Source organism: Electrona antarctica (genome assembly GCF_951216825.1).
Source record: "Electrona antarctica genome assembly, chromosome: 14".
Taxonomy (NCBI): Eukaryota; Metazoa; Chordata; class Actinopteri; order Myctophiformes; family Myctophidae; genus Electrona; species Electrona antarctica.
Window position 1 is genome coordinate 14,727,618 of NC_136795.1, and position 72,089 is coordinate 14,799,706.

Genomic DNA, 72,089 nt, shown 5'->3' on the forward strand with positions numbered 1-72,089 from the left:
ATGGACTCCGTCCCTCAGCTGCCTTCCTTGGAACAATAGAGAGAGTAAATGGCAAAGTTGCATTAACCACTTCAAAGCAGAATCATCTGAGCTGAATTCCCAAGGCAAACATTGTCTGTAATATCATCCATAGCTAATTAAAAAATCACACCCGTGATTCCGGCCAATGAGTATTTGCGTCCTCACCTTCATCTTCAATATTTTTGTTACGCAATGTTTGTGTTTACACAAACACTCAAACCCGTCGATTCATTGAAAATGTCATTTCATGTTTGTGTTAGGACAAAGTTTGTGTTTGCACACATAAGCTGGATATAGGAGGGGCTATCACCCCTCAAAAATAATATACTGCAGAGATTAAACAATGTTGTATTATGACCTAGTCTAACACACCACTTTTAGACAGTTTCTGCTAGGTAAAAAAAAAGCGAATTACTTTTCTCTTCTTACGTTTCTCTTCTTTCTCTTCTTAGGGACGGTGTCCCTCATCGAAAATAACTGACTTGATGATGTCAGCTTTAGCCTCTCAATCTTTTCCATAATCTTCAAATGATACGAGAGTCTGTAGTTCTGCAGGTTAAAGAGAGTCTGTAGTTCTGCAGGTTAAAGAGAGTCTGTAGTTCTGCAGGTTAAAGTTGAGAACAGGAAGCTGTCATCTCTTCAGACAGGGAGGGTATTCGACCAATCATCATCATCATGTACAAAAATGTACATTGTAAACTATCTTTAAAATATACTATATTTTTGAGGGGTGCTAGCCCCTCCTATGCCCAGCTTTGTGTGTTTGTGTGTACCACGGAATGCGATCATTTGATTGGCTGAGCACGGAATGTGATGATGTATGATGATGTATGATGATAAGAGCGCCCCTCACTTCACACAAGTGTGACTTTTTAATTTTCGTTTCTACAAAGAAGCTGGCTTTGACTAATTTGGTTTCCAGTAGGAGTTATTTAAGAGATTGCACAGGCGTAAGTGGGTGGAGGCGAGACAACCCATTTATTTTAGCTAATTTCCAGAGCTTCCAAAGAAGTTGAGAATCAGTTAAATCAGTGAAACTGGGTTCTGCAGCAGATTACTACACTGTAAATATTCAGGCTAGTCTGCATTCTATCACATTTTTAGGATTGGGAATATGTGTTACCTGTATTGCATTAGTGCTGGGCCTCTATACCACCCTACTGTTGTTATTTGTGCTTGTATTATTTATAATCTTGGAGGCTTGTTTTAAGTCATTCCCGGTAACACCATCAGCTAAAAGTCTAATGCGTGCAATATAAAATGTATGTAATCTATCACAAACTCTTAGCATTACAATGGACAAAGAGAAATAAATTAGCAATACAGTGACAGGTTATTTGACTACATGAGCACCAGTGAGATTAATTCCCCAAGGGTTGCTCTCAGGCCCCTTTTCCACTGGTTGGTTCCGGTTCAGTTCTTTTTGGTTCTTAGTCCATTGTCCATTGTCCAAAATTGGAACGTTAATTATGAATTGAGTGGGCAAAACTATACCTATATTAGATTGTTATCACCATGAAACTTCCCCATTAATTACTTACACGAATTATTTATTGTATTACAAATTTTACATTTTTAAATATGCAAATGAGGCATTGTGTAGGAAAATATGCAAAATAATAGAAAATATGAAAAAGCTACTACTGTACAAGGGTTATCATGTATTAATTGACTTGTACTGATCCTATAAACAATTTAATATAGGTCTAGTTTTTCCTATACCAATTTTGGAGCTCTGGCTCATGGACTAATTAAGAAACAAAAAGAACTGAACCGGTGGAAAGGGGGTCCCAGAGTAATTGTCATGCCAGTGCGACAAAATATAAATTGAGCCTTCAGCACTGCAGCTGCAGGGGAAGAAAACATTCAATTAGGCTCAGACATTCAGTAGGTTACATGTAGCTAATCAAAGTCACAGGACACTAATGCCTGATTACACCAAAAATAGCTGATCTACAAGCTCACAACAGTAGTAGGTTTCAGTTTCAGTGTGCGACACTGGTATGCAAATAAGTATAGCCTAAATGAGGCTTTGTGTGTGTACAAAACATTGGCCTAGATTTACAGTAAGCTCGACTACATTTTTGTGTAATTTATTTGTCATGCCCTTGGTGTGCAAAGATCTTTAGGAATCAATTAGGGACCGTACTTATGTTGGGGAACATATAGGGATGAATGGATGACCCCCTTTCAATGGTTGCACGTGGTAGGGCGTACTGTAACTTAGAAAAAACAACCTGAAAAATACAGTGATTATTTTATGTTTCAAAATACAGTATGTTGCTCTCTCGATATGCAGCCTGTTTGGAAAATACCACAATGGTGTGAACCCTTAACTCTGGCGTTTTCACAGCCGTGGTCTGCCTGTGGCTATTATTCTTGTTGGCAGGCAACAGCAGAGCTGGGAAAACTGAAATAAATCCAGCAAAATAAGCATTTTGCTGGGACAGTGTTTTGGTCTCCATGCAGCAGCACATTTCCAAGGATGTTTGAATAAAGGTTGGTCTGTTTAGTCTAGGTTTTGGTGATTCCACAATAAATATTTGAATTTTAACAGTTCAGTAAACAATCTATTTCGTTTTTCATTTATGCACTTTTTAATATGCTATTGGTGTCTTGCCTCAGCATTTGGATTTTGGAATGAGACTATATGATGAAGAATGAGATGAGATGAGATGAGATGTGTGTGTGTGTGTGTGTGTGTGTGTGTGTGTGTGTGTGTGTGTGTGTGTGTGTGTGTGTGTGTGTGTGTGTGTGTGTGTGTGTGTGTGTGTGTGTGTGTGTGTGTGTGTGTGTGTGTGTGTGTGTGTGTAATAGACCTTTTCATTTAACATGAAATAGTATGGTAAACACAGGTGTTATCAATTATATTAATTAAGGGTCCCTTCCATTCAGGTCCAACAGTGTTAGGGTGCTGCTATTGTGTGTGATGAGTCACTAGAAAGGCTCTGCCACACTACATGGAACAGAACCTTAATTACTATCATTTGTAAGACCCATGTTTACCCTACTATTTCATGTCAGTATGGCTGCCATGAAAAGGTTGTGAAATTAGACTGCGTAGATGAGAGACTGTAAAACAGCTCCTCGCTGGTTGTGATAGTTTGTTATGTGTGTTTTTGTTGGACTGGCAGATGGTCTCTTTCTCTCATCTCTCTCTCGTTCGTCAATGAATCAGTAAAGCAGAGAGAGATATGTAGAGGGGAGATAAAAAGACCACTGCGGAAGTGCGGAAGGATTGTACGGTACATACGCGTCCATTTATTTTGAGACACTCTGAGATAACTTAACACTCAGGTACGTGTTTCTATAGCAGCTTTGTGTGTGTGTGTGTGTGTGTGTGTGTGTGTGTGTCTGTCTGTGTGCGTGTGTGTGTGCGTGTGCAAGTGCGCGCGTGTGTGTGTGTGTGTGTGTGTGTGTGTGTGTGTGTGTGTGTCTTGTTCCCTGAGGCCAACATCTTTACCACTACAGCCTTAACAGCTGTGCCATTAGTGGGTTGTTCAGTAAATGTGAAGCAGATAGGGAGGCTTCTCGGGCTGGCAGCCTCTACAGGGCTCTTAATGTGTTGGCAGTCTATCAAATCCATCTTGTGTTCTACCAGCTTCAGGTGCACTGCCTGAAGTTGCCAGGCAGGCCTCTATAAGCCAGGCTAAGGGCACGGTTACACATAACTTCTTTATGTGCAAAGGGCTGCAGCACGTTGACGGCTTATAAATGTGTGAAGACCAGACCAAAATGTGTGAGGATTGGAGTTCATTATTGGTGAACTATATCAATCCATAGGAAAGAAGCATTGTGGTTCATCCCACTTGGCACGGCAGCCATTTTGCTTGTAGTATTCTTTCTGTGAGCCAACCCCTCCAATGTAAGTCAATCATCTGCCACATCCCGCAAGACAACATGGGAAATTGGCGCTTTGTCTCGGGGTGTGTTAGCTACAACACATAATAATGAATGGCATTTTATAGTGCTTTTCCAAGTGCTCAAAGCAAACAATGGTTCATTAGTGTGGTTGCCCAAAGGGCAACCAGACTATTGCAATTGTAACACTTTCTTTATTCCACTAGAGTAACTTTTTTTTTGATACGCTACTCCTCCCACAGTTTTGGCAGCACGCACTTGAGCTATATCCCAAATTGACCGGCTTCATCGGGAAGGATGTGCTTGAATTTTTTTAAGAGAAATGTTGTATAGTTTAATTGATATTAATTTATTAGTGAATTAAATTTCCCCATTGACATGAATGGGAAAATGCGATTTTTCGCATTTTCTCACATTCAAGTATTTTTTCCTCAGAGACTGTAATCACTATAGTTACAAAACTTGGAGGGTAGGTTCATAATAATTACTAAAATGAATCAACTTATAATGTTATCGGTCGGCCTCATGGTGGCGCTATAACAGCCCACTTTACGTTTTGGCTTATAACTCTTGAACCGTAGGTCGTAAAATCAAAATTATTTGCGTCATGATAGATTTTCCGCCATTTTGAATTTTCTCCAAAACACACTTTTTGCTTCTCATCCTACAGATTTTGCCCAAATCTCACAAGAATTGGTACACATGATCTCTGGACTGTTCCGATGAAAACACCACAGGCGGAATTTTGATAGTGCGTATCGTTCGGCCGTAATCGGCTTCCGAAGTTAGTGGGAGGGGCCTATTTTACAAAGAATGCTACAAATCACGAACCAAACGTCCAATCAACTCCAAAGCAATTCCATTTTCATCCATAGGGGGCGCCACAAATGCGAAAATTGTAACCGTTTGTCGCAAAAAACATTTTGGGGGCATAAATCCCCTCGAATTACTTACACATGATCACAGGGGTGACGCGACATTGTAATTGGCAGGCAATATTAGTGGGAGGGGCCTATGTAAGCGACTGCGGCAACCACACTTTGCACTTTTTCAAAATTGCAACCTTTCCAGTTTATATTCATATTTGAATAGAAAAGAGAGGTCGCACACAATGCATCGCATCGCGATGCATTGTGAGCTTGTAGATCAGCTATTTTCAAATGGTCGAAATGTATATAGGGTTGAAGTGGTTACAGTAATGTATGTTTTTCTAATCAAAATGTAAATCTCCAAATTAACTAGTAACTAAAGTTTTCAAATAATTGTAGTGGAGTAAAAGTACAAATGTTGGCTCTGAGATGTAGTGGAGTAGATGTAAATGTATTGGAAATTGGAATACAGTCAAGTAAAGTACAAATACCTCAAAATTGTACTTAAGTACAGTATTTGAGTAAATGTACTTAGTTACTTTCCACCACTGGGTTAACGGCAGGAGGATGAGTTAACAAAACGTCAACAAAGAGAGAAGTATATGACCAAGCTGTCCGTCTGATGACAAAAAAGATTACGAAAGAAAGGAGAGAGAAGTATGACGAAGACACAGAAGTGGTCAATGTTATCCTCAAGTTCATATTGACATCTGTTGTCCAGATCATATCTCACACCAGGGCTGCAGGGCTGAATCATTCAGGCCGCGGTAGTCAAGTCATACACCCAGCCAGGCCACCCTATCCCTATACCCACACGCATGTACGTTTGGATTACAACAGAGCCATAGAGTATAGACAGAGTTGCGACATTGAGGGGGCAGAAAACAGCCCGGTCACGTGGTTCATGTACTCGCGCGAGCCCTATCGACTACAATAGATTCTGTAAACTTCCGGTGTCCCTATTCGCCAATAGAAGTCTATGTAGAAGAGGACTGGCCCCATGAAGTGAACGGAGTTGTCGTAACTCTGTCTATACTCTATGGGCTCTGGATTACAAGTAGGGCTGCACGATATGGACAAAATTTCATATCTCTGTATTTATGCCAAATATTGCGATATCGATACGATATACGATATTACCGTTAAAATTTCATATTCTGCATTTTAAGTGTTGCAACACTTATACATACACGTGTGGGGATTGAAAAACCATAAAACCTGGGTGATCTACTGTATGCTATCAAATTGTATGTTTATTTCCGCAGCATAGTACTGTACAGTATATGAATGATACATTCTCTGGCTGATTTTAGTTTCTACCCTTCTAAGGACTAGCTGAGACCCCAACTTTGAGAACCAATGGTGTAGTGACGGGCGGGAACCCCTTTTGGTGTTTTAAGAAATATGTTATACTTTAGCTATTGAAAAATAGCAGATCTACAAGCTCATAGCTCGGCACCGAGTGCCGCGCTACGAGCTTGTAGGTCTGCTATTTTTCAAAAATCGAGAAAATGTGGTGCAAATCTTTGAATATATATTCTGTCAGAGCGATCGTTTTTAACTCAATCTTTGCTTCATGGGGGATCCCTGGAATAACATATTTTCAGATGGTGGTCGGCGGCCAATTACATATATTTTTGGGGTCCTTGACATGAAAAACTTTAAGAACGACTGACATAGAAACATAGGCTTTTCAGAAAACTGTCAGGATTTAGAAGACATTTGCAGAAACGTCTTCAGGTCTAAATGGGTTAAGAGCGTACCGGACCGCATCTCCATGATATGATCTACTGCACCACGGATATGTCAACATGAAGTCGAAATGAGTCATAGTTCTCTCTTTTTGTATCTTTTTGTCATCAGTTTCCTCCTTTAAGTGAAAGAAAAGTAGGTTCAAAATATCTTTTGTATATTCGGTTTCAAAACAGGCCGTATGCGGGTACACTATAGTAGCTTTTCGTGCTGGGGCCCTTTACTTTAGAATCATATGATAGACTGACTGATCAGCTGGTTATGTTCTTTCACCACTTTATTATTTGTATATGTAACAATACATAACATTATATGAGAGCCGCTATAATTAAGATTTCCAGGGTGAATGCCTCTGACTTAATTGGCCTAATTTTCTACAGTACCACCCTGCTCTTTGGGCCCTGCAGGGCTTGTGCCCAGAATTTCCCATTCAGGAATCCAGCTCTGACGCATCCCCAAAGCTAGTTAGTGCAACTAGACTATTGTAATTGTAACACTTTATTATTATTATTATTATTATTATTATTATTAGTGCAACCAGACTATTGTAATTGTAACACTTTATTAGTGTGGTTGCCTATGGGCAACCATACTATTGTTCCCCTTACCTTTTATTTTCATTCATTAGTGTGGGCAACCAGACTATTGTAATTGTAACACTTTATTTATTATTAGTGTGGTTGCCAGACTATTGTAATTGTAACACTTTATTTTTACTGGAGTAAGACTTTTTTTGAAACGCTACTCCTCCCACAGTTTTGACTGTACGCACTTGAGCCATATGTCAAATCGACGACTTCATCGGGAATGGTGTGCTTGCTCATTGCTAAGAGAAATGTTGTATAGTTTAATTGATATTAATTAATTAGTGAATTCATTTTCCCCATTCACTTAACATGGGAAAATCTAAAAGTCCAACTCAAGTATTTTTGAGTTGGACTATGTAAGCGACTGCGGCAACCACACTTTGCAATTTTTCAAAATTGCGACCTTTCTAGTTCATTCATACATTGGGAGGAGAAGTTGCGAACAGTCTATGCCAGCGTCCTCACTTCCCACACCAATGGTGGCAAGCTCACACCGACCAACTCATTGGAGGCAATGTAGGGTTCAGTGTCTTGTCCAAGGACACTTCGACATGTAGACAGGAGGAGCCATAATGTGCAATAATCTATCACCAGTAAATATGAATGGATACAGTACAGATTTGATGCTGATATGGGTACAGTGTCAGCCAGCCTACAGCAGTGGGTACAATGGATAATATATGTACAGTAGTCTATAAGTAATGAGTATACAATCTACAGTACACATTGCAATATCTACAACAGTTATCAGGCATCTGGTATGGTGTACTTTCCAGTAGTCCATGTTTGAATGTGCCAGAGACAAGCATGATTTAATCCAAGAATTTAACAGAACATATGGGGGCTTTGTTGTGGAGCTTGATGCCTATAGTGGCACATTGTAACTGAACAAGTCGCTTTGTACCAGCTGGGGGGACGATGAGTCTGTGACTGAATGTACTCCTCATCCCCACACGCTCATCGTGGAAAGGATGGGAGTGGTTCATCAGGATGGTATCCATTTTCCTTTAGTTTTCATCCTCCACAACCACCTCCAGATTGTCCATTGATAGCAGAGCAACAGTTGACAACCTGCAGACTGAGCTGAAAGGCTCAGCAGACCATTTGGGACAAGCTGAAAGAGTCACCATTCACTGTAAAAAATTACAGCCCGTTGTGTACTAGCTGTAGAATGTAGCTTGGATGAATATGCAACCAGGACAGTGAATGATGCCTGATGAAAGGACATGGAATTTGTCAACAAAAGCAGTGCCTCCTATACAATGAGTGTGGGCATCCCTGTGGTGCTATATTCTCCAGAGATACAACGTGCTGCACTGCTGACAGATGCATATCACATGCTTGGTCTTGGGAACATATGTTCTTGCTGGAACTTTCAACAAACCAGGTGGCATGCAAATAATCTTTTTCAACCCTAACAAAATAACTTAAAAATAAGACTGAGGAGCAGCCTGTCTGCTTTTAATTTAACATATTTCTGATGCAGAGCATGAAACTGATGTGCATCATGTGCTGCTTATTTTCACAACAATAAAACATTGAAACAAAATGACACACAATAAAATACAATAAAGACCACAGAACTACATTTGCACATAACTGACTGATGTGAAGAGGTCTATAATGATTCAACAGAAAAACGAACAGCTGTTACTGCTCTTGTCTAAGCACTTTGGCTTCAACCCTGCCTGGTGCTCATCATTACTGGTGGCAATGGTTGGAGTACAGTAGAACTCCCAAAAGGAGCTACAGTGTGTGGATCTCCTTTGTTCCATCTCTGATTGTCCCCCATTGATCCAGCATTCGCCTCATTGGTTCGTGGATGTGCGCAATTATATTTTTCTCAGTGACATGGTTGGAATTAAAAAACAATTGTTGCACTCTGTAAATCACAATAGAATCGGGTCATCGGGACATCCAGCAAACTCCTAACCCTTATTATACCCAACAAGAATACAAGATTAATGTTTAGGGTCATGATACTGTCTAACATATATATTATTAATTAATTTGTATTTAGCATTAGAATTATTCTGATATCAGTTGGCAATGTGTTCCAAAGTTTACAGACTTTCATAGAGAAAGGTGTTTGTCCAAAGAGGAAAGTTGCCCATCATGATGCTGCCTGTTTATTCTGGTTGTCTTCTCTTCAGATGATATATCTGAAGTTGACATATATCTGGAAAGATATATGTCCACAACAAAATCGTGTTTTTTTGATTGATTGATTGATTGAAATATGTATTAACAGTTTGCAGAATTACAGTACATTTCAAGCACAAACTCAATACAAAGGCTGTTAACTGTGAGTGGACGACCCAATTAAGCATTACACTTGTTTACAAGAGGGTCCACCATGTTCAATTCATCAAAACATTTAGAGACGTACAAATAGACATTTCTATAGCCTATAGACAAGGAACAGAACAGAAATTCATCATAATGGAGGTAAAAAGGGAAAAGAAACATATACAGTGAGGGAAAAGGGGGTGGGCGGTGGGGGGGGATTCAGATTTTACGGGGGCCAGTTTCGAATTGCAGCCATCCATTTTATCACCGGAAAGATTAGCCTCCAGGATGGAACCTAGGTAGGTAATTTCATCTTTACGTGTGATAACATTGTCACCCACTCTAACCAAGAAGCCATTTGCCTTGCTGAGATTACTATTAGAGCCAAAGAGAATGGATTCAGTTAAAGATAGCTTGTTATCAGCGATAATTCAGATTCTACCGAGTTCAGAGCTGAGGGCCTTTTCAACCTGCAGTTTGTTCCTGTCCGAGACTAGTAGTGCAGAGTCATCTGCGAACTTTAATTATTATGTTACCATTTAATCCCCATGTTTTGTCAGAGAACTACTTGACCAGTACCTACACCAGCACTGACCTATCTGGAGAAGCCTTGCAAATCAATTTACATTGACATGCCCGAAACAGGATATGTCACACTTCACACCTCTGTGCATGGTGACTGCAGTCACACACACACCAGCATGGATGTTACACACCTCTGTGCATGGTGACTGCAGTCACACACACACCAGCATGGATCTGTGCATGGTGACTGCAGTCACACACACACCAGCATGGAGGTTATATCTGTTACTATTGTATTGCTGCACCTCATGCACAGATCTGCTTCTATATCCGCTGCTATTTTAGCCGCCGCATTCCATTGCCATTTCTTCTAACCACTTGTTAGAAGTGGTTAGAAGAAATGTACCCATGTACCTGGGTAGATACTTCCTTAATGTTAACGAAGTCCACACCCACAACACCAGAGGGAGTGCAACGAACCATGTTCAACCCAGATTCGGCACAAACAAGGGACTAAATTCTTTTCGCTCCTATGCCACCAAAATGTGGAACGCCCTACCAACAGTCATTAAGACATGCAAATCCCTTGACTCCTTCAAAACCGCTCTCAAAGGGCACCTACGGATGGCTGCAATTCGAAACTGGCCCCCGTAAAATCTGAATCCCCCCCACCGCCCCCCAACCCCCCCCCACCCCCCTTTTCCCCTCACTGTATATGTTTCTTTTCCCTTTTTACCTCCATTATGATGAATTCCTGTACTGTTCTTTGTCTATATAGAAGTGTCTATTTGTACGTCTCTTAATGTTTTGATGAATTGAACATGGTGGACCCTGTTGTAAACAAGTGTAATGCTTAATTGGGTCGTCCACTCACAGTTAACAGCCTTTGTATTGAGTTTGTGCTTGAAATGTACTGTAATTCTGCAAACTAAAAATGTTCAATCAATCAATCAATCAGTGTGTGTGTGTGTGTGTGTGTGTGTGTGTGTGTGTGTGTGTGTGTGTGTGTGTGTGTGTGTGTGTGTGTGCGTGCGTGCGTGCGTGGGTGCGTGCGTGTGTGTGCACGTGTGTGTGCGTGCGTGCATGCACATTATAATAATAATAATAATAATAAACTTTATTTATATAGCACCTTTCATGACAGAAATGCATCGCAAAGTGCTTCACAAGGCAGAGAACAGACATATAAAATACAATCATATAAAATATACACACATACATCAGCAAAAAAATAGAGACAAAATAAGGTTGAGGCAATTAAAAAAGAAAAAGAAAAAAGGGCATAGTAGCCTATATTCTTCTGGGATATCTGACCTGCTTGTATATATATTTCACTCTTCTCATATCAGGGATATTTGAATATCTGACCTGTTTTCCTTGTTCTTTCCTGAACATTCACTACAAATGGTATATTGTATGAAAAATTATATTTCTCTCCACTTGAACCTTGAACCTTTGATGTGACAACTGACAATAAAGTTGTATTAAATGTAGGCCTATCTGTTTGTTCTGACAAGTCTCATGATGATCGTCTTGTTGCTAGGTTTCCTGTTCTCTAAAGTTTTGTCCAATAGCGCCCCTTGAGGCGCACTCACAAGATGATCTATTCTTAATAATCATTCAATAATCTTAATGGTCTGCAAACTCGTTTACATCAGTGGCGCGTAAACCACTATATAAACACAAGTTATGTTACAATGCATACTATTGCTAACTAAACTATGTAAATAATGCATAACAGCAGGGGCAGGCTATAATATTATTTGTGCAGAAGACGTTACAATCGGTTACAACCCACAGTAGGGTTGTGGGCGGAGTTAACCCAGTCTCTCCACTGTGTGTATCTGTCTGTCTGATTGTGTGTGGCAGTGGGACAGTGGGAAGGAAGCGACTATACGCTCTGCTTCTTATTGTTAAAAGGGGAATCGCAACATATCTCATTTAATCTTCTGTCAAAGGTTAATGGCGGAAAGAGTTAAGGCCAGATAGGAAACACAGACAAAGTGACGCTTGCTTTACTTTTACCGTGAATCTTGTTGTGGTAAGTAAATGTTTTTATCTTCTTGTCGATGCATGCCAGGCTAAGGCCTAACGACAATCGCATCGAAATACCCGGTTTTAAAATGTCAACATTACAATTCAGACCTCGTCGGCACGTCCTTAAAGCAAAAAGAATGAACGTGGTTCTGTGTTTGTGCTTACGATGCATTGACTTTGATACAATTTCCGCATCTCAAACTTGGAAGTCTGTTTCAAGTAGCATAGTTTTGCATTTTGCTACTCTGTTGCCTAAAGCCGTTCGGGGTCATGGCTATGTGACATCATAATTGTGTCATAATGTCCCGGACGTATAACGCAAATTATATTGGTGAACTGGCTGTTCTACAATACTTGGTAAAGGTCAGTTTTCCCGGGGTTTCCTGCCCGCTTTAGTCCATTATCCTGTTATTAGTCATATTGTAGTGACTGTAAATTATTAATGCTTATTATTCATTTAGAATGCATCCCCAAACATAATTCAATTTGTCATTTGTTCGCATCTGATGATGCAGCAAGTCTTTTTGTCTGTTGGCCTACATCTGACCTTTGTTCAATTGATGTCATGTGAACTTGTTTTGGCAGACTCACAGTGGGTACAGTATTGTGTATACTATGCTGCTTGTTGTCATATGCTCTCTCAGCTGTATCATTTCTGCGTGACATTGTCTCTCTCAGGTGGCTGCTGGATTAACTAACCATGGTGCAAGAATTCCAGTCACCCGTGCGGGTCTACAAATATCCCTTTGAATTAATTATGGCGGTGAGTTATGGCATGGGCTTGTACTGTATGTGTATATCTGCCTGTTGATTTTGTTGCTGTCGTTGCAAAAGATGACTCTTTATTGTGCTGCAGAGACAAAAGATGGTGTGTGGCACTGGCGAGGGAGGCATATAGGTTATGGTGATATCATACTGTAGCTGTGGGTTATGCAACTGTCCCAATGTGGTGAGGTCACTGTTATGCACAGTATATGTGCCATACATTGTGTCATTAACAGAAGAAAAATAGAACATAACCTGGAAGACTTATGGTACAGATGGTGCACAAACATGGCTTGTTGACAGCTAGGCCTACAGTGCCTGAACCACAGAAAAACATTGGACATAAGTAGCTGATGATGAGTCTCCTTCCTCTGAAGAGATTTAGATAACAATTCAAGTTATGAACAGCTGTTAACTTCTGTTGTCCGAGAATTCCATCAGCTCTGGTACTCATGGTTGTAATGAACGAGTAACAAAGAAGCAGATCTGCACACTGTAGCTCTCTTGCATGCAAATATATTAGCACGTTGTTTGTGCTCTTCTTCAGATTTAACAAGAGCATTGTCTCAAAACGTAATTTTTTTGTTTGGATGTGCCAATACATCTTCATTAAAGGTGCTACAGTGTGAATAATCACATCTCCCATTTCCTTCTATGACTGCCTTCCATTAATCCACCATCTGCCTCATTTGATTTGTGGATGTGCTGCATGTGCACAACTACTTTTCTGTGTGGTGGTTGGAATTAAAATTAATTAATTAAAACACATGATTTTTGCACTCTGTTAATCACTCTGAAAGAGAATCAGGTGTCGATCACATGATTTGATTATGTCACTGGACTAAGTCACTTCCAGCAAGGTTCTAACCTGAGGTCTTACCCAACAAGTAGAATGTTTATTGTTTAACATTAAATATTTACCTGGCTCCTGTCTGCCTGTTGTGTAAGTAAAGGGCGGCTGTGGCTCAGGAGGTAGAGCAGGTCGTCCAATGATCCCTGGGTCGGCGGTTCGAATCCCGGCTCCTCCTGTCCACATGTCGAAGTGTCCTTGGTCAAGACACTGAACCCTAAAAATTGCCTCCAATGAGTCGGTCGGTGTAAGCTTGCCACCATTGGTGTGTGAATGTGGGAAGTGAGGACGCTGGCGTCGACTGTTCGCCGCTTCACCTCCCAATGTATGAATGAATGAACCATTGTAAAGCGCTTTGAGCACTTGGAAAAGCGCTATAAAAATGCAATTCATTATTAAGTTATGGAGCAGACTCACTGATGCCAAAATGAAAAATACATACATTGAAATATAAGACAATAATGCAAATTTTCTGAGTATTGGCATTTACAACATTTGGTAAAATAACATTTGACTCCAAATCAGGCAGCACTGGTTTGACCCACTTTTTCCTGACATTTTTTAGATGTGCTATATAAGGCAGCTGCACGATTATGGCTAAAATGATAATCCAGATTATTTTTTAAACCTGCAGGATTTTGCCAGCGTAAAGGAATTTGTTTAAGCCCCCCAAAGAGGTTTTAGGCTAGCCACCCCAACGGAAAACCACCAGCACCAAAATGATAAGAATTTAATAACATGTATTCTTGGTGCCCAGTTAATAGAATCTGTCATTTGCAACAAATCATGGTGTACAGTATGTGAAATTCCATCTACTCACTCCCTTCCCTCGTTCCATTGTATAAATTATTATTAATGTTGTCAATTGGGCTTTTATTTACATTTTTGCATAGATTTCTCTAAAATAGGGTAGCACAAGGCTTATTGCCTTTTACGGTTGCACCGACAGACCGCTTGTCCTGCATAGTCGCCTGCTCGCCTCCAAAGGCAGGATAAAAACGGATATTACAATCCCCATTATTAATCCAAATAAGTATTAATGATAATTGTTTTTAGTGGCTTTTTTTGTTTAATGGGTTTGTCTTTGGTACATTCACACCAGAATGATACAAATAATCATATTGCTTGAATCGCAGGGAATCTGTTCTTTCCTAGTCATGTTAGGAATGTGGAATGTGTTTTAACTTGTTCTGTGTTCGCGTACGCAGTCTTTGCACTCAATTTAGAGACACACAGAGAGCGGTGTATCAAAGACCATCAGCACACACTGCATACTACCACTAATTGGATATACCCAATATATTTTATAGTATCATCCATTGTGCGTTTTCCCCCAAAGTTGATGTTCACTCAAGGTTTGAGGATTTATTCGACAGTGTGAATTAAATAACTTCCTGTTAAGCAACGCATACCGACCCTCCCTCCAGTAATGGCCCATTATGCTTCTGCAGCAAGGGAGGCTGTGCAGACAGCCCAAGCTTTCTTTCACCTCCATGTAGTCTAGTGCCTGAGACATTGTAAAAATATACAGAAGCTGCCTGGCAGTGCCTCAAGAGGTGTGACGCTAAAACGGAATAGGATATGCACATCCCCACAGATTATTTGCTGGATCCGATAGGTTGCTCTCCCAACATTTTGTTTGCTTAAAAGAATGAAGAAACTAGAAAAGTGGCATTCCTCAGCCTAGTGGGAATATGCGTGCACAGTGTCACCGTGCGTTCATGTTTTGAGGCATTTTGTACAAAACGGGCCACTCCTGAAAACATTGGAAGCCAATCTTAGCCAATCAGGATGGAATATGAGAAAACAAACGGACCCGCCTTGATCACATGACTATAGAGATCATGTGTACCGATTTAGCATGATATTTCGGACGGACGGAGTGCAAAACATTAACAACATTTACCATTTTAATTACCACCTGAAAGGTGGTAATTAAAAATCACCTGTGCTGCGCGTTACAAATCACCCCTGGCGTTAGGTTAGTGTTTGGGTAGGGTGTGGGACTATTATGACTGTCGGACTCTTTTTATGTCGGAAATGTGTATCTGATTTGTAGGCTAGGCACGGCTGGCTACCACTCAAAAAGTGACAGAAGACCGCCTGTGGTGGTTCACTGGTTGGTATGGTATCTCCCAGTTGTCACTGAGGTGAACAACCTTTTCTGGGGGAAACGACACTGCACTTTTACTATAGGTGATTTTGTTTATCCAGGACCAACAGTCTTGAGATAAATATATATATACACACACACCCTCCCCCCTCCTAGTCTGCTGAAATTGTTATTTGTCCTCCTATGGTTATCTATTAAGCCAATCAGTTATGCAATGTCCTCTGAGCAAGGCATGGAGTGTAGTGTTGCTGTTTAAGTAGATTGTATCGCAGACTGCAGCTGCCACGCAGGCCACATAGCTTCCCACACAACAGGACACTTCTGTGATTATATTCCATTTACATGTATCAGAAAAGTAAAATCTTTATGCGTTGACTCAGTTGAAGTCATTGAAATTTCCATTGCAGTCAATTGTGAATAACACATTTTAGCAACGGTAATATAGCGTGTTAATTGCAGAGGCCAGGCCTCATCTGTCCCCAGGTATTCTCTTGAGTTCCCTCGACTTTGCAGGTGGTATTCTAGCCAACACACCTGACCCTAGATCAGTCTTAACTGCTTGGGAGTGTTGGTGAATGCTGCACTATCTCCTGGAAGGCATATCCAAATGACTTCCCTTTTGAATTTATGAAAGTTAGCATGTGCAGTAGATTTTAAAACTACACAACTAACTGCAGCAAAGTAACACTTCAAGTTATATAAGGAGTTTGATGGCAAAGCCATAACAAATGATAAAATGTAGCATGGTGCAAACTGCAATTACATTAATTATTCTGGAAGTTGGACTTGCAGTATGAATTTGAATTTGGGGGCTGGAATGTGAACCGTTTTCATTTTGTCTTGTGAAGGAAGCCATTGACATTTTAAACAAAGGACAGTACGTCCAGCCACCCATCTAACTATAGTCTACTTGTTTTATACACTCTGTACTTCCTTTGTGTATAGTTTAGATAGAGGGATTGAGTGGGAAGTGGCTTCAGTATGCCTAAGAGGCACAGCTATTTGTGTACTGTATGCTTTCAGTTACACAATGTTTGAATGTTACTTAATTCTGTTTATCCAACCTGAGTGCCCATTTAATTTATTTAGGTCAATTCTCACAAGGGCCCATGTAACAGTTAATGGAATAAATTACAATGATGTGTCAACAAGGGCAGGAAGTGTATTGACACTTAAGTGTGTGTGTGTGTGTGTGTGTGTGTGTGTGTGTGTGTGTGTGTGTGTGTGTGTGTGTGTGTGTGTGTGTGTGTGTGTGTGTGTGTGTGTGTGTGTGTGTGTGTGTGTGTGTGTGTGTGTGTGTGTGTGTGTGTGTGTGTGTGTGTGTGTGTGTGTGTGTGTGTGTGTGTGTGTGTGTGTGTGTGTGTGTGTGTGTGTGTGTGTGTGTGTGTGTGTGTGTGTGTGTGTGTGTGAGTGTGTGTGACAGACAGACAGACAGACAGACAGACAGACAGACAGACAGACAGACAGACAGACAGACAGACAGACAGACAGACAGACAGACAGACAGACAGACAGACAGACAGACAGACAGACAGACAGACAGACAGACAGACAGACAGACAGACAGACAGACAGACAGACAGACAGACAGACAGACAGACAGACAGACAGACAGACAGACAGACAGACAGACAGACAGACAGACAGACAGACAGACAGACTGACTGACTGACTGACTGACTGACTGACTGACTGACTGACTGACTGACTGACTGACTGACTGACTGACTGACTGACTGACTGACTGACTGACTGACTGACTGACTGACTGACTGACTGACTGACTGACTGACTGACTGACTGACTGACTGACTGACTGACTGACTGACTGACTGACTGACTGACTGACTGACTGACTGACTGACTGACTGACTGACTGACTGACTGACTGACTGACTGACTGACTGACTGACTGACTGACTGACTGACTGACTGACTGACTGACTGACTGACTGACTGACTGACTGACTGACTGACTGACTGACTGACTGACTGACTGACTGACTGACTGACTGACTGACTGACTGACTGACTGACTGACTGACTGACTGACTGACTGACTGACTGACTGACTGACTGACTGACTGACTGACTGACTGACTGACTGACTGACTGACTGACTGACTGACTGACTGACTGACTGACTGACTGACTGACTGACTGACTGACTGACTGACTGACTGACTGACTTGGGTGCTTGAACCAGTTTGAACTGCCAATAATCTCATTTAGACCTGAATGCTCATTCTCAAGTTAAAGACCTGGTCAGACAGGTCAGGTAAGCCTCCACACTCAGGAGGAAGTCTTGAATTTGTGTTGCTGTGGCCATTTGTAGGTCATCTGACATCTGATAACTGTGCTTGCCAGGCTTGTATTTGTTAGTTCAGTACCAACCTCCAACAGTTGAGAATTATAGCAGTTGTGTTCTAGCCATGGAGGCTAATGAGGCTTTGTGAAGAAGCAGATGATGGTCACACATCCCAGTTTCTAGTGACTTACTGTAATGCCTTGCATGGTTGTCTTTGCTGTCAGTCAGATCTTAGGCTATGATCTATATCAGAAAGCTGGGAAATGGTGAAACAAGTGCAGGCTGTTAAAGCACGGTACAACAAAAGTGTCCGTGTACTTTTAACCACTGGTTCAAATTTACCCACAACCTATTTTGGGCAAATCTTCAACAATGTTAAAACAATGTAATATATATATATTTTAATTTCTCAAATGCCTGAAGAAGGTCAGTAGACCGAAAGCTTGCAAAATAAATACTTTGTGCGCAGATCTGAGTGTGCGGAGCTTCCCTTAATTTTTTTCAATTTCGCAAATGACAAAAGCAGCAGTTCACAATGTGTCACATTGCTGTGAGCCTGTAGATCTGCTACTTTTGGCTATTATCTATTTGTCGCACCACAAATTATATTCACACAATCCCCTCTTTCTCTCTCTCTCTATTTCTCTCTCAGGCGTATGTGAGGAGGTTCCCCAAGTGTCATCTAATCCCTATATTTGTGGACAGCGAGCTCATCAGTGAGACTGAGAGTGAGGATGGTTGCACTCTGGTCACTGAGCGGCGCTGTATGGTGAGCGTGGACGCGCCACGGTTGCTCAAAAGGGTATGTCGCTCACCCTCTGACCTTTTTATCAAGTGTCTGGTGGACTAGCATATGGCTAACAGGTGGCCTGGGCCACTCCCAGGCAGGCGATGATTGTGCACATGTAGGCTATGCCTACATGCACATGCAAAGAATGCACCCCTTTTCCAATTACAGCTTTAAAAAGTATAAGTATAAATACAAGTAAAACTTGACGGGAATAATACCGTGTGTAAGAGTAGGTGTTTCTAAATAATCATATTGGAGTTCCAAAAAACAATTTAGGGGAAATTTAGGCTGCAATATACTGTACGTGTAGTTTCAGTGTGACTATAGTTCAAAAGTACATGCAAGAAATTTGATCCAGGCCACATGAAGGCCAAGGCCATGACTGTGCACATGCAGAGACCTCTATGGCCCCACTGCCCCAGTTCCAGGAACAGCTTTTAAAATCGGCATAAAAGCAACTTGACCATGTGCTTGTAATTTTAAAATGAGATATCAAATTCTAAGATGTTATAATTACAGATTCAAATGGAAGGCATGTTTCTGTTCTAGCTTACTCCGTTATTCTATAATTGAATCAAAGTGTTCTGTATCTGCCCCAGTCATTCCTAACGTGTGTGTGTGTGTGTGTGTGTGTGTGTGTGTGTGTGTGTGTGTGTGTGTGTGTGTGTGTGTGTGTGTGTGTGTGTGTGTGTGTGTGTGTGTGTGTGTGTGTGTGTGTGTGTGTGTGTGTGTGTGTGTGTGTGTGTGTGTGTGTGTGTGTGTGTGTGTGTGTGTGTGTGTGTGTGTAGCTGGCTGGCGTGGACTTTCTCTACTTCCTTCAGAAGAACACGCTGAGCCGCAGAGAGAGATCGCTCCACATCGTGGTGACCAACGAGACTTTCTCCAACAGAGTTATCGTCCACGAGATCTGCAACTATACGGTCCGCCTCTCAACCTAACTACCACTTAACACACAGACAGCAGGGCTCCATTCCACAGAGTTGGGGACAGTCATGGGACTGTAGAAAATGTTCATCGTGAAACGCATCATGTCACGAGAGCTCAGGTGTTAGTTGTTGTGTATTTACATGGTGCATACGGCATAGTCCTGTGTCTACACCAAGCCCCCGGATTCGCGGAACAGGCCTATCTCACAGCCCCCTTTCCACGCCCCCTTCCGGTAGATAGTGGTGTCATTTAACATTAGCATTTACACGTTTTTTTTCTCTGGAGAATCTTAAGTACATTTCCTAATGTAAAAATGTGACAGACCAATATTATTATGAAGCAAACAAGATGGTAAATCAGCTCGAACAGATAGAACAAACCTTACCTTGAGAAAACAAAAGTTGTAGACTTCTTAAATTACCTCTGTTAACATGTAGTGTCTATGGAGTGACGTCACGTTATCACCACTAACCCCGAAAGGGGGCGTATTAAGGGGGCAGGGAAATTCTGTGAGATAGGCTTACTGGAAGGGGGTCTGAGGCATTTTTCACCATGCACAGGCTACTTCATGTAGATTCTAGGCGGACTTCAAAATAGGATGTGCGTTGATAAATGGAACTATGTGCAACTTTCAATATATGAACAGTGTTTCCCTGTATGTGTAGAAGTCCCCCAAAATTCTGTGCATATATGGAGTTCCACACATCATCAAATATTTTCCCAAACATAGATTTCACGTCCTCCAGGCTGGTCTTTATTGTGATCTTCTCCTCCACAGGTCCATCCAGAGAATGAGGAATGGACGTGTTTTGAGCAGACAGCCAGTCTGGACATCAAGTCCTTCTTTGGTTTTGAGAGCACAGCAGAGAAGCTTGCCATGAAACAGTATGCCAGTAGTATTAAAAAGGTGTGGACCTGTGACTCACAGTATGTATGTTTGTGTGTAGGAGGATGTTCTGTGAGACCCACAGTGTTATTATTCTGTGATACGTGTAGTTTGGATATGAAAGATATGAGATGAGTCATCCATACTGACCCTAAAGTCATTTCTGATGTTTACTCGGCTTTCTTTTAACGCGCCCGACCTGTTTCAGGTCTGTTAATGAGTGTGTTTGTGTATCATGTATCCTCCTCTGCCTGTGGCGCCAGCCATAATTTCATCTGTGCTTACATAATGTAAACAAACTGTGCTGCTCACATGTCTGTCCTCCTGAAGGGTAAAGAAATCATAGAATACTACCTGAAAGAGTTGGAGAATGAGGGGATCACTTCCGTCCAGCGCTGGACTCCTCCTCCTCCTCTGGTCTCTCCAGTTGCCACTGCCATGCCCCAGCTGCTCCACTCCACTGCCAAACCCATCCCAGTGCCCATTGCCAACGGTCAGGCCAGGAAGGAGTCTATCAGCGCTTCCGAGTTACCGGCTGGCTCTCCTGACGGTCAGTGCCTTAAAACTGCCATTGAGAATAACTTGTGTTCTGCCAGAGAGGTAACTCACTAAGCAAGAGCTAATTTCCCTGACAAATACTGTCTTGGAGTTGAGGAAATCTGTTTCAGAAATAGCATGTCATGAGAACATGGGTAACTTAAGCAACGTAAGTATAAGATGATAAGTATGTGTACAATGGTAAATGGTGCATTTATATAGTGCCTTTATCCAAGGCGCTTTACATAGATTGTGCATTACATTCACCCATTCACACACATTCATACACCGATTGCGGCGGAAGCCATGCAAGGTACCAACCAGCACATCGGGAGCAATTTGGGGTTCAGTATCTTGCCCACGGACACTTCGACATGTAGACAGGAGGAGCCGGGATTCGAACCGCCGACCCATGGATCATTGGACGACCTGCTCTACCTCCTGAGCCACAGAATCCAAATCAATGTTTCATACACCCTGACATTCATTTAACTTCCCACACAGCAGTAAAAAACACAAAACATCAGCACACTCAGACTGAAGCCCCTGCCCTATCACATAGCATTAACATTTAGCAACTGTACAAGAAGCAAACTGTGTGAACACGCATGCACGTGTGAAGGTCCTCAGTTCAGCCGTCCGCTTGTTCCTGAGAGCAAGACCACTGTAAATGAAGGCACATTCACTGGACCTGAGAGGCTGATTGAGTTCTACTAATCCATGAGCAAGTCAGAAATGTGCTGAAGAGCCAAACTATGAAGTGCTTTATCGACTGTTACCATGAGCCAATGAAATTATTTCAGTGTTGAGTGAAGAATTCACACACGGGAATAAAGAAATTGGACTATAGATCTTACAGTTTACATATAAAGCCTTAATTTAAAGATCCTGGGTTTGGATATGTCAAACGTTTCAGGTACTATCGTCGGTGCATAATGTGTACGTGTTAGGACTGGAACCTGGAGCTGTCCTACTGTTTGTTTGCAGTGTTAAAGTAGAATAACCTGCTTGAATTCATGAACCAGTTGCTCATAATAATCATGTAATCGTTTGAGATATGGTTTTGATATATTTTCTAAGTGATAAAACTCTGTGCTGTTGATATTGGTAATGTGATTTTTAAAATTGACATCAGTATCCAGCATAATGCCAAGGTTTGTGAATAGCGCAATGTATGTCAAAGTGTGAATAAAGTTTCTGTCTGACGAGTATCTCGGTCTTGTCTGTATTCAGCTGTAAAAAGCCAGACTATCTTTCCACCCTCAAAAAAATATATACAGCTGCCTGGTGTATCTCAAAACAGTGCAAGCAAGCTAACACTATAAATATTTGACTTGCAGACAAGCTGGATGCAGATTACATCAGACGTTACCTAGGAGACCTAACGCCTCTGCAGGAAAGTTGTCTTATTCGACTGCGCCACTGGCTTCAGGAGACCCACAAGGGGAAGGTAATGATGCCTCTCATCTCTCTCTCTCGGATCTCCCCCCTTCTCTCTCTCCTTCTCTCTCGGATCTCCCCCTTCTCTCTCTCCCACTCTCTCTCCTTCTCTCTCGGATCTCCCCCTTCTCTCTCTCCCACTCTCTCTCCTTCTCTCTCGGATCTCCCCCTTCTCTCTCTCCCACTCTCTCTCCTTCTCTCTCGGATCTCCCCCCTTCTCTCTCTCCCACTCTCTCTCCTTCTCTCTCGGATCTCCCCCTTCTCTCTCTCCTTCTCTCTCGGATCTCCCCCTTCTCTCTCTCCCACTCTCTCTCCTTCTCTCTCGGATCTCCCCCTTCTCTCTCGGATCTCCCCCCTTCTCTCTCTCCTTCTCTCTCGGATCTCCCCCCTTCTCTCTCGGATCTCCCCCCTTCTCTCTCTCCCACTCTCTCTCCTTCTCTCTCGGATCTCCCCCCTTCTCTCTCTCCTTCTCTCTCGGATCTCCCCCTTCTCTCTCTCCCACTCTCTCTCCTTCTCTCTCGGATCTCCCCCCTACTCTCTCTCCTTCTCTCTCGGATCTCCCCCCTTCTCTCTCTCCCACTCTCTCTCCTTCTCTCTCGGATCTCCCCCCTTCTCTCTCTCCCACTCTCTCTCCTTCTCTCTCGGATCTCCCCCTTCTCTCTCTCCCACTCTCTCTCCTTCTCTCTCGGATCTCCCCCTTCTCTCTCTCCCACTCTCTCTCCTTCTCTCTCGGATCTCCCCCTTCTCTCTCTCCCACTCTCTCTCCTTCTCTCTCGGATCTCCTCCCACTCTCTCTCCTTCTCTCTCGGATCTCCCCCCTTCTCTCTCTCCCACTCTCTCTCCTTCTCTCTCGGATCTCCCCCCTTCTCTCTCTCCCACTCTCTCTCCTTCTCTCTCGGATCTCCCCCCTTCTCTCTCTCCTTCTCTCTCGGATCTCCCCCTTCTCTCTCTCCCACTCTCTCTCCTTCTCTCTCGGATCTCCCCCTTCTCTCTCTCCCACTCTCTCTCCTTCTCTCTCGGATCTCCCCCTTCTCTCTCTCCCACTCTCTCTCCTTCTCTCTCGGATCTCCCCCTTCTCTCTCTCCCACTCTCTCTCCTTCTCTCTCGGATCTCCCCCTTCTCTCTCTCCCACTCTCTCTCCTTCTCTCTCGGATCTCCCCCTTCTCTCTCTCCCACTCTCTCTCCTTCTCTCTCGGATCTCCCCCCTTCTCTCTCTCCCACTCTCTCTCCTTCTCTCTCGGATCTCCCCCCTTCTCTCTCTCCCACTCTCTCTCCTTCTCTCTCGGATCTCCCCCCTTCTCTCTCTCCTTCTCTCTCGGATCTCCCCCTTCTCTCTCTCCCACTCTCTCTCCTTCTCTCTCGGATCTCCCCCTTCTCTCTCTCCCACTCTCTCTCCTTCTCTCTCGGATCTCCCCCTTCTCTCTCTCCCACTCTCTCTCCTTCTCTCTCGGATCTCCCCCTTCTCTCTCTCCCACTCTCTCTCCTTCTCTCTCGGATCTCCCCCCTTCTCTCTCGGATCTCCCCCCTTCTCTCTCTCCCACTCTCTCTCCTTCTCTCTCGGATCTCCCCCCTTCTCTCTCGGATCTCCCCCCTTCTCTCTCTCCCACTCTCTCTCCTTCTCTCTCTCCCACTCTCTCTCCTTCTCTCTCGGATCTCCCCCCTTCTCTCTCGGATCTCCCCCCTTCTCTCTCAACCACTCTCTCTCCTTCTCTCTCGGATCTCCCCCCTTCTCCCCCCCCCCCCCCCCCCCAATAGAGTAATAAAAGGATAGAGGCCGACAGCCCCAACCCCTGCTATTCATTTCAATGGAAGTTGCTCAGTAGCGTTTTGAAGCACCCGGAAGAACGGTCTACTTCCACATTTTGGTTCCCAAAATGCGGAAGTGCAAACGAGCGCTCAATGTTAAAGCCCAGCTGCACGGGGTTTCCTAGTCATAAATCCACGGCTCTGCCTACAGTCCCACCTCTGACTAGTAGGGCCGAGCGCTTCAACGTTGGAGAGCCTACCTGGGGGCTTGTCCCCCCTCCATCTCTCTCGGATCTCACTCTTCCCCCCTCCCCCTCTCTCCCCCATCGCTCTCTCAGATCTCCCTCTCTCCCCCCCTTCTCTCTCGGATCTCCCTCTCTCCCCCCTCCTTTCTCTCTCGGATCTCTCTCTCCCTCTATATTCCTCTCTCTCGCTCCTCTTTACAATATTCTTTTTGTTAATCTCTTTCTTTCTTCTTCATTCTCTCACTTATGTAATAACATAAGTTATATACAGCCCAGTTCTTGCACACATACAAAAATGAACAAATGCCTAAATTGGCTCTCTCACACACACCACTAACTTGTGATTGAAACCATTTCCTTTCAGCAGCCAGTGGTTCCAAAACACCATTTGTTTTTGGCAACCAGTAGTCTCATAAAAGCATAGAATATACAATGTCCTAGAATAAAAATAATCCGGTCAATACGAAACTCATCATACACTGATCCTGAGTAATGCCAGAAAAGGGGAATTGAGTGCCTTTGTGGCAAAAGTTCACCCTGGCAAGTAATATGACCAGTTGGCAAATCACTATGTCCAGCCAAGGGCATTAGATATGCGCTTGAATAATGTATTCTATGCCTTCCCTGACCCACTGTTTGGGAAACGGTGCCATAGATGCCCTTCAGTATGTCTCCTGTGTATTTAGATTCCAAAGGACCAACATGTGCTGCGGTTCCTCCGGGCGAGAGACTTCAACCTGGAGAAGTCCAGGGAGATACTGTGCCAGTCGCTCACCTGGAGGAAACAGCACCAAGTGGACTTCCTGCTTGACTCCTGGGAGCGACCGCAGCTGCTACAGGACTATTACACTGGAGGATGGCACCACCACGACAGAGGTACTGCCAACACACCTGACAACCCTTAAGCCCGATTCATATTCGAAGCGTTAATTGTGCATTACGAGTCCCTTTTAGATGTTGTTTATTCAGTTGACACTGAATATTTTTACCGAGTATACTCTGCAGTGGTGGACGCATGAATCAATATTTATATATATTTACAGAGCTGAGCTCATTCAGTTGTTATGAAAACAAACTCTTTACTCTGAGGATTGTACAGTGTAGATTGGGGTCCCGTGAATGCATATCAAATGCATCTCAAACTGGAGGTCCTCGTTACCACGTGTCTACAGTCTCACAGAGCCAATATACTGTGTAGGTAGGGATGACCTGGGATCATTGTGCAGTATCTATCTGTATAGTCCCGATAGACTGAAATCTCTGTTAATGATTGATTATGGAGCAGTCCCCTTTATCACCAGCGAGGGGAAATATCTCTCATTAGTTAGTACTTCTAATAGCCCAGCTGCTAGAAGAAAATTGTCTGTGAGTTCTTAGCGGTACTGGATTAGTGGCTAGGATGACATAACATTTATGGGGTGTTTGAGACGCAACTGTGATTGAAGAGCAGATCTTTTACATTTTTGAGGGGCGCTAGCATAGCACCGGTCTATGGTTTAGTTTAAATGAATAGAATGTGACTAGTCTCTGTTGATTTAAATGTGTGTGCATGTGTTCTGTGTTTAGATGGCCGCCCTCTATATATATTACGCTTGGGTCAGATGGACACAAAGGGCTTGGTACGGGCCTTGGGAGAAGAAGCTCTGCTGAGACAGGTGAGTTTAAGATGGGTGGATGTTTATTGGGACAGACAGACAGACAGACAGACAGACAGACAGACAGACAGACAGACAGACTACAATAGACAATATCAAACAGACAAAACTTCAACATCATCACAGTCCTATATCACCAACACAGCAGTTATAGTCGTATATCAATATCAGCAGCAATGACAGCTCATATCACCAAGGTGCTGCATCCCGACACATGACACAGGTTGAATTAATTTAGCAATACTGGTAGACAAATGATCTGTGAGATGACCTACCTTCTCTCTTATGACAGCTGGTATACTATCTCTAATAATCACCTCCCATTTCTTCACAATTCTGGACTCACGGATTGTAATAGAATCATGATCAGACGTTGCTTCTGCATTCATTTGTGTAGACTAAATTAAATTGGGGAAATAGTGCTTCCTTGTGGAGGCCCAGTATTGGTACTAACAGGAGAAGAGACTGCCCCATTTACTCGGACACACTGTGATCGGTCAGTCAGATAAGACGCAGTTCTCTCTCCATAATTTGGAGTCTGAAAAAATTAAATGCATAAAAACCTACAAATGGAACACAGGCCTATTGTTTGGGCAGAACAAGTTACTCTATACAAAAGATAATCATCCTCCTGACCTCATTCTCCCAATCCTGTATGCAAGGGCTCAGGTTCATGTTGCACGTCCCAAAGGACAAGGTTTGAAACGCAACACCTTTACTCTAAATACAGACTCAACACAGCACTATATACAGGTTTAATGTTTGTTTTTCGTTAGACAAACATTAAATGCCATTAACAATGAACAGAGTTTAATGTTTGTTTTGTCCAGTGTTGTAAGCGCCCCTCACTTCACATGGGTGTGATTTAAAAAACATAAATACAAAACGACCTTTTCAACACTAACATTATGAATTGGATTCAGGTGCTGTCCATCAACGAGGAGGGCCTGAGGCGCTGTGAAGAAAACACCAGAGTTTTTGGCCGACCCATCAGGTACACCAATATGAATGAATCTCTTAATTTTACTGAACCCAAGGCTTGATGTATATTGTGTGCTGGTGTCATGCACAAAATAGCACATCTACAAGCTCACAATGCATCGCCGCGCGACTGGCTGCTAGTTTGTAGATTGCCCTATTTCTGATGCGTGACACCCTTGCACGACTAAGCGTAACTTCAAGTACGACTCGGATGGATGGGGTAGAATAGACGGCGCACACATCACGTCCCTCTCCTTGAACCCCTCTCTCCTGTAGCTGTTGGACGTGCCTGGTGGACCTGGAGGGTCTGAACATGCGTCACCTGTGGAGGCCAGGCGTGAAGGCCCTGCTGAGGCTCATAGAGGTGGTGGAGGCCAACTACCCTGAGACGCTGGGCCGTCTGCTCATCCTGAGGGCTCCCAGAGTGTTCCCTGTGCTCTGGACGCTGGTGAGCAGCAACACACAGTTCCCTTTGTGCTCACAGCAGGCATTTTAGGAATGAAAGGCTGTCTTTTAAGTCTCCATTTTTGAAATTCTTTGCCTATAATGACATGCCCAACAAGGACGCTAGGTCGAAAGTGGATGCATTTCTAACACAGCTAGTGGCGGGTCTGTCTCCTTTAAAGGACAACTTTTGTTTTTTTCAACCAAGGTTCATGTTTTAGGTTGTTATTAGAGAAAGTAAAAGATGACTGTTATTTTTCATTTGCTGATTGCTTTCGTTTTAGGGATTTTAGCTGTTTTTGACACGGGGGTGGGGGCATTCGAACATGGGGCTAAATATGTGTTTAGTAAATCATAAAAAAAGAATCGCTATGAAATTTAGTATAGTCCAGATGTAATTTCTCTGGGTCTATTAGGACTATAGTAAATAATAAAAAAATAAATCGCTATAAAAAATACATATTTAGCCCCATGCTCGAATGCCCCCGTCCCCTGTCAAAAACAGCTAAAATCCCTAAAACGAAAGAAAGCAGCAAATGAAAAGAAATGAACACTCATCTTTTACTTTCTCTAATAACCTAAAACATGAACCTTGGTTGAAACGGCTGTGTCGATTGTTCTGTCCATTTGTTCGTCCACTACTTACTATGTCAGTTTCAGTCGATTCACTCCACCTTGGTCTGGTTTAGTGTAAGGAGCAGCAAAGCTTCTAGGGGCAGCTAGCTAGTGGGCCGTCTAGACTCGTAGTCGGGTTGTCAGCTTACACGGTCCAATATACTGTAAAGTGTAAACGGTCTAATGTGTACGGTATGAGAAGAAATGTGCTGCCCCACTCTCTCCCTCCCACTCGGTTTATATGGTGTACTGTGTAGAATGTCGATAATTTGAGGAGTCCTGCCATTGTCTTTAATGACATGCAGGCTGCTGACTGTTGTTTTTTTATGCCTCTTTCCAGGTGAGTCCCTTCATTGATGAGAACACCCGCAAAAAGTTCCTGGTTTATGCCGGTAATGATTACCAGGATTCAGGAGGCTTGGTGGACTACATTGACAGGGAGATCCTCCCCGACTTCCTGGGCGGGGACTGCATGGTGAGACCTGAACTTCAACATTATTTTATAACATACAATGTGCGACAGATTTATATACTTTGTTGTACAACATTGTCGCGCGCTAGGCGTCAAACCGCATGAAGCAACATGCTAGATGCATACCACTTTGAAAATGTAAATTCAGGGTGACCCAGATGAAGGCAAGTCAAGCTGCAACACATTGGTGCGTTATGTTTTATAACGGACAGTTGGTAGAGACGCCGCCTGGGAATTGAAAGGTCAGCGGTTCCCCCCCTGTCCGCCTGTCCGTCCAGTCTGTCAAAGTGTCCCAAAAGACTCTTGCATCTAACTGCACCCCAGGCACTGTATACTATTAATAGAACTGATCCTAAGAATGGGTAAATGGGATACATTTCAAGTATGCACTGCAAATGTACTGTACAGTGACAAATACCCCAGAAACAACAAAAGGGGACTACATTGTTATTGTTAGTTACATTCCAAGTAGTTCATTCATTTGATATGCATCAGCCTTTGCTGCAGTCTCTTATATTTTAACAGCCAGTACATTTAATATAAGGCGTGTTAATGACGTGGCTCTGCAGCGGACTAGCCATCTATAAAAAGGTCAGTCGCTCTTGTGTACATTCTGTTTTCTAGAGAGGGCTTTTCAGCAGTTTTACTTGTGTCATAAATGTCTGTGCAATGTTGCTGATGAGCTCATGGTTTGTCCCCTATGTCTCCGTTCAGTGTGAGGTCCCCGAAGGCGGCACTGTCCCCAAGTCTCTGTACAGGACAGCCGAGGAGCTGGACAGTGACGAGAACCGCCTGTGGACCGAATCCATCTACAAGAGTGCCAGTATCTTCAAAGGAGCTCCGTATGAGGTATGTTTCACCACTGCTCAGAATGTGGAGACAACTCGTCAGAATGGATGTTTGTCTGATGTTCTACCTCATCATAATGTTTGCTCGTATCTATTAGCTAGTATGCTATTAACCTGCTGGGGAACATTGGTAATGTTGTCAACATCGAAGTACGCTCGTATGATTTGTCCTTCTAAAGTACGCAATAGGCTGGTGAGTATGATTGTGCAGTGTTCAGGTCTACGTGCTGAAGAGAGTGCAGGTCTGGTCTGCCAGGATGGCTGCCCAAATAATACCGTCTGATGACGAAACATCAAACAAACTGCATTTCTCTCTCTGTTTCTCACTCTCCATGTATGCGTCAGTACTATTGCACTGTGGGTGGAAGACGTCGTTGCAGTGTTTTGAAATTTCCCCAATGACAACAAAACTATGTGGACATTGTTGACAAGACAAATGTTGGTGTAACTAAGTGAGATTAGCTGAAAAATAAAAAATGTACATGCGTATCAACTCGTTTGCACCCGATGCCAATTGCTTAAGCTGTAATCCTGGGTGCTACTCTACCTCTGCCAACCTGGGGAGAGCTCATGCTTCCTGCATGAGGAGTGAGCAGGCTGCTTACTGCGCCACCGTGCTCCTTATATTATTATTATAACGATTATCATATATATTTTTTTATTTCATTCGAAACCGCCATACAGTCTGTAAACAGTGATTTATTACCGGGATAACAAAAAATCCATACCGCCCCAGTCCTAGATGGAATACAAAGCAAACAACAAAAAGATCAATACACTAGCTGCTGTACATAATGTTTTCAGGTATATATCTCCATCATGGAAATTACTGCTTGTGTACGTGTTACCATGTTGTAACTGCAGACCCCAAATATGAATTATAGCATTTCAACCAAAGTATAGTCTGAATGAGAAAACGAAGCCATAATTGTCAGCATAATTGCAGGCGACAACAACAGATGTACCGTTGTTTCCAGGCCATCCGTGCATGACTGCCTTTTGATTATGTGTGTCTTATGGTGTTTCATTATTGTTAGTGTTAATTAAGTACATTCAGACTTCTCCCTTTCTCATTATGTGGGTATTGTAGGCAATAGGATACTGTTGGAAAAAATGTATAATAATATATATTATTATTATATCAATACAACTTAACTGATTATAAACTATCAATCACAATATTTCTGTTGCTCAGAATAAACAGCTGATTGATACTTGATATGGATGTGAGTAGGGACATTACCATGTTCATAGTGATGCAGCGCAGAAGCGTGAGTGAGTTATGCTCAAAACATAATAACAATTTAAACATTTAGCAGACCGTCTTAACCACAAGTGTTCCCCGAGGTGGGCAGCTCTGGCTCTGCTGAGTGTGTGAAAAGCTGTTCTGCTGTATGTCCAGATATCGTACATTGCTGTACGTTGTTCTATTAACCTTTGAACCTTGGGGTTTTCACTGCCCTGCCCCCCTTTTCAAGCTCCTACTCTGCAGTCAAGTATGTCTTGTTTCTTTGTTCTGTGGAGTAGGGTGCCATCTGCTGGTACAAATCCATACTGCATGCCGGCAGCACAGCAACAAGCTGTCTGAAACGGAATGATTAATGGTTGGCGGTCTGTTGTTCTGTGTTCGCCACGTTCCTCTAGCTGCTGATAGAGATTACGGAGGCCTCGTCCGTCATCACCTGGGACTTTGACGTGTGCAAGGGAGACGTGATCTACCACATCTACCACTCCAAACGGGCCCCCCAGCTACCGAAGAAAGACTCCATTGGGGCCCACGGTATCCCGTCCCCGGGCGCCAGTAATGTCCAGCTGATAGACAAGAGCTGGGTGCTGGGACAGGACTACAGCATGGTGGAGACTGCACTCATTTGCAAGGAAGGGGAGAGTGTGCAGGTAAGGACAAGAGGGAATAGATTGAAGAGTTACTTCCCAATATGAGCTGTTTTGATATGCATATTTATTGCTCCTTTTTAAGGCCTTTTTAGTTGCAATACATGTCTATACATGTCACTTGAAATTGTCTAGGTGAATCAACAGAGAACTGTATTGTGGCATTATGGCACACAAAGTGTGCATTGAGTTGAAAAGTCCTTTTCTCTCCCTGGAGAAAAGTTTTATTTATTTAACTAAATTAAAAAGTACCATGACTTAATGATTAACCATGCAATTATGTATGAGTTCAGTGACATTGTAATAACTTTGGACCAAAAGTTTAAAAATAAAGGCAACTCACTTCAAAGGTTATGCACACAAAATGAAGTCTTTAATTATGCAGCAACATCAGCAGCATCATTATTTTGATGCTGCTGCGTAATTAAAGAACTTGTTGTTTAAATGTAAAAAAAGTAAAGCTATCAATGTTCTATAATTTATATGATGCATGGCTGCAGCTGTGGATAGACGGTCAGTGAGTTGTATTGACACACCAGTATGGTCTTTTAACACTCTCCTCTCTCTAGGGCTCTCACATAACGCGCTGGCCCGGCTTTTATATCCTCCAGTGGCGTTTTCACAACTCGCCGGCCTGCTCGGCATCCAGTCTGCCTCGCGTGGACGACGTGTTGGCCTCTTTGCAGGTCTCCTCTCATAAGTGCAAGGTCATGTACTACACCGAGGTGCTGGCCTCTCACGACTTCAGGTCAGTTCTTTCACTGCCGCAGCCTGCATCTGGTCTTGGACTGTGTTGTGTAGCATGGTCTCTCACATACAGTGTATGATACATTGGGCCTTTATGCTTAACCCATTTTGGGCGGGAACCCCTTTTGGTGTTTTAAACATTTTTATAATTTAGCTATTGAAAAATAGCAGATCTACAAGCTCATAGCGCGCCACCGAGTGGTGCGCTACGAGCTTGTAGGTCTGCTATTTTTGAAAATTCGTGAAAATATTTATTTCAGAAAACTGGAGGAGTTAGAAGATTTATTTTTTAAAATTTTGAGGTCAGGCCTAAATGGGTAAAAGGCTTAAAGGAGTGATATGTTTTGGTTAAAACGTTTTTTGTTAAAAGGTTAAATCTCCATATTCAGTAACAGGGGCCTCCCTGTCTCTCCAGCTTTTTAATAAGCGGAAAATACATTTTCAGGTAGGTGACCAAATTTCAGCCAATCAGGAGAGATTGTCGTCACTTACAATTCCATGTGTTTAATCTGTATCCTGACTGTTCTCTATCCTGATTGGATAAAATTGGTATCCCGACCTCAATGCATTTTCTGTTTCATAAAAAGCTGGAGAGACATGGAGACTCCTGTTACTGAACACTCAAACCTTTTTGGCCATGCACCCCCTGTTACCTCCCGACCTAGCTGATGCACCCCCCACATGGAAATCAAAATTGTATAAGCTATATAGACATATATTTCCTATTTATCCACATATATGCATATATATGCAACATGGGCTATATTCTGCATATACTTGCCATATTTGGCATAATATGTTAATATATTTTAAATAAAACCATAGCACCACCATTAGCCTTTTCATGTCGCGCACCCCCTAGAAGGCGCTCGCGCACCACAAGGGGTGCACGCACCACAGTTTGGGAACCCCTGCTCTATAGCAATGAGTACTATCACCAGATACAGCTTTTTAACACTTATTTTTAACCAAAGAAAATCACTTACCCTATATTTAACGAGCGAGATATTTGTTTTTTCATTTTCTGTTTAGAGAGAATGGTTACACAGTGAGTCATTGGCTACCTTTCCTTGAATGAGCATTTCTTAGCCTAGCATCATGGGGGGGAACATATGCCGAAAATGGCACATGTGGCAATGGTGTTGCAAATTTGTGACGTGCTGTGAGCTTGTAGACCCGCTTGTAGGGTTTCATTATTTAAACTGTTACTTTATTGTGTATAACAGGATCATAATAATAACTAGTTGTTGTGTCTTTCTCTTGCAGGGGATCCATGACCAGCCTGGAGTCTAGTCACAGTGGCTTCTCCTTGCTCAGTGCTGCCACCACCAACTCTAACCAATCACAGTCCAGCTCAACTGTCTCAAGATAACATCCAGCCAATAGGACGCGGCCATAGTTTCCACCCCTGGGGAGGTTAAAGGAATACTCCACTGTTTTATCGACCTTAGCTCCACATTCGTACTAGGACAGAGCGGTAATGGGTTTTCAGGTGATGGTGCATGTATTTGTAGCCGACTAGGCCTGCCTCCGGGCCAGAAGCCTACCGCTTCTACTTGGACCGGGTGGATTCCTCTTTGAATGAGCCGTAGCTGTTTTGTTTCCCATGCAGCATACCTGCGTGCCAATCTAGGTCATTAATCATAAATGGACACGGTTGATATCACGAGGTGACCAAACGATCCACAACTTTGACAGTGGCGTGTTCCTTTACTGTAAGTGCTAGCATTTGAACTCAAGCTGACTTTCGGACAGCATCTACTGTGCCTTTTCTTCTTTACTGATTACCTGACAATGTGAGAGGCCTGACTTAACTTAACTTATTACTGCCCAGACTGCCATCGGAGTGAAGTTTCTGTCGGGTCTATGAAGCATTTGAAAATCTGTTTCTGTGCCCATGATTAAATGGACTGCATTAATATAGTGCCTTTCTAGACATCAACCGTAGGCCATGCTAAACGTTTTACATTGTAATTCACATTAAGCATTAACCACACACACATTCACAACAGAGTCTGCCACACAAAGTGCTTCATGCGGTAGGTAGGGGTTCAGTGTCTTGCTCAACGACTAAGACGGCCTCTTTACCACCTAAGCCACACTGCCACCTCTGAATGTGTTGATTTGTAGTGATAAATGATATGCTTGTATGAATTTACATGTATTTCACATGTGACTAGACGAGGGGTTGGGGGGGTTAAATGCAAACGGAAAAGTGTTACAAACACTCCAGCAAATACCTTGGTTATTACAGTACAGAGGGCTATATCTTCAAGCGGAAAATGGCTTGTTTCTGTCCATTATCCGTTTATTTGAGAATGGAGGGATAAAGTTGAAGACTAACAAAATGATGTTATTTATTTTCGTGCAATAGAAGAATCCCACACACAGCCCTCTTGTTGAAATGGTTGTTGTTCGCCACAAGATGTCAGTGTGTGATATGAATGAAAGTTCACCCATACTACTGTAAGTGGTCTGCAGTCGGCCTCATAGGGTTTTTACTCTTTAACTTTGTCAAACCTTCAGGTGTACTCAAAGCATTGTAAAAGTGAAATAAATGTTTGAACTTGATATTTATGTGACCGTGTCATTGCAATCAATGCGAGAAAGAGTAACTTCTAAATTTGCCATTATAAAGCGAATGTGATGAGTGCCACTAAGTGTGTGGATATAATTAATAGAAAATATGTTATTTTTTTCTTCAATGGACTATTAATCACTAATGCTCGTTTTTGAGCTTGTTGAGTATAGTTGCAGCTGAGCCCTCCAAGGCAGCTAATTGGAATGCAGCATGTTGCCGCCTCTGAAATACATACAGCACATACAGCACCGGACCAGGCAGTCAACTCAACGGTGATTTACATAAAACTTTAATTTCCATAAACTCATCAGATGCCTGTAGCGAAAGCCGGATTGTATTTCCCTCATGTTCCTAATGTTTTCTGCTTCTTCTTGCTTCCGTGCCCTTGCAACTCTGTGTCACGATGCTGCTTGTGGCTTATCCCCACACAATCTGCTGACTGCCGGACACGCTTGCCTGAGAGGAAGACCAAACAGGAGGTGCATGGTCTCTGCTGGCTTATAAAGTCCAATTCATGCTTTGTTGATGTGTTGTAAGCCTGTAGGTCTGCTATTTTTGGCATGCAGTGTAGCATAAATTAGTTTAGTAAAACGGGAAGAGCTCTGTCTCTGCCAAGATCCTGTTTCCTAAATTAACTTAATTAATTCATGAGATAATAATCTGATGAGTTCCCAGACGTTGTCCACAAAGTCTTAAACATCAGAGCCAAATCCTCCCCCAAAAGTTTAAATGTTTTATTTCCTAGCTAGAATTATGTAACCACCTCCAAGAAACAAGTCCAAAATAATGATGTTGACACCCATGTGCTTGAAAAGCAAGGTCAATTATGCATGTAATCAAATAAGTAAGTAACACGTACAGTACAGCACGTAGTTGTTTTCTTCCGGTGTGTTGCTGAATTGCTCACTGAATCTAGCGAGGCGAGATGGTGCAGAAGCACACATTCCTAGAGGCTTCAGCAGATGCAGCCCTTGTGAGAGAGCACTGGCAGCTGGCCAGGGACCACTAAGCCCTCGATATTGATTTGTAGATGCATTATGAAAGCTGTGCTGAGTCCTTATCATGTGCCTATTCCCACAGATGGTTGGGATGTTTATATTGGTGTCAAGAGGTCTGGCAGAGACATTTACAACTGTAGAGCATCCTGTTGTGCTTACTCAGGAATTGTAAGGATCTCGAACACCAGGGAAAAACACATACATACTGTTTGCCTGAAGAAGTTAAATCTGTTAAAGGTATACGAATGTACAGGGGTCCATTTGTACACCCTCCGTGTTAAATGTAACACAATCTTACAGTTTAAGGGCCTCTCTTAAATTCTCTAACTCCTACAAGGGATTTACGCATTTCCCTGCAGTGAATCAAGACCCTATGGCCACTTGTTGGCAGCAATAGCATACTTTGCAAACGCGCACGTGACAGAGGTTGAACATTACTGAAAATCAGACCCGTCTGAAATGAGTGGTACTGTACTGTATACTCCTCCCTGGCCTCTGTGTATGTGTGTGTGTTCTCTACACAGGCCACCTCAGGTGTTGCAGCTACGTACACATACACACATACCCGTACGTACGTACGTACGTACGTACGTACGCACACATAGCTCCGCATAGGAGTGGATAGCACCACTAAAATTGACATGCTTGCTTCAATTAAGCTATGACATACCAGCACACTTTTTAAAGCTGAGGAGTGTCTGGTTTGTATCTGCCAGTTAGTGCAAAATGCACATACCATATTAGGTTATTTTAAATGGTGTCGAGGACCGACCTTTGAACCTGACTTCCGTCATGCGAGTCTTGCATGACTCCCCCCTCTGCCATTCTGTACTTCCAATCATTCTTTCCCCAACTCTTGAAGTTAATTTGAGCACATTAACAAAGTTTAATCAGACGCTGGGTTTTAAAGTGTGACTCCATAGTGGGGCTCCTCATTAAAACCCATGCCTGCCTGTGTTTCATTTGCTTCCCTCTGACAATCCTGACCTTCCCACTAATCTTTTTTAGAGAGGGATAGGTTTAAAAGGTGGGAAAAGAAACTCATGTGCAAAACCGTGTGTTGTGAACTTGGGCCTTGTTTCAACATGGTTTGTGCAAATGTTGGCATATATTGAATGTTTAATGCCATCCTTGGATGAGCTGAGGTCCTGTCTAACTAATCTGTGGTTTTATATTTTTCCGTGATGCTAACCGCTATGTCCATGAGCAGAAAGACGTCTGTATTTCTCTCTGATGCTAACCACTATCTCATATCTCCTCACATTGATTTTCACTGCTGCAAGTGAGGCCATCAATCTACCTGCAATTTAGACCAATTTCGGAGCGCTGCTCTTGTTCCCAGTGAACTGTCAAGGCTCTGTTTAAGGTTGTTTTCAAATAGCGCCCGAACATCAGTTCTGGTTTTATTTCCCTGGTATTTTCTTGGCTCACTGGCTTCCGGGCTTGACATTTCCTCCTCCCTCTTTAAATTGAGAATGGATCTAGCAGGTCAGAGAGGCTTGCCCTTGTTAAATATTAGGAGAGGAACGGCCATCCATCTGCTCTGTCTGTCAGACAGAATGCCACACTTGGCTCATGAATATCCATTTAATTGTTTCTTGAACCTTATGACGTGTAAAATCATTTACCACAAATTGAAAGATTGCACTCCAACATTATACAACTGTGAGGATATGCTGTTTCCACCAGAGACAAAAGTTAATCATGACTTTGGGACAGCCTATTGATCATTCCCACCGATTCTTCATTCGCCATTCGATTTTCTTGTTGATTGTTACCTTCACCTTTGAGCTTGTTAAACCAAAAGTTATTCTCTTGAGGGCAACCTACTGATCAGTCCCACCATGTTAATGAAAATTTGCATACACATTATCATTATGTTGCTAACAGACAAACAAAACAAACGGAATGAGGCAAAGGCAACATCCCTGTCCACATCGTTGGTGGAGATACTGTAAGTCCTGTCCAAAAATAATAATACAAACATGTTCTTGCCCTTGGGACCACAACAAATAAATTGCATTTTAATGTGTGCATGGTTAGATGAGAACAGCTTTGGTCTGCTACTGTATGCAACATGTGCCTCTAAGAGCCAAATTGAGTCCCACATGCACTGAGGTAACCAACCAACCGTATCTATTGACTACAAATTAACATCAAGTACGCACACACAGTCCCTCAGAATTAGCTCAACTTAAATGCAATCGTGTCTCGGGCATGGGAGTTAGTCTACAGTGATTAACCAGACCATTCTGTCTCTGCCAGCGGGTGCAATCAGACAGGGCGTTGTCTGAGACATCAGTCTCCCCTCGCCTCACCTGCCAGGCCTCCTCGAGTAGCCATCCTTCGATGAACACAGATGTCTTATTGGCAGGCGGAGGGAGTGGGGCAGGCATTGATCCCCCACCCCCCAATACACTAGGATGAGGTGAGTGACTTGGTCACTTGGGAAATAGGAAAATACAGGGAGTGTGGCGGTGTGAAAGATGGACAAGATGGATTCAGATCGTATGAAGAGTGAATCTGTATGAAGAGACACAGGAGTGGTCAAGACTCTGGATCCAGCTACATGTTGCTGAATGACTGTTCCACTGAAGAACTTCAAGCAGGAGAAATGATAAGTGAGCTTTTGTTTGGATACGGTGGCTACTGGGTGTCTCACGGCATGTTCTCATTGAACACACTGCAAGTGTAAATCACCCTGGATTAAGCATTAATAGCGTCGGCTACTGTAAATGCCTAAATTGTGAAGAACATACTATAATGCTCGTAGTATTCAGCGGCATTTCCCTTTTTAAATAAGAGTCACAGATTTTAGATCTATGCATCAACATTTTTCTGGCAGGTTGTGTGCCTGCCCTGGTGTCTTGGTTGGCCCATTCCCACTCTGATGCAGTGAAGCAGCGACACAGAGGAGATTAAACCCAGACAGACGTAGCTCATTTATGGTTCCTGGCACCAATGCTGGCTGTACCCCCCCCCCCCCCCCTCCCTCTCTGAGCATCATTATGAGGTAGTTACAGTAAGCCAAGCCATAAGTGTTCCCATGATGCATGCTGGCAGAGAGCTCTGCTTAGCTGCTTACTTGGAATACCTGCTTCATCATCCGCTGTAAATTAAAACTATCCGTTTCATCTCATAAAGACACAACTTGGGTTATGAGCCGCTGGCGATAGTAGGCTAGTGCTTCATTTCGAGCCAACTGCATAGTAGGCTACGACCGCGGCAAGCACCAGATATGGCTGATCTATAAGCATTGCAATGCGTTGTGTTGTAGAATGTAGATCAGCAGTGTTCGGTACACACTGTTGTGCGATAAAGTATATTCTCAGGCTTTTTAGTGCCACCATGCTTCAGTCTGCCATCGCTTTTAGTCAGACTGCATCATTAAGGCCAGCAGAGGGGGTGAATAGGCTGACTGGTGCAAAGTGCCACCCGCTGTGACACTAATTGTCCAGCTGGCTGGAGTAATGTGCAGCCGCAGCTAAGATGGCACATCATTGGGCACCGTGTGTAAGCTGCCTAGTTGGAATACAGATGTATTAAGATGATGCTGTTGTGCGTCTGGCCCAAAACACTCTTTCACGGCTCATGAGATAACAAACTAGCACGATTGTCTGAAATTGCACTCCAGCCAGCCAGAACACTGAAAGTGATAGGAAAAGTGTGTTTTCATTGCACTGTGGTTCAGTGCGCTAAGTGCCAAAGTGACAGTTAAGTCCCAAATTCCTGTGAATTTAACCACTAAAGCCCAATTTTATACTTTGTATACAGTATATGAAAATAGATGATCTACATACAAGCTCACAGCTTTTAGATCTGCTATTTTTGAAACATTCTTGAAATGTAAATATAAACAATCCTTTATCCATAAAGGGTTAGTTCAGATTTTTTGAATTAAAGCTGTAGGAAATACTGCGAATTTGGCCATTAATATAGTGGTTGCAAAGGTATTGCCTGAGTCCCGTGGTGGAAGTTCTGGTCTGGTTTTGATGAATATTTAGTAGTTTCGGCCATTGTAGTAGGGGTCTGGGGGCCACTCATTAAAAATAAATGAATCCACAAAACTAGCGTCATTTGTATTGTTGACCTATTTCTACCATATAGCACAACTTTCATTGAACTTTGACCCCTGTGTCACATGGAACTATTTTTTTTGTCCAGTATCATTATGCCAGCAGCAGCACAAAAATAATGTTCCATGTGACAGAGGGGTCAAAGTTGAACGCTGTATGGTAGAAATAGGTCAACAAGGGGGCACGGTGGCACCGTCGGTAGTGCTGTCGCCTCACAGCTGGGTTCGATTCCTGCTGGGGGCGTGTTCTCTCCTCTGTGTCATCAGTGCCCATACCTGAGGTGGGGTTGGCAAAAGGGCCTTTCTGTGTGGAGTTTGCATGTTCTCCCCATGGCCCCTAGGGTAGTTACTCTCACAAAAATCATGCAGTAATCCTGCTCTCTAAACTGCCTCCCCCTGGCCAGCTGGGGCGCCTGATGGAGGCGAAAGGAACTGGTTGGAATAACGTGTTCCTTAACTTCCTTCCACGTGCTATGACCAACCGGGGAAACTCCCCCCTGTCAGGTGAAAAGAAGCGGTTTGAACTACTCATGTATAGAAGGAAGCCGTTGCTCTCCCCAGGTTGGCAGAGGGAGTGTAGAGTCCAGGATTAATATAATTGGCACTGGGTGAAAAAATGGTCTACAAAATTGTGGGATAAAATTACAAAAATTACAAAAAAATCGGTCAACAATACAAATTACGCTAGTTTTGTGTATTCATTTTTTTTTAATGAGTGACCCCCAGTCACCCCCCCCCCCCCCCCCCCACACCAAATGATCGGAACTATTATACTATTATATTACTAGTATATTCATCAAAACCAATTAATACCTTTGCAACCACTATATTAATCTCAAGTAGTTCCTATAGCTTTAAGTCCAACATTCTGAACTAACCCTTTAAGTTGTTGATGTTCAAATCTGGCTACTTACTGAACTATGAAACATGTCACACCTTTCTACCTCTCCCATCATAGATCTTCAAAAATAAATACATTTGAAGAAACAATCCTGGTTTTCACTCCAGACATGTGCAAGCATGAATGTGAGAGAGCAAATGCAGGGATAATGTCATTGGCCCGGTTTCCCAAAGGACACCTCTTACACCATGGTGTAAGAAGTGGTGTTGCACATGCTCAGTTGCTCCTCTAGGCCGCACACAGAAGCCTGTGAAAATAGACATTCCGTGCATAGATGTGCCACGCAATGGTAGGCCTCAGGCCTGGTATGGTATAGTCTTCAGGCCTGAGGCCTGGTATGGTAGGCCATTCTGAAATTGAATTTAATAATATTTGGACTGCTGGACAGCTGACAGTAGGCTCTCTTTACTCTTAAAATAAAATAAAAAATAAAAATAATATATATATATATATATATATATATATAAATAATATATATATATATATATTATTTTTATTTTTTATTATTTTTATTATATATATATATATATATTTATATATATATATATATATATATATATATATATATATATATATATATATAATACCATACCAGGCCTGAGGCCTACCATACCAGGCCTGAGGCCTACCATTGCGTGGCACATCTATGCACGGAATGTCTATGTTCACAGGCTTCTGTGTGCGGCCTAGAGGAGCAACTGAGCATGTACAACACTTCCTTTGGGAAACCGGGCCAATTTGTCTTCCAGGTGGCTGAGGAAAGTAGCTTGGACTGGTGTGAGGTAGAAGAGATGAATCTTGACAGGTCTGCCTGGCTGTGCGCGCCCAAAGGAAGCTCGTCATCTGTCACAGGCAGAATGACATTAGATTGGTGTGTCAGCCATGTTTGTCGCCTCTCAATTCCTTGTCTGGATATTGAAATGAACAATCTGCCGTACCCCGCAGTCCAACATTGACAATGGCAGGAACATGGTGGGGAATGTCTGACAGTGATGAAGGCTTATACCCTCCTTCTAGCCCGTCTCTGCCCACTCACCTGCCATGTGGTGTGAATGGACTGCGAGTGTAATTGCCTTTACGACGGACTTTGGGCTCTGGACCAAAGAGTCTTTCATCAGCGATCGACTAAAGCCTCCAACATAGTTGTTGCATGCAGACAGCCTGAATGTCTGTGTGTGATAGCCAATTTGTGACACTTCCTTTGACTTGACATCACTAAACTGCTTCTGTCCAAAAACAAAGCAAAAAACGAAGACATTCTTTGTTCTGTGGATCATTAGCACTTCAAACCAGAACAGAAAAGGCAATCAATTAAATTCACTCTTGAACTTGTCTGTCGAGTGTCGAAGCTAGCCACGTACAGTGCGTGACTGGGTTTGGCTCTGTATACTGTACTTGGTCCCCCCTCAAACAAGCACCCACAGCAAATCTCTTCCACAAAAATATCTATCTACAACCGCCCAACAATCCCCAATGGTAACGCTTTGGGCTGGATAGGCCAAACTTCTTTCAGCGACTTTGAATGGAACAGCTGGATATCAGAGCTGGCTGCCCTACCCCACTGGTAGAACATTCTGTTTGATCTCAGGTCAACAGTGGGCTACACGACACACTTCCATGTAACTTTCTGTGGAATCGCAATTATTTATTTTATAGATTACAGTGTACTGTAGATAGACAGGAAACAGGAGGAGGCAGGGTTAACATGCAGCAAATATCGTCAGAAACAGGACTCGAACCCACAATGCACTGCCAGGTCGCTTATTATGTGCCTAGGTCCATGGACCGCTGGACCACGGCCCAGGCCCCCCAGCGGTGTCTAGCTTTGTCCCCTTCTTTTTTTCCCTCTACATCAATGCGCTTCACAGAAAATGTGTGAGTTTGTAGATCGGCTATTTTCGCAGACTGCCTATTTTTGCCCAATGTTGGCTATTTTAACATGCCCAGAATAGCAATCTTTGGGTTCAAGTGGTTTAAAAAAGGCTAGAATGGATAGTACACTGGCTTCCTATCTGTTCTCTGTGAGGTCTGGAATTCAACTTGACTTCCAACGCCCATGTATACACAGAATACATTTCCACATTGGATATTCCCGACAGTCTTTCTTTAGCCAACTGACGTGATGGATGTTCTTTTTCTTTTTTACCAGCACGCATTACCAGGATGATTCATGTGGCATATCTGGTGGTAGACACGAAGCACATGTCACCTGATGACTTATGTTGTGTATGAGTAAACCAGCTGGTAAATATGTGTTCATCTCAGAGGTTGGCAGGCAAGCGTCTTGATAAAGATCCTCGTACTTCCATGTCCTTGTGTGACCAACCATGCTCTCACAGCTTAGTCAGCATAGTTTGTAATTGCTATAGTCTATAGACGTATATACGCTCAGATATTCCTACTGTAAGACTTTACGACGGCAAATCTTTGACATGGTTGACAATGTCCTCTATCATCCGTCTCTGATGACCCCACAGGGTCACGTGACCTCTGCTGCAAATACTGAGACTCATTTTTCTTTGTTGACTTTTATTGATCACAGACCCATAGAGATGTCATATTTGATGTTCTTCTTTGTAAGCTTTTCTGGGAAACCCCAAGGTTGAGATAATCACACTGATTGTCCTCTCCTCTGTTAAGATTTAAGAAGAGGTCTTTATTCTGTAGAGAGTAGCAGCAGAGATACATCAACTGTATTGCATTGCTGTCCCTTCTTACCTGGCCAGTTGATAGCGGAGGGCCGGAGACGGACAAATATGCAAAACTCAACAGTCAAACAAAAGATAATTGATAATACATTTGATAATACATTGATAATACATCTGTTGGCTCTGGGCACAAGTAGTAAAGTGTTTTGCACTTGGCCCAGTATATTAATTTTGAATTAATTCTATCTCACATTCATTATTCACTATCAGTGGTTTCCAACCTTTTCTCTCTCTTCACATGAAGCAATTTACAGTTAAATGTTGTAGTCTTCATGATGTGTGATCAGATAGAACAGTCTTTCATGCCATACATATATGTATTTGGCCATGGACCCCCATTTGAAAGGTCCCATTAGAGGAGAATGGCCTGAGGTAGTTGACTCTGCTTTTTTGAACTTGCACAAGTCAATGGAGGTCAGACTGGGCTGAAACTTTGCCCAAACGTGTAGATGACATAGCACTTATGTCATTGACAACACAGGTGACTTGATGTTACAGACACATGATAGCTGAGGTCGACGTCATTGGAAGCCACGCCAACGCCATTATATTAGACCCTGTCTTGAGCCTGAGCATTTCAGAAACAATCTTCTGCTTCCATGTCACCTTGTAAAAGTTGAACTAGCTTTATACATACACAGATATCAGTATCCGGTTCACTCCAAAGAATTTAGACTAACGTGAGAGAAAGGGAGTATGATAAGTTGTAGAGATGACCTTTAGACCAGTGAAGAGCTGATTGAGTAGTTCACACCCTTCTGCAAACTCCATCTGACATCGCATTAAAATGTTAATAGCATCTTAGATAGATTATTCAGATCTTGGGAGGCTCATATAGGCTATACAAGTGTCTTGTGAAACAAGTGGCATGTATGACATGCTGTCGGAACTCAACACTCCTTTGTTTCACCCCGTGCTTCTGTTTAATCATACCAATGTGTGTGTGTGTCGGCTGTAATCAAGAACCATCATGGCCGGATCAAACCTCCAACTCTCACTTCGGAATTTTAAGATTGCCTTTCTGTAGATCAAAGGTTCTGTGCCAAGACGGCATGATTCGCCAGGGGAAGGTGTTAACAAAATAAATCTCAGAGCTTGAACGGAAGCCAAGCCTGAGGGTTTTGCTCCCAGCCTGATGACTTTGATGGTAGGTGGAGGTCATGATGTGTTAAATGTTTAAATCAGCTAAATATCAATGCAGGAGCTGATTACAGACAGACAGTGCATGCAGCATGGACTATTTTGGTCCGGTATTCTGTTTTTGAGGGGCGCTAGAAGTAGATCGGGAGTAGTTTATTGTCGCTATCAGCCGTTAACACGCGGGAGTCTATCCCCATTACAATGCGCTAGACCCCTGGGAGATCCCAGTACTTCCTGCACGACTTGCTGCACCAAGCCGTGCTACTCATACGCTGAGTTGGCGGTGCCCGGGATCGAACCCATGAACTTGTGGTAGCTCTACCGACTGAGCTACCCGGACACAATACACATATAGCCCCTCCTATATACAGCTTTTGTCCCCACACGTCTCAATATTTGCCATTGACAATGAAAGGAGAAATTAGGTCAAATGTCCGCCAAATATGACTTAAATCTTGTCCCCACACGTCTCATATTTGCTATTGACAAGGAATAGAGAAATTAGGTCAAATGTCTGCCAAATATGATGTAAATGTAATCAACCAATCACATTCAGTTGTTCATGAGATGATGTATAATGATGAAAGCGCCCCTCACTTCACACGGGTGTGATTTTTGTCAAATAGTCCACTCGGTTTGTATGCCCATGGCATTTAAGTGATTAACCCTGCCGTGCAACGTTGAAAGCTATTGCCTTAACACAATATTAAGACAAGGGCCCCTCCACTGATAACCTGACTCCGCCAGATGGGCCCTTCCACTGAGGGCAGCACAATGATTTATTTTATTATTGTTTTGCATTTACTCACTTTATTACTGTAGGCTACTCAGAGACAGAAACAGTTTATAATGTTTTATTAGTTGAGTGGAGACTGACAACTCAAACTATTGCATAGGAATACACAAATAACCACTCCATGGGCAAAAGTTAGGTTATTTTTTTTACTTTTGTAAGAACATGGGAAATGGGTTACAGTTCAACGATCCATCATTACCGACGTTTCCACCAAGGCCACACACCTAGAAAGACAGAAATATTGCTGTCATTCACATGTTTCAGTTAATCCTGACACCCACCACCAACAAATCACACATGGTGCACGGTTTTGTTCAGAACCTTTGTCCTACTAATGTCTGTCCTAGAGTCACCTTTGTCTCACATTTGACACGTTTGAAATGTCTCCCTTTTGGCTCTCCCAGCTGTCCCTGGTCTTTTCGGCCCTTCGTCAGCCTGAAGAGAAGCTCTGACCTTGGACACCACAGTGATTATTATTATTATTATCTCTTCTTACCTTACGTCCAGGGTAAAGGTAAGTGAAAGACAGTGAGCAGAGCCACACACAGAAGCAGGAGGGTGAAACCTCTGATCTTCTCAATGCTGATGTTGAAAAGCTGCTGGGTGAAAGTGTCAAAAAGACAGATCTGCCCAGTCATCATCATCGTGTGTGTGTGTGTGTGTGTGTGTGTGTGTGTGTGTGTGTGTGTGTGTGTGTGTGTGTGTGTGTGTGTGTGTGTGTGTGTGTGTGTGTGTGTGTGTGTGTGTGTGTGTGTGTGTGTGTGTGTGTGTGTGTGTGTGTGTGTGTGCGCGTGCGTGCGTGTGCGCGTGTGCGCGTGCGCGCGTGCGTGCGTGCGTGCGTGTGCGTGCATGCGTGGAGATCTCGGCTAAGGATAAGATACTGCATAACACCCATTAAGAACTGAAGCTGATCCTACTAATTCCTTCTATATCAGTAGATGTGATATTGTTCAGTTAAGCATGCATTCCAAATTCAAGCTATATAATTGTGTACAGCTTTATTCCCCCAGTGGCAACAAAGTCATCCACGTACGTACTGTATAACATTCAGGTCAGTAGATTTTCAAAATAGCTCAGTAGACTGGGGGTATTCCTGTCTCTTTAGCTCAGTAGACTGGGGGTATTCCTGTCTCTTTAGCTCAGTAGACTGGGGGTATTCCTGTCTCTTTAGCTCAGTAGACTGGGGGTATTCCTGTCTCTTTAGCTCAGTAGACTGGGGGTATTCCTGTCTCTTTAGCTCAGTAGACTGGGGGTATTCCTGTCTCTTTAGCTCAGTAGACTGGGGGTATTCCTGTCTCTTTAGCTCAGTAGACTGGGGGTATTCCTGTCTCTTTAGCTCAGTAGACTGGGGGTATTCCTGTCTCTTTAGCTCAGTAGACTGGGGGTATTCCTGTCTCTTTAGCACACAAACAGTGTGTATTGCACAGCCAATACAGTACAAAGTAATGAAACCTGCTCTCTCCCCAAACACATTGTTCATGAACCCTAGCATCCCTATTCTGGGGTGAACGTTCTGTGAAAATAGCTCATCTACAAGCTCACAGTGCTTTGTATAGCAACGCACTGTGAGCTTGAAGAACAGCTATTTTTGGTAAGAGATTTGGTGTAGACTGTAGAGGAAAAAAGGACCAGACCAAGTAAAAAGACCTGGGGTCATTTAAGTGTTAACCATCTCGCAATGACGAGGGGTGAGTCAGACTTCCATGTTGTTGCAATAAATGTCCTGTTTTTGTACTTTTTGGTAGTTATTACTACTTTATTATGACTGATGAAATGAAACAAAGAAATAACATCCCAGATTCATGTAAGGTAATAATGAAGTCAAATCATATTCATATTATGGACTTATCTGAAACCCATCTTGAATCCTCTTTTGAGGATTCAGAATTACTGTAGGTTTGCATGGATACATATGAATGAATGAATGAATGAATGAATGAATGAATAGTTTATTTTGGTACTTACATTGTCATGTTTAGAAGACAGTTGTGTTATATGATCAGCTTAGGCTGAAGCCAAAGCTTATTATGCCTACCCTTTCCTTTCATATGATATAGAAAGGATCAAAAATACATATGTTGGAGGTGTGGCTGTGTATGTGCAGAATCATATTCCTGTCAACACAAGAAGTGATTTGATGTTGGATGATATTGAGGCACTGTGGAAACAGGTTCATCTGCCACAGACTAAAGCCATACTTGTAAATTGTTGCTATAGGCCGCCTAGTGCGGATACCTGGATTTAATCTGTGAGATGCTGGACAATTCAAGTGATTACAATAAATAAAATAGAATATAAAGAAATGTACTTAACTTGGTCACAAATATTGACTGGTTACCATTACTCTACCAACACGAACCACTATAAATAAGAAAGGTTAAAATCACCCAAATGTATTGACCACCTATTCACAAAATGTTCCTGAGAACACTGCACTAGAACAGTATCAATAGCTTTTGGTTTCAGTTATCACAACTTAATTGCAATTAAAAGGAAAACTAAGGTCCCAAAAGCACCTAGTTTGATTTTACTATACATAAATGGTCATATAAACATTTTAATCAAAAACATGTTTTTTTGATGAAGTGAAAAATGTTAACTGGTCAACTGTGTGTCTTGAGTAGGTTCCAGAAGTCGCTTTGGGTATTTTCCTGACATTATTTTTGCAAATTGAAGAAAAACAGTCAGGAAAACAACTGCTGGATGCAAACCATTCTCTTTGGATAGAATAATAATCTCAGCAAGGCCGGCGGCTTCTCAGTTAATGTGGGTGACAATATTATCACAACAAAGGACAAATTTACTACCTAGGTTCCATCCTGGAGGAAAATCTTTCCTGTGATAAAATGGCTACCAATGTAATCAAAAATGGTCAACCAAAGAACAAGATTCCTGTAGTGTAGACTAGAGGATCTCCTCACCGGTCAGCAAAAATACTTTGACGACCCTAACAGGAGCCATCATACAAGGTTTCCTCGACTATGCATACCACAGCACCTCAAAGGTTCTTAAAACAAGGCTCCAGACATCCTAAAACAAATTGGTCAGGCTACTACTTGGCCTAACTCCCAGAACCCACCTCTATCCTGTTCATTTTGAAAGGTTGGAATGGCTTAGGGTTGACGACAGAGTACAGCAACTACAGTAGCAATGGGCCTGGTCTTCAAGATTCGGTACACTACTAAGATACCCATGTACCTAATGTTAACAAAGTCCACAATCACAACACCAGACGGAGTTCCACAAACCACGTGCAACTCAGATTCGGCTCAAACAAGGGTTTAAAATAATTTTGCTCCTATGCCACTAAACGTGGAACGCCCTACCAACAGTCGTTAAGAAATGTGAATCCCTAGACTCCTTCAAAACCGCTCTCGAAGAGATCTTACGGACGTCTGCAAGTCGAAACTGGCCCCTGTAAAAAGTCCCCCGCCCCCCATTTTTCTATATTGTATACATGTTTTCCCTTATATTTTCTAACCGTGTATGATTTCCTTTTGTTGCATAGAAGTCTTTAAATGTAATGATGAATTGAAAATGGAGAACCTTTATGTAAACAAGTCTTGGTGCTTTTTCTGGTTTACTGTCTGACAGGATGATCTACCATAAATTAAGAAATCATGTACTGTAACTGTAAATGTAAATAGAGGTAAGAAATAATATCAGAATAAAAATCAATGACTCCAAAAATAATGGAAAACAATTATGGAAAATATTGAATCAAATAATGGGAATATTATCATACCAGACAAATTCATTTATTGAAAATTTGAAATCAAAGGAGCGTTTCTGACTAAACCAGCTGAAATTGCCACATACTTTAACAACTACTTTACAAGCAAGGTTGAAACTCTTGTAGAAAACACCATGCACATTCATTGAAAATCATAATGAAAGGAAAAGGCTGTCAGTTTGATTTCAACGAGTGTCTCTGACATTGAGAAGTTGCTGTCATCACTGCCATGTGAGAAACCTGCTGGTACTGACATGTTATGTTAAGAATTACATCATGCTATGTATTTAATCCTATTTGTCACATCTTCAATACGTGCTTAACCTACGGAGTTTGTCCTAAGGCTTGGAAGGAGGCAAAGGTCATTCCGTTACCCAAGGATAAAAATAAATAATTCACTGGTCCCAACAGTCGGCCCATAAGCCCAAATTGCTTGATCCTCACTATCAAGCACACTGACACATTCCTGGCCTTGCTCTAAGGCGCGTTCAGCCCAAACAGAACATAGCAAAGCATTTTGGCTATTCTCTGTGTTCTTTTCAAATATTTATCTGAGCTGATAACATTGGTTAATTCTCCAAAATATGCTCTGTTAAAGTCACTTCCCTTGCTGTCCACAAAAGCAGAGAACATGTGTCATTTTAGATCTTAACCACTTTAACCATATTATGTACTTTTGCTATTAAAAATAGCAGATATACAACCTTGTAGATCTGCTATTTTTGCAATATCTTTCATTTGTTTCTGGGGATCCGTGGAACAAACTATTTTGAGATGGGGCTCCACGGCCAAATTAATATAATGTTGGGGGTCCTTGACATCTGTCTACATTTGTAGAATCGGCCTCAGGTCTTAATGGGTTAACTGCTCTCAAGTCCTCACTTGATTCAGCACTGATTGTCTGTGCAGCACAATGAAAATTCATTACAGCCCCTTGCCGTAGGTGAGCGCTGGGTGAATTTCATTGTAATGTTCCCGTGGGCTGTGCTGCTGCTAAAATGTAATTTTAGTGTGAATAGTTTTCTAGAGAAGTGCGAGGCCTTGCCTTCTGCTGAGAAATGCAACCGTACAAATCCTTCTATTATTATCCAGTCAAGCTGCATTCCTCCATTACTCCAAGGTGGTGTCCTGTGGGTCTCTCCAACGCCGCTTTTTTTGTTTGCAAGCCATATTTGATTACAGCAGGCTGCATATTGCTGTAACCTCAGATTTCTAGTTTCTCATTTCTGCAGCTTGTTAACGCAAAACAGTGGCTTTCTTGCAATGTGTCCACTCCCTACTGAATACGTCTAATATCCCTATTTCAGCCCTACAGTCCTGGTACGTCCAGGTGTGCCCTGGGATCTTTACAACCACACATTATTATTGTAATTTACACTAAACTAAACAGTTATGAATGAACTTCATTTTCAACTACTTACCGGTAGGATGCACTATATGTAGTCATTACTCATTTCATTCCCAATGGGTTAACATAACCACTTTCAACCAGGCATCCCTGGAGGAATGTCATTATTGGCGAATATTGTAAATACATTTTTAAATGTTAAAAAATAACACCCGTGTGAAGTGAGGGGCGCTCTTATCATCGTACATCATCATGTGTCGTACTGTAACATGTCGATTTGCTCAGACACATGTGACCTAATTCTCCATTCATTGTCAATGGGAATTTAACAGTTTGCTCATCTACATATGACGTAAAATCCATTGTCAATGACATTTAATGTTTGTGTTAGGACAAAAATACAGATTTTCTCAGACAAATTGATGTCATTTCTCCATTCATTGTCAATGGCATGGGACAAAAATCTACACTATAGCTGAATATAGGAGGGGCTAGCTTGCCCCTCAAAAATACAGAAAAGAGAGACGCACCGCATAGCACAAATCTCTGCCAGCCGTGCCAGGGTGAATTTACTGACACAATGCATACATAAATTAATACACTTGTACTGTGAGTATACTTCAAGTTTAATCACACAGAAGCAGCAAATTCATGGCACATATTATACTCTACATATCACATACTGCAACAGCATACACATAAAACATACATTCACATACTGTAACAGCATACAGTAGCACATATTATGCTTTCACATATACTTTAACAGCATATTCACAACACACAGTACATACAGTAACAGCATATACAGTACATATACATTCACATACTGTAACAGAAAATACTGTACACACACAGCAATGATGAAAATATCTGTGGTGTTTTCTCTATGCACTCTGAAGACTGCGAGCCAGTCAAAAAGAGGAGTATCAACACCTGCTTGGGCAAATCATAAATAATATAACTTTACATCCGTTAAATGAGCTTTCCAAGAATGATTATGTAAAATTCCCTTTTTATCTTCTCTGTCTCATGCAGCCTTTCTCTTTTGCCCAAGGGTCATGTTACGTTTCCGAGCCAACGGGCAGAACTTTCATTGGCATGGCAGAACAGGGAAACGGTGGGTTTTCAGTTTGCAGCGTAAATGAGTTTGACCAGGGTTCAATTATGCACAGCGGTGATAGTGGACGCCCAGGGTCCGGTATAATGAGGGTCAGATGGGGCGTGGCCGGGCCTGGAGACTGAGAGGAGCACAGCTTTCTGAGCCACTGCCGAGTTTAAGCTGTGTTATTTCTTTCCCGCTGGGCTGAACTGGACTGTGCTGTCAGGATGCTTAGCGAGCTGTAGAGTTTGAATCTGAGCTGTCACAGAGAAGAGACAAGCTGACATTCAATATGGAGGTGAGTGGAGGTTTGCCCTATGACCATCATGACATGCTCTGTGAAAGGCTTCCATCACCCATCAGCTCATCCTTTGACATCATCCCCACTGTGAACATGGAAAGTGGATCGCCATGCCACTGCTAAACATTGTGCTTGGGTTGTTTCAGCATTCAGCGATAGCGATTGTTAAAGGGTGTCCAGCTACTTGTTCGTCTCAGTTGTGCACACTTGTACTTGTCCATCTTGCACACTTTCCCCTCAAAGCCCTGACCTCTGGGTCTGGGAGTCCAGGTTCTGGAGTGTCTGAACATGGGCGACAACAAGAAGTCACTGCACAATGCGATGGTTTTGATTGATTGATTGAAGTATTTATTTACAGTACATTTCAAGCACAACTCAATACAAAAAACTGTTAACTGTGGACGACACCATAAAGCATTACACTTGTTTACAATAGGGTCCACCATTTTTAATTCATCAGACCATTTAGAGACGTACAAATATACACTAAAATATAAACAGGAAATCATCATAAAAGGAGGTAAAATGGGGAAAGAGGGATGGGGGGGATTCAGATTTTACGGGGGCCAGTTTCTAATTGCAGCCGTCCGTACTGTAAGTGCCCTTTGAGAGCGGTTTTGAAGGAGTCAAGGGATTCACATGTCTTAACGACTGTTGATAGGGCGTTCCACATTTTGGTGGCATTTTGGCTGCTTGTTTGATATAGGTCTCTAGACAGTATTAATGATAAAACGGGTAATAACCGGTTTATGCATGGAATGCGTTAACAACATTAATTTGATCAGTGGTGGAAAGTGCTTTACTTATACTTCACTGCACTTAAATACAATTTTGAGGTGCGACACGTTGTGAGCTTGGGCATTGGGATTTCAACATGAGCTGAGCACACACACACACACACACACACACACACACACACACACACACACACACACACACACACACACACACACACACACACTTGCAACTCTTGAACCTTAGGTCGCACATCAAAATAGTTTTTTTCCCCTGAATTCCTTAGATCACACATCTCTGTATGTTGGCCTCCAAGGAGACCTATTCTTTATTTACTGTAAAGGAACGCAGTGAAAACACAAATTGTCGATGTATTCAAGGCATGGGTCAATAATTGATTTGAGAGAAAAAAGTCATGTTGGGGGTGAAGTACCTTTAATGCAGCGGCTGTGAGCTAACTTTTGGCTATGTGCCTGTTACCTCCATGTGATTACCGAGTCCCTAAGCCATGTCTGTTTTGGTTTATTAGCTGTTTGATTAGCTGATTGGGCCACCCGAAGCTGAACCTGCAGCATTTTCATTACTTGCTGATTTTCCCATGAAAGTATACAGAGCGTCGCCATGTGGCCCATTGTTTAGACTGCTCATTTAGGCTGATGGCGTGCTGAAGCTTAGCCAGCAGGTATCAGCCGGCGGCCATGGCGCCACCCAGAGTGTACCCATCTTACCCCTCACCTTTCAACACTGTTGCACACTAAACTGCCATTCAACGTCCATTGTTGAACTCTCACAGTTAAATCGGCACTTGGGATTGTGCAGCGCACCGTCGCTCTGCTGCTGTTATCCAACAAATCAATGTGACACGGGCCGGCTATAGCCATGCATCAAAAATGGTTCTGCTCAAAAATGTGTAATAGGAACTAGCAGTCCCCCATCCACCCACCAATTTCCCTGCTCAGTCCTGGTGTGCATAAAATAGAAATGAGTTATGTGCAATGGGTCTATACAGAGGCACACAGAACGCAGAAGATACTGTACGGACTGCAGGATGGCGGGAATACAGATGTAAAGAACCAGGGATGAACCGATGGGAGATGGAGGGAATGGAGCTTAAAGAGAAACGGAAGGTGGGCGGGGATGAAGGCAGGCTTTGAGAGAGGGTTAAAGCCTGGATGCAGAGGGAGAGGACACAGGTTGTAGCACGCCCGGGACCGGCGCTCAATAACAGATTGTGTCTGAGCCTGTGATCCCGCTCCTGCTCTCTCTTGTGTCATAAGCTCTGTTTTGCCGGATCTCCAATGGCATCTGCGTGGAACGCGAGGCTCGGCAGTGACCTGTGATTGTTGACGTCGGCATTATCTATAGCAGGTGGAGTCGTAAGGCGGGCAGATGGCAACTGGGGACAGGGATAATTAGGGACATACAGATGGGCTGCCAGCCAGGCCTATAGGACCTGTTGAGATGTTTGACAAATACACCCCCAAGTCCCCCATGCTTCACTGTGTTGTCATGATTTTGTTGAATCAAGAATAGTTAAAAACTCAGTACACTATTGTCTCATTAAGTGTATGTTGTATTGCAGTATTACATTATCCTAGCTGACCAGGCAGTGACCAATGTTTTAGACTCTTGGAAATTAACCTCTTGTTGGAATATAGATTACTGCAGGCTCAACAACACCGCTCGCTGGCTGGCTGCCAGCAGTATTACAGCTCTGTGTGTGCGTGTGCGTGTGCGTGTGCGTGTGCGTGTGCGTGCGTGCGTGCGTGCACGCACGATTGCGACCCCAATCAGCTGCAGGGGTCAATGGGTCGTACTACGGATAGAGTCGTACTCTAAACAGACAGACAGTACACACACAGCCAGTCATTGGAGTGGTTAGGCACCGCTCACAAACCTACAGCCCGTTTTTAAACCCTTATCCCTGATGAGAAGAGCTGAATACAAACGTGACAAATTATTAATGACACCATGCCACCATGTTGATACGGTAATCATGAATTTGCCGATGGCAAATTATGTTTATTTTGTTTTCTCTATTATTTAAAATCGAATTTCCCTTTTTGTCCATGTTGCCCTTGTTTCTGTTCAGTGTTTTTGTTGTGCTGTTTGCCAGAATTTAAATGAAGGCATTGTTTACTATCTGATCAAAGATTAAAAAAAATGTGACAGGATGGTGTCAGTCACGCAGTTATTTATTTTTCTTTCATGCATTTGATTTTCCCCCACTGCGAACACCAAGCATGAAGCATTGATGTCTTCAGCTCTGGAATGTTACAAAGGAGTAGCTTCACTGCGTAAGCCTCAAGAATACTCAAATACAAAAAGAAACAATGGCCACTTTTTACCAGGCTGCTGTGGCCAAATTCAGGACAGTCAATTCAATTTTCAATTCAAAGGGCTTTATTGGCATGAGAAAACATACTTTACATTGCCAAAGCAGAAAGCACAATACAACAATACAGCAATACAATCAAAACAAAAAATATGTACATTTGAACGTCAGAATCTTCAATAGATCAATTTCTATATTGTACCAAGGTCACTGGATGCAGGTATAGTGCAGGAATATACACAATGATTAGTCTTTAGGGTGGTTGTGTTCCGTTTGATATCCTTATCCTTATCCCTATCACAGCCACTCACGAATCTTGCTGCTGTGTTTGCACATTGTTGTACTTCGCCCAGCAGATATGGGAGTTTTTTGTCATTGGTCAGTTTTCAAAATCTCCGTGTGTGGTTGTAATCTGTGGGAAGTATGTGTCTCTGATGTCTTGGTACAATGGACAGATGGTTAGGAAGTGTAGCTCGGTTTCCACTTCATTTTGTGTGCAGTGGGTGCATAGTCTGTCTTCTCTCGGGATACAGGTCTGCCTATGACGGCCTTTCTCGATCGCAAGACTGTGCTCACTGAGTCTGTACCTAGTTAGGATTTTTCTTTGTTTTGGGTCGGTCACAGTGCTCAGGTATTCTGCCACTGCGTATTCTCTGTTTAGGGCCAGATAGCATTCTAGTTTACTCTGCTTTTGTGTTGCTTCTTTCCAATGTGTCAGGTAGTTTTCCTTTTGCTGTTTTATAATTTGGTTTAGTCCAATGGGTTTTCTATCTCGTGGCTCTGTTTGTGTTTGTGCCCGGAGTTCCAGGGCCAGTCACTGTATCATGGTCTTCATGATACATGATAAATGATGTCTATCGATCCCGAGGCGTTGCAGGCCAGTGTGGAGATATAATCCCCCCCATCTGGTCCTTGGTCTGCCATGGGGGTCTCTTCCCAGGACGTGCAGCGAGGATCTACCTAGGGAGACGCTCAGGAGGCATCCGTACTAGATGCCAGAACCATCTAAGCTGGCGCCTTTCCTTTTCTGTCTAGGAGCAGCAGTTCTACTCTGAGTCTGACTGAAGGGAGTGGCCGGCCACCCGTCTGAGAGAACTCATTTCGGCCGTTTGTATCCGCAATCTTATTCTTTCGGTCATGATCCACATTTCATGACCATAGGTGGAAGATTGCTCGGTATATCAAGAGCTTTGCCTTCAGCTCTCTTTTCGTTACAACAGTACGTACGGCGACTGCAATACCGATCCTGCTGCTCCGATTCTCCGGCTGATCTCCTGCTCCGTCCTCCCCTCACTTTAACCTTAGGAAGCTAGTACTAAGTTTTTTTTTTAATTAGTACATGCATTACAAACATAGGGCTTTGGCCATGCCAAATTACATCATCAACTTGCGACAGGAGTTGAGTCCCAGAGGCTATTCATGAATGTTATCATGTTGATCATACAATGAAGTGACAAGTAAACTGACACGCAGATGGTGAATTTGACAGGACACAGAGAACAAATATAAATTGATGAATTGTGTACACATGTGCGCGTTCACCGAGATAGAAGAGGATCATTGTGGTGGTGAAGCATATACGTCCTAGTCGCGAGTTTGATGTAGAAGTGATCTGTCATATGTTACATGCTGCTGCCATGAGGATTTGTTTTTATTATGATTAGTTCTTGTACAGTAGGAGCACTATGATTTATTAAATCCTGACGGGATGTGTTGGTACAGTATCTTTGTGTTCGTGTGTGTTTGTAGGACACGTAAGAGGCAATCTGTCTTACTTTGTAGTGCAGGGGCCGGGGAGCCGTCTGTTTGAGATAACATACTGCTATGCATTGCTGCTCTGGGACCTCCGTCAAGCTTCTCCATGTGCTGGGGACTGTGTGTGTGTGTGTGTGTGTGTGTGTGTGGGGGGGGGGGGGGGGGGGGGTTAGGTTTCTTTTTAGGTTAGAGTTTGAGTTATGCATATAATGCACGTTGTCAGACCAGTAATAAAGATACAATTAATTTAATTAAAAATAAATTAAACAGTCCTAAAAGAAACACACATTCACGTACTCGCACGCACGCACGCACGCACGCACGCACGCACGCACGCACACACACACACACACACACACACAGTACATACTCTGTTTAGCATATACTCATTCTCTGAAGACAGCTGCTGCTATGCACACCATATTATGCTAATCTTACCATATGGGATTTATGATGAGAGACAAATAGACAGAATTTTCCATTTTCCACCCTTGTATGCATTAAGTACACTCACAAGTCAATCTCTAAACACTCCGCTTGGCAACATTTTAAATTGGGTGGGAACAATTGGGGAGTTACTAAAAATATATATATCACAACCTATCCAAAGTCAATGGGTACCCTTCACACTGGGTGACATGGGGAACAGCCCCATTTTATTTTTTGGCTATGAGCTTGTATATTGGCTCTTTTCGAAAATATGTTTCAAAATGTTAATCTACTCTTATCGGGGTCCCTGGCACAAAATGTTTACTCTGAACCACCTCCCCCATCCCCCCCCGCCCCCCGTCGCCCCTGCCCTATGCCCTGGATTAGGAGAGACGAGGCATTCTTTCTGCCACGCTAACAGCTAAGTGAACGGTAAGATAATATGACTGAAGAGCTTAGTACGGTGGCCATACATAAAAGGAAAAAAATCAGAATATTGTCCCCTCGCCTGATATCATTGAGGATGCGTTAGGATGTGTACACACGTCCAATGCATCCCTCGGTTGGATTCCCTAGGACGTGTGGACACGTCGGATGGACGGAAACGGTTAAGAATCACACAGTTTTAATGTTTGTTTGGAGCACTTTATTAGACAAACATTACCAGGCGCCCCTCACTTCACACGAGTGGGATTTCTTAACCCAATTTCCGCCAGCATTAATGAATCCCTCGATAGCGTATAAGGTTTATCGTGCGTAACACTTACTTTGAAAAGCCAATCCTAACCGCATGTTACAATGACAAAATACTGTGTGTGGTGTCTTGACCGTGTGTTATTGTCTCGGTCGGTGGTGAAAAATCCCGACCACGAGTATCACAGCGCCTGCTATAGGCCATTGAAAAACCTTGTCTTCCCCAGAAACGGCGCAATGAATGTCATTTCTAAGATAGAGGGCTTTGAATGCAGCCCATATAATGCAAGTGGATGCGCGCGCAACTTCAAAATGGCCACAGCCACTGTCCCACTTTGAGTGTTATGCTAACGAACGGTAGCTAACCATTCGATCAGATAAAAACATGGATTAAATAATATAAACCCTGGAAAACGTAGGTTCCGGGTCTGGCAGGCTAGGGTAGGCTACTAATTTAACTCTACGGTTTCGCCGGGTTTGGCGGGCTTAATCATAACGATCAGGATTCCACGTTATCAGATAAATCCTGCCAAACTGGTTCCAGTACTAATGGCTGGTGTGTGGTAGATATTTTTTTAAATCATTTTGACCATCCACACACACATCCTGCTCCTTAAAACATCCATAACACACACACACACACACACACACACACACACACACACACACACACACACACACACACACACACACACACACACACACACACACACACACACACACACACCTCCCACTCTACCTCTGGAGGAGCCAGGGTTCACCAGCTCTTTAAATATCCACCACTCTGGGATGAGTCATCACCTCACTCATCTTCCAGTAAGTGACGCTGGCCACAAACGCTGACAAATCGTGGCCTGACAACCTTTGTCACCAGGCCCATTACTCAAAGGGCTACAGGGCCCTGCATGTTGGCTCATGTCACACTCACTATTGATGAACACACAAACATACTACTATAGCACAAACGCATGCATTCACATGCACACACACAAGCGCGCATTTGAAATAATTTAAATGTCATTGAAAGAAATGGATCATCAAAGCTCTGAACATAACTAATTTGGGGAATTGTCAACATGGCGTAATCACCATTCGAGGAGCCATATTGTATATTGGGCAAGAAGACCAAGATTCTACAAATGCCTTCTAAATCAGTTGAAAATCATTGGTCTAATCAAATGCATTCTACTGTAGTGTCATTTACAGCATCCTACACGTTAACAAAGCTCTGCTGAGATGAAGCTGTCCTTTCCATTCCACTTGTCAGGAAACAAAAGAATATTTGTGTCCATATTTTGTAAGAGATGTGAGTCACCCGGTGAATGACTACTCATGCTGGACCTCTCCCCAAGGACACCCTGTTGCTGTACGCTTGTGTGTGCACGTATGCATGTGCGTATCAGACTGTGTGTGCCCACGTGTTTCTAAAAATGTGTGCGAGCGCGTGCGTGCATCCGCTTTGTGGATGGCAGCATGATTCATTATACCAACGCACCCTCATCTGCAAACTAGATTAATTCGTCAAAGTTCTGAGCTCATTTGTGTAGAGAGAGAGAGATAGAGAGAGAGAGAGAGAGAGAGAGAGAGAGAGAGAGAGAGAGAGATGAACGTAAATGAACCCAACGTCAGATGGTTTGAATTGATGAAGAGCCACATGAAGTGTTTATGCACACTTAATCCTGATATACAATACATGCTACCTGGAACCAAACTACTATCTATCCAAATGTGAAGTGTACTTATGTATGTACAGTAGACTAGACATGGAACCTTTAACCTTAATGTCCCTTCCTTCGACCCCTGTTCTGGGAGCGATCATTTGGTGAAAGATCTACAAGCTCAGTAAGCTCACAACGTGACGAGTTGTGATGCTTACTTCAGTGATGCTTATGGAACTTGGTACAAGTACCGTGTCTCACCATATCAATGTTGTGACAAATGGTGAGGCACTCGCTCATGTAATCACTGCTTATGCTTAAATGAAAGCTCTTCCTCAAAGTCCTCAGTGTTCATTTAACTTCATTTGGGACTATTTTTATACTTGTTCTAGGACTAAACTAGCAATGTATTATGTAAATCTACCGTGGTAAGTCCTATACTGTTTTGTGCAAGTGTGATAAAAGTCAAATCTTGTTAAGGATTTGAACAGTGTTAAAGTTACAGCAGGATCCATCATTACTTGCGGAAGCAGAGTGTGCAAGTACTGCGATCGGCTGGGTAAGTATGTATCTATGTATGTCGGGGTATGTACAGTATGTCGGTGTCCTCTCTTGTTTAAGATTACGTCACCATCAACAGCCAATAAGGGACCACCATTCTACCATACTAATGTCTAGCCACCATTTAATTTAGGGTATATGATCCTGTCGGGAGCGGATGATCGTTACGTCATGTTGTAGTATTGTTTTGTAGTCGACAGGCAGGAACAACGGGGCAGCAACTTCCTTTTCCCTCAAACTGATTTTTCTCAATAAAAGCTACAGGCTACGAGAGCTTTTATTGTTATTCTTCCGGTTTGAGGGAAAAGGAAGTTCCGTTTGATTGTTCCTGACTTTACATGACGTAACGATATCATCCGCTCCCGACCGGATCATACAGACTTTTGAAACAGAGACCAGGCTTTCCTCCTAGGTGGTGGAAAGCCTGGTGAGGCGAGGTTAACTAATGTCAACTAAGGTATGACATTAGTAGCTCTAGGACTCTAGGAGTTGTGAGCACACCTCGATGGCGCACTCTGCTTGCGCACAAGTAGGCTATACATGGCCTACTTGTGTGCAATGCGCAAGTTGCATTTCTAGTTTATCATTATAATTAGCTGGTTTTAGTTGTCTGCCTTAAGGGATAATATGAAATAATATGAAATTCCACCTGGTTTCTGTTTTGTCAGTAAAGTTTACTGTTCTAGCTGTTGTCAACATCTCTGCTCTAAATATAAAATGGGGGAAAGCTCATTTCATTACCAGCATTCCCCTAAAGCACTTCCTTTAAAGGTCATACTACATCCTACATCAAGCCTTCTGAACCCTCTCACCTGGGGACACCCATATTCTCTGGCTTTTCAGCAAAATGAGATTCCTCTGCAGCACAGTATTAATATTAGAGTAGAGCCCTCCGAGGGATTGTGCTATTCTGCCATGAGGCCACACAAGTAAAAATCAATAGGCTCATTGCCTGTGGTAAAATGTCTTCCCTCACTTGGGCAACACCACATGGCCTGAATTGAAAGCACTGTATTCATGTCGTTCCTGTGTGTCTAGAGTTTACAACATCATAAGAAGGTCTATAATCTGTTGTGCTTGGCGTTTGCATTAATTTGCAGTAATTTGCGGCTAATGAAATCTGGTTGTTGTTGCTGCTTTTCATCAGCCAATGCATATTCATGCTCAGGGATTTAGATGTGCCGTAACCATTTCTGCCAAGAAATTATTGCGTTTTCTGTAAAAATGGAAATGTGAGCCCATCCTCCTTTTGCTTCAACAGTGGGCTGTCTTATTAGTTTCCCTTCTGCTGTTTGGGCTGGAGGGAAGGTCACAAACAAGTCCATGTGCTGAGGAGTTCCATCTCGGGTTCATATACGGCTTCACGAGACCAAAACAACATTACTGAGTCAGTTACATCACCAAGTGCCAGTTATAGGGAGGGGGTCTGTCCCCTGAAAGAAACAATGTGGATCTCAGATGGTCGGTTCGGTTGTAGATGAGGAGGATGAGTTGGGCAAACTAGGTTTCAGCCCAATCCTAGAGCAGCACTTCCATTCTAAAATTAAACATTTCAAAAAGTATAAAACATAAGTGGGGAGAAAATTGTGGCGGTATATTCCTGCCTACTAGCAGCATGCATACAAAGATTGCCATTGATCCGCCCAGAGGTTTGCGAGATTCGCTCCATGGTGATGGAGAAATCTTGCCTATAGGGTACGAAATTGGCTGACTGTCAGCCCAGCCTGATCGTACAGAAAATAGTATATACTGTACGTACGAATTTGCAATTCCGTAGATAAACGACTAAAAGACCCAAAATCCGCCATCAGCCACTTAAGGCGGACATCACTTTGTGTGGAAGGAGATATTCTGTCTGTCCACATCAAGTTATGCATGCTCTGAAATGAACCCTTATGCTGTTAATATGTGATTTCTATGGATGGATGGATATGCTCACAAACATGACACAAACAACAGATGCACACACGCACGCATGCAGCCACGCACACATGTGCACGCACGCACACATGCACGCACAGATCCAAGCCGGAAGAATTGTGACGGTTTTCTGCAATTAACTGGCATACTCTGTATGTGTTCAAAGACTTTGTGGGGATTCTTTGAAAACTTCACCAAATCAGTTTTTTATAGCTCAGTAATCTCTCCCACTTTGACTTTGGGTAAATACTGTATATTTATTTTAGAGCTTTGCACGTCAATTATTTGTGCTTTTAAGACACTCACTTCTACTCTAGCTTCTACACTGCTGCTACTTTTCTCGTGAAAGAGCTAGATATTGTGTGCTTCTAGCCAAGGTTTCAAGGGCCACGTATATTCGCATAAAAATACTATATTCACAATGCAAATTAATTTGGATGAACATAAAACTACAGATGAAAGGAACCTGCCAACATGGTAATAGTGTTTTCAAACACAATGCATACTAAGCAGCATATGAGACTGTGCTGACATCCCATCAGTGCCTGCTTCATTGCCAATACAATCTCAGACTGAGTTGTAGTAAGCTATTTTCCAAACTCCTTGAAATCACTATAAATCTCACCTTAAATCTCACCTCTTGCACCATCAACCTCCTGACAACGTGTTGACTGGTGCTTTTTTTCTCTTCTTTTTTAAGAATAAGATTTTCTTCTTCACATGGCTCTCTCAAATGATGGAATTCAGTGTTTTGCTAATTATAATCTGTATACAGTGAGGCCCCATTTACACTGGCAGACAAATCTAGCCTGAATCAGATCTGTGCCACATCAAGATTGAAATCTGATTGGTTTAAATTAGTCTAATAGGCAATTCACACTGAGAGGGACTGAATCCGTTTCATTGGAACCGTTTCCGAATACGGTTGCCTGGTCCCTGTTGGCCATGATTCACATTGCCCGAGATTCAACAGCGCACCCGGGTACACTTGCATAACACACTTTGATCCTCCAGATGGCTTGTGCTTGATGGCTGGCGCGCACGGACACTGACCATCAACTCTGCGACATTATCTCCAATAAATCCAGACACACTGCATTGCATCGCCTCTTTTGGCTCTTTGCCGTTATACTACTTCACTGTCAGCCTGCCTGCTATTCACTGTGTCAGTCAGTTCTGTGCTCCAGTGTCGTGTTGATATTAGTTTGCTATGGATTCTACTTTAGCATTATTATTATTTTGTTTTACTTTGGAAACTATGCCAAGCAAAGCCCAAGAGCCACGTGTAGTCCAAGATCAAGATCAAGATCAGCGCGTACTGCGGTGCTGCGCGTATAGCAGATTCAACAGGAGACGGGCGGCGTTGAGAAATGCGCTGGTGTTACGCGTCGTGCAGCGTCTGTGGTTTTTTGTTGTTGACGCTTGGCTCGCCGACTAGAGATCATGTCACGTTCTTTAAAAAAAACAGTCCACTTCTTTCTTTAGGTACGCATGCATTCACATTGGAACGATCCGTATCTGAATACACTTCAACGGTCCAGAGACCCGCCCCCCATGCGGTCTCGGGGACGTTTGGGCGATCCGCTCCCGGGAACGGTACGCATCATTCACACTACCACAAGATCTGCCAAGTGGTCCCGAGTGCGCACCCGGGACCATAGTGTGAATTGCCCCTAACAGATCACATGACTCATTTAAACAAATCAGATTCCAATCTGGATGTGGCTCAGATCTGATTCAGGCTGGATGAAATTGGTATTATGTCAATAGTCATGCTGATTGGCTAGGATTGGCAACTAAAGTTTGCAGGAGTGGCTCGTTTTGAATGCCTCAAATCATGTATGAATGAATGAATGGATGTCGGATTCATGAGTGTCTGTGTCAATAGAGTTTCTGTGCAATAACTTCATCAACATTAACCCATCAACATTGGGGCGGTTGTGGCTCAGAGTCAGGAGGTAGAGCAGGTCGTCCAATGACCCGTGGGTCGGTGGTTTGAATCCCGGCTTCTCCTGTCCACATGTTGAAGTGTCCTTGGGCAAGACACTGCACCCTGCATTGCCTCGATTGGTTGCCACCATTGGTGTGTGAATGTGGGAAGTGAGGACGCTGGTATTGACTGTTCGCCGCTTCACCTCCAATGTATGAATGAATGGACCATTGTAAAGCGCTTTGAGTAAGCACGTAGTGCATAGAAAAGCGCTATAAAAATGCAATCCATTAACCGCTCCACTTCTACACATTCCACTCAGCTTTATAATGACTGAATTCCGAACATTGCTGGCCCACAATAACCTGGCGGAGACCTGTGCTCCATGGAGCACTTTTTCTATAGTTGCATTTAATTTTCACATTTTTGAAAAAGCTAGGGATTTATTTATGTCCTACAAACCACTTCAGGTGGTTGCTGCGGTTCATACCTGCTGTTGTGAACCAATTTCATCCTTAAACTTAAATGATCATAACTGTATATTATTGGCTTGGATGTCCTGGGTATGACGTTAAACTGCATCGGGTGTCACCCTTGGGCAAGGTGTAGTACCTATAAGGCCTGGGTAGGTGGAGCTCATTAGCCTCGGCTGGCAGTTCACCTATAGGAGAAGGATAACTTCCAACCCCCCACTGTCTTGTGGTTATGCATGGTTTTTGCAGATAAGTAAGCCTGGGACTGAGGCTACGTGGTTATACTCATTCATGGGACAGGCTTCGGGAGTAAACCCCTGAGGAAAACATCCAAAGCCGGAGTGCCTAAGGCAGCTCGTTTTATACAACTTCATTCTGGCAGCTTCTGCGACGCTGCTGATGCCAAACTGTAAACGCTTGCCGTCCCTTTGGATCCATCAGTGATGTGGAGAGAGAGGGGACGGGCTGCATGGGCAAGCCTGATGCCTTCTTAATTACCCTGGCCGGGCTAGCATCCTACGCCCCTTCCCCCTCCCCGTTGACCCGTAGGATGCGCAAAACCATGGTCAACCCTGGTAGCTGTTAGGTGTATCCGGCTTTGTCGAGCATCCACACACAAACACAATTGGCATTGGAAAATGTTTGGGCAAGGGAAGCCGGGCGAGGAGGGTGATAATTGGCACTGCACATAATCCTGCGGGCTGGAGCGGCACCCATGTCAACAGGGAGTGTTGTGCGTAGGACAAGGCTAGTCTAGCCTATATGTCCTTCCAATGGGGGCTCCTCCCTGGTGGGTCTAGCGACTCTAGCCTATATGTCCTTCCAATGGGGGCTCCTCCCTGGTGGGTCTAGCCTCGCGTAGCCAGACTAATATCACTGCGTGGATATTAGACTGGTTACCCAGCTCTGTGTTTTGATTTTTTCCAAGGGGCGGTTACAAAAAGATTCAAATTGACTCTAGTATTGATTAGAGTAGACCAAGGGGGCAGGCAGACTTTCCAACGTTGAAGCTCTGGGTCCTAGTGGTAGGAGGAGGGACTACAGGCGGACCCGTGGATTCATGACCGGGAAACCCCGTGCAGCTGGGCTTTAACGTTGAGCGCTCGGTTGCCCTACGTCACTCAGGACCTCAAAGTTGAGGTCCTGGGAGGGACTTCCGGCAGTCTTCCGGGTGCTTCAAAACGCCACTGAGCAACTTCCACTGACATGAATAGCTGGGGGGGCGGAGCTTCGCGCCAGTTCAGTCTCTATTATATATATACTCTATGGAGTAGACCTACAATAATCAGAGCAGCGCGCCCGCTATATGTCACACACATACTGGGCCCTGGTTGGTTATAGCCTGGTAAGCCTGCCCTATATTTGCATACTGCTGGTCCGCCGAAACACGGCCACAATTGAGTGACACCAGACTCAATCTGCCTGGGGCAATATGCATTGCAAAGGCAGATTGAAGGCTGGCTATGTGAGGCTAAGGTGGGTCAGTAGGATACAACAGCGTTGACAACACAGTCATGTGTGTGGGCCCTGGGGAGTAAAATTGGGGAGTAAAATGGGTAACAAAATAAAACATATTATTAAATATTAATTTAAAAGTAATAAATATCAAAAATCTAGTGGGGCATGTGCCACCCTGGCATGAATGGGCACATACAGTAAGTCCAGGCCTTAGGGATCTGCATGGATCCCCCCATCCCCCCCCCCCCCCCCCCCCCCCATCACAATAAAGTGTCTCCCCTTTACCTCCCAATGCCGCACATTTTACCCAATACCCAGGTTATTAACAGCAAATAGAGGTAACTTAACTTAACAGCATGGGAGAGAGCAAGGCAGCGAGTGAGTGCGAGAGACGGGGCGAGAGAGAGAGACAGGGCCTCGGTGCATGCGTGGGGGGCCCGAGGCGCCCCACAGGGTGGAGGCCCCCTATAGAGGCTGGAGGTCTGTTTCAATTGAAACTGATGAAACATAGCAAAGGCTTCCTATGAGTAAGTCACATAAGCCCACCACAAGCTAAACATTTCACTGCACCCCAGAGTACTTGTAGCCTCTATATTTGTGGTGATAAATGATCTTACACTGCACACGTGCACTCCCGGCAACGAGGGATTTGCAGTGATGACTTGTTATTGCAGATCTGCAAATTGAGTTTGGCCATATAGGAAACTGGCAAGTGCGTAAGGGAGACAAAATTGTGCATTGATTAAACAATAATGAGGCTGCGAGTTCTCGAATAAAATCCATGGTGTTTGTTGCACGTGTTATTATAAGCTCACAGCTCATCAAATCGCGAGCTTAGATAGATCGGATACTTTCAGTGTGCAACGCAGTTTTGCAACAAAGTGGCCTATTAATCAGGCTTTACACAAACTGAAACTTCAGATGGGATTTGGCTGGATCGGCCTGAAGTTGCCCTGAACTAAAAACACTTTTATTTAACTCTCTGGATATCAAAATAACGGTAGTGGGTCGCACACACCAAGACTTCAGTTCAAAATGTTTATTTCATTTTTGAACAGGACAGCCTTCATCAGTGTGAATGGATAGCCGAAACGTTTGTTCTGTTCAAAGATGAAATAAACATTTTGAACTGAAGTCTTGGTGTGTGACCCACTACCGTTATTTTGATATGTTTTGAACAGGTAGCGCACCTACAGTCAGAGCGCGGTGGTCACATGAAGAGATTCTCTGGATATCAGAATACAGATTTGGAATTGAATCATTAACCTGTGCCAAAACCATGCTGCTGTCATTGGATTCACTTCACTGGAGGGAGCATAAAAGGGTAGTATTTTGATGACAGCTGCTTTTGTTTCTCAGAGAAACAATGTCTAGGGACTACTACGCTAAAGTTAGGATTTTGGTTTGGCTTTGTCAACTTCAGGGATTTTGTGCAATGGATTTCTTGTCCCAAAACAACACATTCAAATTGTGTCCATGGGGGCACTTTGGCACTAACAGCCCAGTAAATTGGCATCCTGCTTAGACGGTACTGTCCCTTCAGGGATGCAGGGAAAGTGCTGCTGCTACGCCATCTCTTCCTGTCTAATAGAGTCGATGCTAGACACAGTGGTAGACCCCGTCCATTTACACTGGGTGCCACTGCTGCTGACATATTTGTTCATGAATATGTGATTCATGGAGCTTTGAAAAATTGGATCAGACACAAACAATTTAGTACCTGAATAGGCTGGGAGGAAACACGGGTTTGCGGGGGTCGCGTATTGTACACATCAAAGTCAATGGAAAAGCAATTGCATGGCGTCATTTATACAGCCGGCGGTTGATGGCTGTGAAGATGTCGATCCCAGCAGCAGACATTAGAGCTGGTTATGCACAGCGGGAAGGAACAGGGTTTTAATTTCACACCTCCTTTTGATCTCATTTAGACACTTTGAGATGGACAGTTTAATTTCTATATGGTAAACATCACGTGTGTGTGTGTGTGTGTGTGTGTGCGTGCGTGCGTGCGTGCGTGCGTGCGTGCGTGCGTGCGTGCGTGCGTGCGTGCGTGCGTGCGTGCGTGCGTGCGTCTGTGTCTACGCGTGTGTGATATTGATATGAGAGCGCATATTAAATATCCTTTTTTTTCCTAAATGATTACCATTTTTTTTATTAATTTGTAAATATAGACCATACCCAGTGATGCACTTGGCACTGCATAACCACAACAAGAAAAAGATTGGTGTCTTTAATGTACAAATAATTAGATTCCCTCACCTCAGGCATACACAGTAAAATCTCTGTTCATTTAACTGAGACACTCTCAGTTACAGATGGATGGTAACACTGAGGATTGTATCATGTAGACCAGTGGTTCTCATGCACTTCTCAACCTGTTCAGGCCATGACCCCAAAATCATCATATTTGAACTGGGGACACCTCACACTGACAAGCACTTGGAATTGTAGGAGTTGAGGCATTACATTACATACAATCGGTTCACGTTTATTTTCAGATTTTTTTGCCTCTTTCTTATTATCTTTGACAATTTGCCCAATGTTTGATCAGTTTTTATAAAGGCCTATTCAATTGTTGATCACGTTTGATGCAGTAATGTTTTTTTATTTTCATTACAAAGGCGATCGAGTAACTAAATCACTATTTACAACATGATGATATGTGTTCAGCTTGTAGATAGGCTATTTTCAGATGTTTCTGGAAAATGTTGTTTAGAAATGTTTCAAAAATGTCTATACAGAAATGCTTCGATATTAAAAAAAAGAACATGTAGCCTACTTTGTAATTTGTACTTATAGAATACTTGAGTATGTGTTAGAAGCATGCACTTTTGAATATACTTGTAATACTTGATATACGTGATATTTATACTTTGACTCAAGTAGGCTGGGGTTGACGGTTGAGAGTAGTTTGAGTACTAGGTCTACCACAGTCGGTATTATCAGGCATATCAGAAACAAACCATCAACCTGCATTCAGGTCCTGACTCCTTCACTTGCTTACTTCCGTCCGTCAAACCCTGAACATCTGTGCCGGTAGCTCAGCAGATCACTGCATATAATCACAGCATCTCCGGGTTGATTCCATCTGGAGACCCCTGGTGCATGTCCTTCCGGTCTCTCTCTACGATTCTATAAATAAAGCACAAATAAAGCACGAAATCCCTGAATGTGTGATGATGAGCCCTGTGGGTGCTTTGCGTGTCAGACAGAGGAAAATGTGGTTAGTGAATAATCCTCATGCATGATATTGGCAGAGCAGTGGTTTACCATAATCCCAGGACATTGGCTCTGTGCTCCGGTCATCTGTCTCTGCCGGGCTGCGTGGGTCCTAATCCAAGGTCAGTCTATCAACGACGTGTGTCCACGCTCAGTCTGAGCACATTATTATGTTACATAATGATGCACGTTTTATGTTTAATTGAATTGATTTTATTTGTTTGTTTATTGTGTGTGTGTGTGTGTGTGTGGGGGGGGGGGGGGGGGGGGGGGGGATTACATCCCAACAGATGGACAGAGACGGGAGAAAAAAGGCAGTTAAAGAACAAACTTACATCCCAAATATAAAAGGAACAAATCTTCTTGGAGATTTTCTGCATAAGTCAAACCTCAAAGGAGAGCCGATGCAGAAAGTAAGAGACAGTGTCATAAAAATGCAAATCCAATGTAATAGGCTACAGTTGCAGAGAGAAAACGGAAGAAAGGAGAAGAACGACATGGCACAATGGAACGAGACTATAAAAAGTTGTTGTGTTCGAAATGTATGATCAAAAACAATTGAGGTCTTTTTGAACAAGAAACCAATGCGTGATTCTATATTGTTGCACAACACTTCTGCAGTTTTAGTTAGAAGTGAAACAAGGACACATTGAATCTATAGGAGTTACTGTAATGTCTTACATTAAACAACCGAGCCGAGTCTCAATAAAATTGAGTAGTTTATCCATAGTTTGATATATTGAATTGTCTGATGATTGACTTTTGTGATATCCGTCCATAATCCTACTATCTTTCTATAATCCTACTGCAACAATGAGAAAACTGTCTGTAGCCATCAATTTTTCACCACAATAGGTTGGTCTAAAATTGTACATGGATTTTGTTGAAACACTTGCATCCTTGGTTATGGACTACTGTAAAGTTACGGTCAGTTAATGTTTTCTTTTTTTAAATCAGTTTCCTATAGTATATTTTTATTCTCTGGATGTTGGAAGCTGCAGGTTTGGAAATGAATCATGATAACCTGCTTAGACGTGTATAACACATGCTGCTCTCACCAGCTTTTATCATGGAGGTCCAGTCTGGGTCCAACTACCAATGCAATGAAGCTTTGACCGTGCGTATTGCAAAGCTTTCATCACCAAAGCTGGGGTTGCTTCGTTCCCTCATCTCGTTTACAGTTCAATGGTCTGCCATATCAAATGCTCCCACATACACACATACTGCATGGGCCCTTTCTCAATAGCCTACCAAGAAAGCAAAGAATGGCCTTCATCATGGAAGAATGTAGGCTACTTGTCAAGTTAACTTGGTGAGATTATTGTTCTCTCAAGGAGTGGAGGAAAGTAACCAAGTACAAATTGGAGGTCCTTTTACTTGATTTGTTTACTTTTTACTGACAGTTTTAGTTACTAGTTAACATACAGATTTGGAGTACAAAACATATACTAACGATGATAATGATAATAATAATAATAATATCTGGGACTTCTATAGCGCTTTTCTAATACCCAAAGACGCTTTACATGTGTGGGGGCCGGGGGGGGGGGGGGGGGAACAAGAGAAGGACAACTTTATTAGAAGAAAGAAAATAAGAATAAAACCAGTAAAACATTACATGTAACAAGTTAAAAACACATCAGCTGGGGAATGCTAGTCTGAACAGGTGGGTTTTTAGTGCGGTTTTGAAGGTGGGGAGTGAGGGGGCATCCCGGATCTGTTTGGGGAGGGCGTTCCAGAGGGTAGGGGCGGCCACAGAGAAGGCCCTGTCGCCCCAGGTTTTGAGCCTGATCTTCTTGGGGATTACAAGGAGGCCGGCATTGCTGGACCTGAGGGAGCGGGATGGTGTGTGTGGTTCGAGGAGGGCGGAGAGGTAGGGGGGAGCCAGGTTGTGCAGAGACTTGTAGGTGGTGAGAAGTACTTTGAAATCAATTCTGTGTTTGATGGGGAGCCAATGGAGGTCACGGAGGACTGGGGTGATATGGTCTCTGGAGCGGGTGGAGGTGAGCAGGCAGGCAGCTGAGTTTTGGACGTATTGTAGTTTGTTGAGGGTTTTGCAGTGGTGCCATAGAGGATGCTGTTGCAGTAGTCCAGTCGGGATGAGATCAAGGCATGAATGAGGGTTTCGGCAGCTGAGGGTGTCAGGGAGGGGCGGAGACGGGCGATATTTTTTAGGTGAAAGAATGCTGTTTTAGTGATGATAATGATATCGAGCAGAATATTAAGTAATTACAATCAAGTTGCTTGATTCAGCATTCAAATATATAGATGATTATAAATTGTATCAGATACGCCCCATTCCTATACAAACCCATTGTAACTTCAAACTCCACTTTAACCATGATAGATTCATTGAAAACATAATTCTTGGTTCTGGCAACTGATCCTAATATAAATAGCTTTTTTCATTGAGTTTCCAACTTTCTATATATATATAATTATTATTATTATTTATTGTGAAATTGACCATTCTGCACAATGACTTTTACTGTTGTTAAATTGTTACTGTAAGTATATTTTTGAATGCAACTTTTGAATGCAATACTTTAACTTGTAACAGAGTAGTTCTACAATTGTGGTATATACAGTAGTTGTTTAGTATTACTTGAGTAAAAATTCCACCACTGCTCTCACGAGACGGACTCGTACATGAAGTCACGTGATTGCCCATTGCTGCAGTGAAAACAGTGGATGACGGGGTGTGTGGTGTGACTCATAGCAATGTCCTATTCATAATAATGAAGGTCTCTCCATTATGTAAAGTTACACTTGTTCTTGCAGGTATAGTGCCTGTTAATCATGTTCAACAACCTGCAATCATTAATTTGAACATGTTTGCAGGTAAACATTTTCAAAAATGTTTGAGTTTAAATAATCTGGGAGGGAATACAGTAGGCTATGTACAAAAATCATCGCAAAATGAGTTGGGATAACCTCCTAAGTGGTTGGTTTGCAATGATTGCAATTTGCAATCCATATTCCCATTGAAAACCACTAGGGGGTCCCCGTTGGTATATCTACCTGGGTCACAGAGACA

At 43.0% G+C, this 72,089-nt stretch overlaps 1 protein-coding gene across 1 annotated transcript; it reads left to right on the forward strand.

Annotated features, from left to right (window-relative positions):
- The first annotated feature begins 11,711 nt into the window (after positions 1 to 11,711).
- Positions 11,712 to 34,774, forward strand: LOC306937505 (SEC14-like protein 1). Its single transcript, XM_079521333.1, has 16 exons — positions 11,712 to 11,945; positions 12,620 to 12,704; positions 18,630 to 18,779; positions 19,556 to 19,687; positions 20,473 to 20,601; positions 20,911 to 21,130; positions 22,458 to 22,567; positions 25,235 to 25,424; positions 26,115 to 26,203; positions 27,127 to 27,197; positions 27,461 to 27,632; positions 28,584 to 28,718; positions 29,430 to 29,564; positions 31,208 to 31,459; positions 32,026 to 32,204; positions 33,470 to 34,774. The coding sequence occupies exons 2-16, from the start codon at positions 12,642 to 12,644 to the stop codon at positions 33,573 to 33,575; spliced, it is 2,133 nt and encodes a 710-aa protein (XP_079377459.1). The 5' UTR covers positions 11,712 to 11,945; positions 12,620 to 12,641; the 3' UTR covers positions 33,576 to 34,774.
- The last annotated feature ends 37,315 nt before the right edge of the window (positions 34,775 to 72,089 follow it).

Coding starts and splice junctions, on each gene's coding strand:
- LOC306937505 (XM_079521333.1), top strand. CDS start 12,642: ATGGTGCAAGAATTCCAGTCACCCGTGCGGGTCTACAAATATCCCTTT. Junction 20,602..20,910: donor ATGCCAGTAGTATTAAAAAG/GTGTGGACCTGT, acceptor GTCCTCCTGAAG/GGTAAAGAAATCATAGAATA. Junction 27,633..28,583: donor TCCCTGTGCTCTGGACGCTG/GTGAGCAGCAAC, acceptor GCCTCTTTCCAG/GTGAGTCCCTTCATTGATGA.